Source organism: Callospermophilus lateralis, chromosome X (assembly GCF_048772815.1).
Source record: "Callospermophilus lateralis isolate mCalLat2 chromosome X, mCalLat2.hap1, whole genome shotgun sequence".
NCBI classification, from domain to species: Eukaryota; Metazoa; Chordata; class Mammalia; order Rodentia; family Sciuridae; genus Callospermophilus; species Callospermophilus lateralis.
In genome coordinates, this window is record NC_135325.1 from 94,093,144 (window position 1) to 94,165,232 (window position 72,089).

General features: G+C 33.9%; 1 pseudogene; it reads left to right on the forward strand.

Moving 5' to 3' along the window:
* Positions 1 to 29,030: 29,030 nt before the first annotated feature.
* Positions 29,031 to 29,627, forward strand: LOC143638644 (RNA polymerase II subunit A C-terminal domain phosphatase SSU72 pseudogene; annotated as a pseudogene).
* Positions 29,628 to 72,089: the final 42,462 nt, after the last annotated feature.

A 72,089-nucleotide genomic window follows, 5' to 3' on the forward strand; every position in this document is an offset into this window, starting at 1 on the left:
ATGTTCAGAGCAACTCTATTTGCAAGAGACAGCAGTGGAACCAACCCAAATGTCCATCAATAGATAACTTAAATAGACAAAATGTGCCATTATTTGTACAATGTAATATGACTCAGTCATAAAAACAATGAAGTACTGGTGAACGTTGAAACACAGATAAATCTTAAAACATGATAAGTTAAAGAAATCAAACACAAAATATCATATATTGTCTTATTCCTTTTATGAAATAGCTGGAATTGAAATAACTATTGAAGATAGAAAGCAGATTAGTAGTTGTCAGAGATTGGAGAAGAGTGGAGTTGCTGCTTAATGGGTATGGGATTTCCTTTTGGGGGTGATACATCTTTTTGTGGTACTACACATAGATGATATTTTCAGAAAATTACTGATGTACTAATTGTCACTGAATTTTATACTTTGAGATGGCTACAAAAGAGAAGCTTTATGATTCCAGAAATAGTATAATATGAAGTGGAAAACAACATATATTTTTAATCAATGATGTATAGTATCACAGAGATAATACAGAGCTATTTTTTACCACCATCTTTAATTAACTAGTCAGTCACACAATGAGTCAGTCATCAAAGTCTTTAGGATCTGATGAGAGAAAGAAAGCAAACACCAAACACTCAGGAAGTCATTAGGAAATGGTAATATTGAGCACAGCCTATGTGTTAGCTTTTCTATGTTGTGACAAAATACCTGAAAAACAACTTAGAGGAGAAAACATTTCATGTTGCTTATGGTTTCAGAGAAGATTGCTATCTCCATTTATTCTGGGTCTGTGGTGAAGCAGTATATCATGGCAGACTAGCATGGCAGAGCAAAATTTTTTATCACATAGTGGTCAGGAAGTAGAGAGAGAGATACAGGGGAATGCCCTCAGTGATCTACTTTCCTAAACTAGACTCCATTTCCTACAGATTCTACGACCTCCCAATATTTCCAAAAAATTATGAAATTATCAATGAATTAATTCACTGATGAGGTCAGAGCCCTCATGGTTCAATCATTTATTAAAAGTCCCACCTCTGATCATTGCCACATTACAGAACAAGCCTTCAATGCATGAGCCTTTGGGGAACTTTCCATATCTAAACTGTAACAGCCTGGTATATTTCAGAATAGGAAGACCAACTAGTAGTTTTTTCAGCTACAGAAGTGATCAATATATGTTGTAATAATCATAAAAATCTTTTATGCAACATAGGGCACTAATGCTGGGTCCTAGCAGATATGTAGGCAGAATGCAGAAGGAGTAACACTTCAAACTTGGGAAATTATGCCAGTTTTGAAAATTATAAAGCTTACAATTATAGCCCTCTCTTTAGTAAATAATAAAATTATGACTATGAAATTAGATACAGAGCCTTCTAAAGGGAAAGCAAAGAGTTCTGATACATAAACTTCATTAACTTCACAGTAAGTTCACTTTATATAGTGATGATGGTGAGAACCAAGTGTACTACTGATTAATAAGAATCAGGTCCATCTCTAGGCAAAAATAAAATAATCAGTAAGAGAAATTTTCGTATAAACCTAACACATATATTCCTTCATTATAGAAATGGAGAAATTCTTTAGCTAGAAGAATTAGAGAAGTAATATATTTGTACATGATTTAAAGGGATGGCTATATTTCCTAGGATAATTTGAAACAGAATTAAACACATTACATTCTTAAAATATGTCATTTATATGTTACAAAGCATGTTTAAGACATAGTTTAATAAATGTTTAATTTTGCTCCAATGAATCTAAGAAATACCCTGATGTTTATGGACACACACACACACACACACACACACCCATATAATTTTTTTCATCCCCCTTATCAATGGCTTTGTTTTCTCTGGTTTCAGTTACCTGTGAGCAGCAACAATCCAAAAATATTAAATGAAAATCTCCTGAAATGAACAATCTATAAGTTTTAAATTATATGACTTTTTGTATAACATGATGAAATCTTGCACCATCCTGTCTGGGATATGAATTCTCCCTCTGACCAGTATATCCATACCGTATCCATGTTGTACAGGGTACCCACCCATTAGTCATTTAATAGCTGCCTCAATTATCAGATCAACTTGTAATTATCACAATGCTTGTGTTCAAGGGACCCTTATTTTACTTAATAATGTCTCCAAAGCACAATAGCAGTGATGGTGGAAAATTTATTAGAGCATATTTTTATAATTTTTCTATTGTATTAGTCATTGTTAATCTATTACTGTGCCTAATTTATAAATTAAACTTTATCATAGGTATGCATGTGTAGGAAAAAAACATGGCATATATACAGAGTTTGGTACTATCTGCAGTTTCCAGTATCCACTAGGGGTCTTGAGAGGTATCCCCTGGATATAAGGTGAAACTATTGTATGTATATGTGTGTGTGTGCATTTAAACTCTTACATATATATATTGTGATTAATAAAATTATTATCCATTTTATAAATGAGAAAACAACAATAAGATTAAGATACTTAACTTCAAGTGCAGCAATAAATGGAAGAGCTATGACTCAAACACAGATTCCAAAGTCTGAGCCCTTAACCATTATTTCATGGTAAAAACATCTAAACCCTCTACTCCATCTAGTTGATCCTGTCTGTGTCAGCCTTGAACATTTAACAAAGCATCTTGCTTTATATATATATATATCACTTTATTTTATTCATTTGTTTTTATGTGGTGCTGAGGATCAAACCTGTGCTAGGCAAGTACTCTACCACTGAGCCACAACCACAGCCCACAAAGCTTCTTACTTAAGTACAGCTTTTACAAAGTTAATACTGCCTACTCATGAGTCTTAATGTTACACAGCTAATGGAAACAAAGTGATCTTAAAGTAGCTAAATATCTCATCAGACAGAGTTGTAAAATGGTTCCAATGCCTTTACAATTAGTATATCATATAAGATAGTAAAACATAAATGTTACCAAACACCTGAAAAAAGACTGTACTTTGGAAATATATTTGTTTGGCTCATATCAATCAGATAAATTATTTTTTAATCTTATTTTTTGAGGATTCTAGACACAACTGATATTTTCACAGAATTACTGATGCTTTTGCTTCTCCCACCAGGAAAAAAAATGAAACAATCACTACAAGGAGAGAAAAATAAGCAGATTTAAGTCACAAAATATGTTTGAGAAAAAAAATGTATGTGTACTTTAATAGGAATTTTTGCTAAATTCTAGCATGGAATTTTTAAAAATATTTATTGTTTAGTTATAGTTGGACACAATACCATTATTTACTTATTTTTATGTGGTGCTGAGGATCGAATCTAGGGCTTTGTACATGCTAGGTGAGTGCTCTAATGCTGAGCCACAACCCCAGCCCCCAGCATGACATTTTAATGAAAGATGCTTACAAGGAAGTTAAAGTTCATCCTATGCCACCTTTAGACCTCTTGACCTGTGACAAATCTCTTGACATACTAGTTTTTCCTTTAGGATCAAATGAGATAGAAAAAGTGAATTTACCAGGAATGTTTTCAGATTTGTCTGTTAGTATGTTATTATCCACACTTTATGATAAAGTCTATGTATACCGTTTAAAATTAAAAAAAATTATCATCCATTGCAATTTTAACCACAACAGAAAATAAAACTGACATTCTTTATTTAGAGTCCTCCTATAGTAGGTTTTACCGTAATCATTCTTTCAAGAAATTAAGGATATCAAGTAATTTCCATAATCTCTGATCTAACATTGCACCAAGTAATTGGTGAGATAGGATTTATTCACAAAGTCCTCCAACTAGAAATCTAAGATACCAGTAAGAAGAGTTACAGTCAAACATAATACGAGCAAAAATGAGTGGCATAAATTGACAGTTCTCAACCAAGGTGCACATATGAATCACCTTATACACACACACACACATTAAGGATTTAATCTAGGAGGGGCACTTTACCACTGAGCCAAATATCCTCAGCCCTATTTATTTATTTATTTATTTATTTATTGAAAGGTTTTTGCTAAGTTACTTCGGGCTTTGCTAAGTTGCTGAGGATGGCTTTGAACTTTCGATCCTCCTGCCTCAGTCTCCTGAGTTGATGGAATTGCAGGCTTATGCCTCCACACCTGGTTTATCTTTAGTATTTATTATAAGGTAGATGTAGTAATGACAAACTTCCCTCAGTTTTTGTTTGTCTTGGAAAGTTTTTTATTTCAATACTGGGGATTGAACCCTGGATGCTCTTTCACTGAGATAGTTTCCCAGTCCCCTCAGTATTTATTTTGAGACAGGGTCTTGCTAATTTGCCAAGGCTGGCCTTAAATTTGCAATTATCTTGTCTTGACCTCCCAAGTAGCTGAGATTGTAGACATGTGCCACGGAACTCACCTGTCTTGGAAAGTCTTTATCTCCTTTTTATTTTCAAAGGAAAGTTTTGCTAGCTATATTTTTGTTGGTTGATAATTTCTTCCTATAGCATTTTGAATATGTTTCATACTATTTTGTCCTTCAAGGTTTCTGCTGAAAAATCCACTAATAGACTTATCAGTGCTCAATGATGTATCACAAGTCACTTTTTTCTTACTGCTCTCAAAATTCCCTCTCTGTCCTTGACTTTTGAAAATTTGATTATAATGCATCTCACATGCTAGTATGGCATGTACAGTTATCCACAGACTATGTAATAGAGTTGACAAAGCCCTCAACAGAAAGTATGGCTTTCTGTCTTTTTGATTACTTGGAGATCTCTGAGGCCAGGGCCCTTTTCTCAGGGGGTGTGGGATGGTGCCTCCTACCATGCTAGCTAGTGCTAGCTCTCACCAGGTGATCCTTTTTTTTTTTTTTCTGAAAGCAGTGTGATAATTTTTTTCAGGAACTGCAGTGCCATGTTCTCAAGTTGTGATAGAATTTTTAATCAGCTTTCTCTACTTCCAACTACCTGCAGCAGTACCTTCACAAACAATTTTGCTTCTGATATATTCCAATGCCAGCCAGACACACAATAAAACTGCATTTCCACAACTTCATCCTGGAAGCTCAGGGTGAGTGCAAGTTTGACCATGTGGAGGTGTATGAGACCAGCATCTCAGAGACTCTCAGCCTCTTGGATAATTTCTATGGCACAAAAAAGTCTCCCGTTATCGCCTGGCACCACTAATTTGCTGTGCTCTTTAGTATCAAAACTTCTGAACCATTTACTGGGCCTTTGGTACCACAGAGAACCTCTGTGGACCATATAGTTTTTCAGCTAGGATGGAGACTTGTAGGTGTCTGCAGTGGATCTGTAACATGGACAGGCTGTCTAGCTGGTAGAAATGATAACTGGAGCAGCCCCTTATTCCTACCCCCAGAGTTGGCCTGTGAGTTTATCCAGATAGAATATATGTCATTCTGAGCTACTGACACACAGACTTTCCTAATATCTGGGTGGGCATAGCCACCTAGGAGAAGGTGGTAGATGTCCTTAAAGTTTAGAAAAACATGATCATTCTATTCTGCAACCAGAACTTTTAGAGGCTCCTTTGTGAGTTATGTGTGCTTCCCTTCATCCCAGTAGTCAGCATTCCTCTCCTTGGCTACTCTGTCTGCAGGAAGCAGAGTGATAACACCACTCTGCCCTGGAACTACTACTGGGTACTCTTTGGCCCTTCAACTGTAACAGGCACCCTCAGGCAGATGACCTGGAAGATTGTGCCCTGAACCTGACCTCTATCCTCTGCCTACACATTCTTCATTGCTTATCAAAGCAGGCAGGTAGGAAAAATATTGCATGGGACTCTTCCAGTCTTCATGGAGGCCTCCAAGTAAGGGGGAGGGGAAGGAAGGAAAAGTGCTTGACCCTAATTGGATCATCCCTGCTCATTCATTGTCCTTTTATTTGTTCTAGCTATTCCAGGCAGCTGATCTGACTCTACAATGTGCCACTGAACAATCTAAACTGCTTACCATTCAAGTCTCTGACCCAAATTTCTTATCTTCTCCCTTTTTCTATTTGCTTTTATAAGTTATCTATCACTTGCCCCCAAGCTTTTTTATTTAAGTAACAAAACTGTTTTAAGTGTCTACTGATAAGTCAGCCCTGTTCTAAGCTCTGAGAATCCAGTTGGCTCTCTGTCTCTAGAACTCCATACTCTCAGTATGGAGACCAGCAGAGGCTAGTCCAGTTCTTTCTTGTCTTTTGTCTCTGTCACTGCATAATCTCTCCCTTTTGTTCCTGGGAACAAGAGGACCCCTGGGTGTTTGCATTTCATGATTCAGCCTCTCTGTGTTTGGCTGAAGTCTCTCTCACTCTTCTTTTAACCCCCAAGCTTTAGCCAGTTGCCAGACAACACCATGAGCTATTTCCCTGAAATATCCTGGCATGAATCTCTTGGCCCTGGAACAATTGTTTCCTCTGGAGTCCGGAAGGATTGCAGGAGGACCCCAGGGGTTTGAAAGAAAACCTTGTGACTCAGTTTAGACTTCTTTGGATTCATCTTATTTGAGTCCTTTGGGCTTTATGATTTTAATCTATTTGCTGCCAATATTTAGGAAGTGTAAAGCCATCACTTTTTAAAATAATCTTTCTGTCACTTTTTCTTTCTCTCCTCCATTTAAACATCCATAATGTTTAAAATGGTTCACTTGATGGTGCCTTATGAGTCTAATAACTTTCTTCACTCTTTTTTTTCATTTGTTTTTCTTTTTAATTCTTTAATTATAAATTACCTGTTTTTGAATACACTGATTTCTTACTTCCTTCTGAATGAATTTGATAATGGAATTCTCTAATAAAATTTTCAGTTCTGTTATTGTATCTTTCCACTTCAGAATTTTTAATTTTTTTAAAATCTCTGAGTTGATATTCTAACTTTATTCATAAATTGTTTTTACAAATTCATTTAGCTGTCTAATGTGTTATCTTGCAGCTTACTGAGTTTCTTTAAGATGATTGCTTTGAATTATTTGTCACAAAATTTATATACCTCTATTTCCCTAGGATAAGTTACAGATATTTATTTTGTTCATTTGTAAATATCATATTTCCCTAAGAATATTGGCCTTGACAATGACTTCTTGGATATGACACCAAAGTACAGTCAACACAAAAAAAGTGGGAAAGCTGGACTAAACCAAACTAAAAAAACATCTGCACAGCAAAAGAAATTTTAGAGTAAAAAGAGAACCATGTAACAGGAGAAAACTTTATAAACTATTAATCTGATTAAGGTGTTAATATCCAAGATATATAATAAACATCTCCAATTCACACAAAACTAAAACAAATAACCTGGTTAAAATGGGTAAAGATAAAGGATGTGACTAGAAATTTCTCCAGCAATTACACTAATTGCCAATGGGCATAGGAAAATGCACTAAAAAATGTGCTTATCATCAGGGAAATGCAAATCAAAACCACAATTAGATATCACCTCACAATATTTATAATGCCTATTATGAAAAAAGATAACAAGTGTTGATGAGGGTGTATATATACTGTTACTAGGAATCTAAACTGGCACCGTTACTATAAAAATTATAGCAGTTCCTCAAAACATTAAAAATAGAACTGCCATATGATTCCAAAATCCTACATCTGGCTACATATCCAAAGTCTTGAAAATGGGGTCTTAAAGAGATATTTGTATTTGTATCTTCACTAAAACATTATTCATAATAGCCAAGAATGTAAATAACTCAGATATCCATAGAGAAATAAATAAAGAAAATTTTGTATATACATGCAACAAAATATGTCAGTTTAAAAAGTTAAGGAAATCTTACCATTTGAAACAATATGGATGAAGCTGGAGGATATCATGTTAAGTGAAATAAGTCAGTAACAGAGCATATAATAAATTATTCCATTTTTATTTGGAATATAAAAGAGTCAAACTCATGGAAACAGATTATAACAGTGGGTATAAGGGGATGGGACAAAGGTGAAAATGGGGAGCTGTTAATAAAGTTGCAATTATACAAATTAATAAATTATAGATATCTGCTATATAACATGATACATGTACTTTAAAATAAAATATTGTTCATTTAAAATCTTGTTATAAGGGAACAAAAACAAACCTACAAAAATACATGATGACACTTCTGGAGGTGATTTAAATGTGTATTACCCTGATTACAGTGATGATGTCATCACTGAGTACATATGTCCAAACTTACAAAGTTATATACCTTTTTAAAACTAACAAAGTGCTAAACTGTTTTCAAAAGCAGTGGTACAATTTTGTATTCCCATTAATAATGGATGGCAGGAGAAGATAGTAGATTAGAAGAACGATTGACTTCCCAGCAATTCCTTAGCACCAGACTTAAAAAATCAAGAAGCTGGCTCTGCAATGAGGTGGGTTAACTGAAGGAAGTCATTTAAATCCAATACTGGACAATAAAAGAAACCATAGAGACACAGAGTGTTGGAAACATTGAACATAATATAAAAAATAACATATTAGAGATGTGCCAGCTGGGAACCCCATAAAAGCAAAATAGAAGACACCAGTAATGGCCACAAAGGAGCATCTATACTCCAGGGCTGATACTAGGTAATTCATATACATACTAATGAATATGAAAACTGTGGATGTTTAGAGTCTATATAATAAAAGTGGAATTTATAGGAGGCTCTGGAGATTCATACATCCAACAGACACCATCATCTTCCCAGCAATAGGTGGTGTGGAAAAAATCTAAAATCCCACCAACAGACTTCCAAAAGTCAGAAAATACTAAATCCTAATCCTGGGAAGTCCAGTTGAGAACTCTGCACCATCCCTGCTGTAGGAATATACAATTTGTCAGCATTCATCAATCTATCCCACCATATATTGGAAGATGAGAAGCTAAAAACTACTACTGCTAACATTGTCTCCTAGCCACAACTGGAAACTAGGTGAGGAACACAAAAGACACTGGATTTAACAGCCTGAGCCATTGACCCAAGTGTTAGAAAACCAAAGATAAATATAAGGAATGGAAATCCTTTGCTGCCAACAGTTTTGACCACCTCAGTGGAAATAAGCCCTTTATTTCTCATTATATTTGTTTATCTTTAAATCTTATTTCTGTATTCCTCCTCCCACAATTTTTATCTTTCTTATTTTAATTTTGTCAAATATTATTTTATGACATATTTTTTCAGTCTCTGAAATTGCATGTATGTATGTTAACACTGCACAGACAGGTTCAAATATAAATATATATTTATAATATATATTATACATAATTATACAAATATATAATATAGAAATATAGTATGTATAAATGTATATATGTATACACACACACACACCACCCCAAAACAGCTAAATTTACTTTCTCCTCAGCAGCTCAAGGAATTTTTTTCCAAAATAGACTATATTCTAGGTCACTTTTTAAGCCTTAGTAAATACAAAAATATTGATATATCCTGTTCATCCTATCAGATAATTTCTAGTTTTATTCTAGAAATCACCAAGAAAAACAACATAAACTATACAAAAACATAGAGATTGAACAGTACTCTTTTAAATTACTGATGGATTGCAGAACAAATGAGAGAAGAAATCAAGAGCTTCCTAGAAACAAATTGAAAAGAGAGATAACATATCAAAAATCTCTGGGACTATATGAAAAAAGTTCTAAGAGGAAAATATGGCATAACATGCCTACATTAACAAAAATAGATTCCAATAAATAAGAGTATGCTCCACCTCAAGGCCTTAGAAAAGAAAGAACAAAATAATGCCTAAATAAGTAAAAAAAACATAAAATAAGATCAATATTGAAATTAATGAAAATGAGAATGAAAAAATACACAGGATCAATGCAAAAAAGAGTTGGTACTTTGAAACATAAATAAGATTGATAAACCTTTTGCCCAACTAACCCAAAGAAACCAGGAGAAGACTTAAAACAATAATATTAGAGATGAAAAAGAAGATATCATCACAGATATTTCTGAAATTCACAGGATCATTAGAAACTATTTTGAAAATTTATACTCCAATAAACTGGAAAATTTAGAAGACATTGAAAAATTCTAGATAAAAAATAGCCTGCCCAAATTGAATCAGGAAGATATAGAAAAACTAAACAGACCTATAATCAAACATTGAAATCAAAATAGAAATTAAAAGCCTTCCAACAATAACAACAAAAAAGCCCGGAGCAGGTGGATTCTCAGATAAGTTCTAATAAACCTTTAAAGAAGAACTAACACCAGTCTTTCTAAAATTATTTCATGAAGTTGAAAGTGAGGGAACACTCTCAAATACATTTTATAAATCTAGTTTACCCCGATACCAAAACCAGACAAAGACCCATCAAAGAAAGAAACTATAGACCAATATCCCTGCTGAACATAGATGCAAAAATATTAGCAGACCACATTCAAAAACACATCAAGATAATAATACACCACCATCAAGTGGATCTCATCCCAAGGATACAATGTTGGCTCAACATATACAAATCAATAAATATAATTTGCCACAGAAATAGAATTAAATTCAAGAACCTTATGATCATTACAATGGATTCAGAAAAGAACTTTGAAAAAAAAACAGCACCCATCCATGTTAAAACTTTGGAGAAACTATTAATAGAAGGAACTTAGCTTAATATTATAAAGGCTATATATGACAAATCCAAAGTCAACATCATACTGAATACAGAAAAACTATAAGCATTTCCCTCAAAATCAGAGACAAGACAAGGATATCCATTTTCACCATTTCTATTCAATATAGTTCTCAAAACTCTCACCAGAGCAATCAGACAAGAGAAGGAAATTTAAGGGATAAAAATAGGAAAAGAAGAAGTCAAATTATCTGTGTTTCCTGATGACGTGATTCTATATTTGGAAGACCCAAAAAAACGGCATAAGAAGATTTTTTAGAGCTGATAAATGAATTCAGGAAATTAGTAGGATATAAAATAAATACTCATATAGCTTTCTCATACTCCAACAGCAATTCTGCTCAGAAAAAAGCAGGAAAATCATCCCTTTCACAATAACATCAAAATATTTGGGAATTAATCTATCCAAGGAGATTAAATGTCTCTATAATGAAAATTATAGGGCACTGAAGAAAGAAATTAAAGAAGATCTTAGAAGATGGAAAGATTTATCATGCTCATGGATAAGCAGAATGAATATTGTCATCATAGCCATATTATTAAAATCAATATACAGATTAAATGCAATCCTTATCAAAATACCAATGACATTTCTTACACTACTAGAAAAAATGTCCTAAAATTCATTTGGAAAATAATAGACCCAGAATCTTCAAAGCAATCATGAGCAAGAAGAGAGATACAGGAGACATCACAATACCTGATCTCAAATTATACTACAGAGCTATGGTAACAAAAACAGCATGGTATTGGCACCAAAATAGACATGAAGATCAGTTCGACTGAATAGAAGGCACAGAGCCAATCCCACATATTCACATCTATCTGACACTTGACAAAGTTGTCAAAAACTCATTATGGAGAAATGATAGCATTTTAAATAAGTTGTTCTGAAATAACTGGATATTAATATGTAGAAGACATCAATAACTGGATCTCAGTATTAGATCCATATCTCTCACCTGTACAAAAGTCAAATCAAAATGAATCACAGACTTAGAAATTAGATATGAATTTTTTCAACTGCTACATGAAAACATGTGGTCATCACTCCATCATAGACACAGGTCATTAACTTCCCCTTTTGGGAAAACTAAATAAATAACACTAAGAATGAACAGACACAGGCAGAGGCATTAACTTCCCCTTTTGGGAAAACTCAATAAATAACACTAAGAATGAACAAGTGGGATGCCATTAAATTAAATACAAACAAACAAAGTTCGACACAGGAAATGAAATGATTAAGAGCATAAAGAAAGAGCCGAGGAAATGTATGCCAGATTGTCCTCTGACAGGCATTAAGATCCAGAATATGCAAAGAACTAAAAGCCCTAACAGCAAAAATATATGTATAACCCAATCAATAAACATGAGAAGAAACATGTGGCCAACAAATATATGAAAAATGTTAGATATCCATAGCAATCAGGAAATGCAAATCAAAATAAGACTATGATATCATCCCACTCCAGTCAGAAAGGCAATTATCAAGAACAAATAAAAATAAATGCTGGCATGGATGTGGGGAAAAAGGTACACTCATACATTGCTGGTGGGACTGCAGATTAGTACAACCACTCTGAAAAGCAGTGTGGAGATTCCTCAAAAACTAAGAATGGAATCATCACGATTCAGATTTCCCACTCCTTGGTATTTATCCAAAAGAACAAAAATCAGCATACTACAGCAACACAGCCACTTCAATGTTTATAGCAGCACCATTAACACCATATTATGGAATCGGCCTGGATGCCTGTCCATAGATGAATGAATCAATAAAATGTAGTCTATATACACGATGTGGTATGTACTCACCACAGGAAATTTCATCTGTATGCATATGTAGAAAGTACCAATCAAAAACACATAAATAATTAGACAAGCAAAAGGCAGACCAATAGAGAATAGGGGCAGGGTGGAGGAGAGGAAAAGTGGGGAACAGGGATTGCTATTAAATTCCATGCATATCTGATTTGTCAAATTGAAATCAACTACTATGTATAACTATAATGCTTTAAAAAGAAAATGTGGTGTGTGTGTGTGTGTGTGTGTGTGTATATATATATATATGTACATATATATTTAATAAAGTCATAAAGAAGACATAAAGAAGAATAAAATAAATTATGGCATTTTTTGGTAAGTGGATGGAAATGGAGAACATCATGCTAAGTGAAAGAAGCTAGACCCAGAAAATCAATTTTTGAATGTTTTCACTTTTATGTGGAAGCTAGAGCAAAAAAAAAGCCAGAGATGATCAGATATCATAAAGATATGGGGGTTCGTGCATATATAAATATACCATAGGGATTCAATTTATATATATATATGTAGACAGAACCAATCAAAAATAGATAAGTGAGTGAAAGGAAGAGCAGTAGAGAAAGATTAATAGGGTGAGGTAGGAGGAAAGAGAAAAGAGTGGGGAATGTGGATTGAAATGGAGTAAATCAAATTTCATGCATGTATGATTTTTTTTCAAAATGAATCTAACTACTATGAATAGCAATAATGCTCTAATTTTTTTTAAAAAAGGAATAAAGAACCCCCTCCCCAAATAATGAATGACAGTTCAAAATTTGCTCTACATCCCCACCAACATTTAGCAATATCAGTATTTTTTTATTTAATCCTTTCTGTATTATTCAAAGTTAATTTTTTCATGTGCTTTGGCCACTTATATATATTAACTTTTCATTTATTTATTCAAGTGATGTGCCCATTCTGAACAGAATAGTTGGCTTTTTATACTGCATAGCAGTTATCATTAAGTCCTTTGTATTTTATTTGCATATTTTAAATCAAATTCTTTGTAGATTTAGGTTTGCTAGTATTTCCTCCATACCATGGCTTGCTGCTTTAATTTCTTTTTTTTTTTTAGATTTATTGATTTTATTTTTTTAAAATATTGGCTGTACATTCTTAATGGCATCTTTCATACAGCAAGCTGTTTTAATTTTTGATGAAATATGATTGCTTCTTTTTTATGGGTCTTACTATCTGTTTTGTCCCATGAAATCACTAAGGATTATAATATATTGGATGCTATTCTTTTATGTATTTTTCCAGAAACTTCATAATTAGGTTTTATATTTAGTCATATTATCTGTTTATATCTAAGTTTTAATATTATATAAGGAATACTTTGAGTTCCTTTTCATCATAAGTATTTGATTCTTCAAGTACCTTTGCTGAAACAGATTTTCCTTTTCCCAATAAATTGTCATCTCTTTTTTCAAAAACCTATTGACCACAAACACATAGCTCTATTCTGTTTCTCTATTTTATTTAAAACTTTTACTTGTCTATCCTTATGCCAACACACCAGTGTCTACATTACAATAGCTTTACTATGATCTTTAAAACCAGGAGCTTTCTTTTCCAAAACTTTTTTAACTACATTGGGTAATTTGCATTTTAATATTTTATTGAAGCTTATTATTTATTGTGAAAAGTGAGCAAACCATAAATGTTACACTTTTGTAAATGAATTTTCAATAAAAGAACACACCCATATAACCAGTGTTTAGATCTAGACACAATATTGCCCACAATTGAGAAGTTTCTCAATTATTTAAAAAATGCATTTCTTTTTTTTTAAAGAGAGAGAGATGAGAGAGAGAGAGAATTTTAATATTTATTTTTTAGTTTTCAGCAGACACAACATCTTTGTTTGTATGTGGTGCTGAGGATCGAACCCGGGCCTCACGCATGCCAGGCGAGCACACTACCGCTTGAGCCACATCCCCAGCCCTTAAAAAATGCATTTCTAACTATTTAAACTTATGATAAAAATAAGTTTTCAAATTTCAAACATGCAAGTAATTATTAGTTTTTAAAAGACTATTAGGAGTTATAGAAGCCAAAATGACTCTGAAAAAATCACTTTAAAGGGCTGGGGGTCACTGTATTACTTTGTAACAAAACTCAAGGGTGGTTCACAAGTAAACAGAGCCCCCAATTGGCCTAAGACAAGTTCACAGGAGGACCATATGCTCTCTGAGTGAAACAACTGGTGGTTCATGCTTGCTACAAGGATGTGCTAGGCTGGGGTTAATGGAAGAAATATGGAGGACAACTATTATTTATAGTTTGGTTACTTTGTGCTGAATTCACCCATAGGAGCTTCATATACTATAATATATAATTAATATAAAAATAATGAAATATATAACTACATATGAACATATACCATAACATTATATATATTTTTGCATGTCTTTTAATTTTTATTGTAATATATATAACAGAAAATGTCATTTTAATTATTAACTGTATAATTTAGTAGCATTAATTACTTTCACAGTGTTTTGCGAGAATCAACACGTTTTGTTTCCAAAACTGTTTTAACCCCTAAACAGAAATTCTATTATCATTAGTTAATATCCACTCATGTTCCTTTCTCCCTGCCCTTGCTACCCTTTTAATTTGTATACTCTAGATATTTTGCACAAAAGGAACAACAAAATATTTGTCTCTATGTCTGGTTCTGTTACGTAGAATATAGTAAATGTTATCCATGTTCTAATATACATGAAAACCTCATTAATTTTTATGGATGAATAATATTCCATTGAATTTAAATATATACCACATTTTGATTATTCATCTGTTGATGGACACTTGGTTGGTCTCCATCTTTTAACTTTGAATTTCTAGGATGAGCCCACAATACCATATTTTGTATATACATTTATTTTGTTAATTTTAATTTGTGTACTTTGATTGTCATAGTTCATCAAAACTGGCCTCTGCTCTGTCAATCTGCTCATAGGGGTATTTATGGATTATTTTGATATTATATTTTTCAATTCTAAAAAATTACACTTGATTTATTTTTAATACACTCTAGTTTTCTAGTAATATAATTCATTTTTTGGTATTCTTTAATTTTAAAGTAAGGTTATTTCATTTTGTTTAAAATATAGTGAATTCCATGTTTGATGACCCCAATATCTATACCAACTAAGGATCCATTTTTTTAAAAAAAATATTTTTAGTTGTAGATGTTCACAATACCTTTATTTTGTTTGTTTATCTATCTATCTATCTATCTATCTATCTATCTATCTATCTATCTATTTTAATGTGGTCCCGCAGATTGTACCCAATGCTTCATGCATGCTAGGCAAGAGCTCTACCAATGAGCCACAACTCCAGCCTTATGGGTCAGTTCTTATTTTTTATTTATTTTTCCTCTTGTGCTTTGATAATTTTCTTCTGGGGATTGAACCCAGGGCCTTGTGCATGCGAGGCAAGCACTCTACCAACTGAGATATATCCCCAGCCCTGATGTATTTTAATACTGCATTTTGTGTACAAAAATCATATAACTTTTGGATGGTATTATCCTCTTCTCAGAAGGATTTAACTTTCTTCTGGAAGGTATACAGTAACAACAAACCACTTTAATTCATATCACACTGGTTTATTTTCTATTTTCCTTGTTCATAGAGCATGGCAATTCATAGGACTAAAACCTGTGATATTTAAAAGTATCATTCCTGCATGGTAGCACTGAACATAAATTTTTCTTTCTCCAACTTAGGCAATTGCCTGACTTTATGCTCTGTATTTTTATTTCTTGCAAACTATTTTCTGACTAGTTTCTTGGAGTCCTAATTCAATGATTTGTAGCTTAAGAGCCAGAAAATTCCTTGGGGCAGTATTATATGCAGAATATTGTGCTTACCTTTCTATGTTTCTTTGTTCTCCATGATCTTGGCCTCTTAGGTCTTGACTCCAAACCATAGTTTTCTTTTGGTCTCCAAGTTCTGAGTGGGAAATTAGTAAATTTCCTGAAGGAAAAGTGGCTGGGAAGGAAGGAATTGCCTCTAGTGTCTTTCTTTCCATAATCTTAGCTACTCAATTTCAGACTGCTTCCATTGTTTTTTATTCCCTCAGTTTTTGTAGTTGCTTCTTTAGTTAGATGAATCAGTCTACTTAGATTTTAGCCAATTTATATATTATATATATATATACAAATATATATTATACATACATATATATGTATATATGCACACATATATTATATATACATATATATGTATATGTGTATACACACACATATATACATGCACATACATACATACATGCTTGGAGTGGTGTGGTCATACACTTCTGCTTTAGACTATACTCTGATCTTTTGAAATTATTTATAATCAACATCAATGAAAGAAATTTGCCTTAACAACTGGATGATAATTTTTTAAATTATGTTCTTACAACTTTTAAAATCTTTGCAAGCCTTGATGTTTTAGAAACTCTAATATCTCTACCTCTTCATTCATTACAAAATGAGATGTTGCAATTTGTTGGGATAATATAAACAGACTTTAAATTCAATATTTTTATATCAGGTATTTCAATGTATTGATAAATGTCAAATTTTGTAGATTTCACATGCATTGTTAGAGCTGTCACCCTGAAGCATATTTAAATATTACAAAGATTAAATATTATTTAAAGCAGCCACAAGCAGATTCATTATACCTATATAAGGACTGTAAAATATTTTGAAAATTACCTCAGTCTTCAGTTAACACTAATAAAATAGAGAAAAGGTTCAAAACTACTAAAATCAGGATACAGAAAGGACTAATGGTAGTAATCTACTGATCTTATACCGATAAAGAAATTTAAAAAAAGGATTTTGAGGGAATCCTATGAACAACTGCATGTCAGAAAATTAGATTACTTGGAAGAAATGGACCTATTCTTAAAAAGACACAAGGTACTAACATTCACTTCGGAAAAAAAAGAATTATGCCTCAACCTGAACCTATCAGAATGGTTTACATGCTATAAATAAGAAGAGTTAAAACAGAGATGTGGCATTGTTTTTTTAAAAAGTAAATTTCAAGTAAGAGAATCAGGGTGGATTTAAAAAAGTAGAGGAGAGGTGATCTGCAATGGATTTTGTTAGATAAATATGTATTTCAGATGGTGAAAGTAGATGTGAATAAAAGCATGACCACTGGAGTATATATTTCTTGCTTGGTGAACTGAGGGCAGAATGGTTGAAGCATGGATGCATGGAGGGTTGTAGCTGGAAATAAGATTTTTTAAAATGTTTTTTTAGTGCATCATATTACATGATGTTGGAGTTCATTTTGACATAATTATATATGCATGAAATATAATTTACTCCATCTGAGTCCCCAGAAGTTCCTCTTTCCCTTCCTTCCTCCCTTCCCCTGCTCCCCCTTCCTCTACTTGTTTTCCTTCTATTGATTTATAATTTCCTTAAAAAAATTAGTCAGGGCTGGGTTGCAGCTCAGTGGCAGAGCACTTGCCTTCCACATGTGAGGCACTGGGTTCGATCCTCAGCACCACTGAGGATAAAAATGAATAAACAAAATAAAGATATTGCATGTATCTATAACTAAAAATATTTTTAAAAATTAGTCATATATATATGCATAAAGGTGAAATTCATATATGTACACAGGTGTTATATTCATATATGTACACAGCATAATTTGGTCAATTTTGTTTTACATTTCTTTCCTTTTCTAGTCCTTCCTTCCTGCCTTTCAATTCCCTTCTTCTACTCCACTGATCTCCCTTTTGGAGTTATTAGATTAAGTAATTTAAATGCTACCCTTTTAATGAATGGAAAAATGAATGACAATGGTTAGCATTTCTTTGTTTTTTTTTTTTTTTTTGGTCAAGGAAGAATAAAACTGTATGATTTGTATTTTAAACAAACCTTTCTGTAGGTAGAATAAAGGATGGATTTAAGGGAATCAGTCAATGGTTAGAATCAGTGAGGAGTTAGAATTAGAATCAGTGAGGAGTAATGAGTATGTGACAAAAGGCAATGACAGCAAGAATGAAAGGTATTTTTTTCTGTATTTTTTCTCATTTTGCCTCATAAAATAAGGCTTAATAAATTACTTTCTGAGTATAAAGTTCAATCTATGTCATCTAAAGAGTGATATATGTCCAAATGAGTTTCACCTTATATAAATAACTGTGTGGAAGAAATATTATTCCTGTTTATTCAGAGTTTAGCTTACAAGAAATAGCAAGAGGGAACAGAGATCCATTCATACATTGCTATTTTCAACTTTGGGGCTTTGATTGTGATACATCTGAAAATGACTAATGGATTAAAAGTAAGAATCCTTTGGATACCTTGTGTATAATCATATATGCATGAAATACAATTTACAATTTAGACCAAGAGTTTAGTAATATGCTTGTCAAGTAGTGAAAGTTTATTAATCATTTCTTTTTCTTTTGAATTACTAAATATATGAATTTATCTAGTGACAAATAATTTATAATTATAGTAACTGTATATTCCTGATTTTTAAAGCTATTCCAAGAGAGAGACCAAAGACCAAAACAACCTTTTCAATTTGCTTAGGACCATTGCATATCTGGGCCTTCCTTCTGAACAATTTTAATAAAGCACACTTCTGAGCACAGACCATAAAAACTCAACAAATAGGCTGATTTAAGGATTCAGTGTAGAGAAAGCAGGGGCAACATTCTATGCTTTAAACCTAAAGCCCATAATCCCAAAACTATTAGAGCAAGAATAGTTCTTCTCCTTTTTTGTGGACACAGGATCCACAGGTACACCTAAAAATGATCAAAATATGTAAATGAATACATGTGCTACAACTACTAGGTTTATACTAGGTGAACAAATATGTGTTCTAAATCACCAGAAGTACTCACTTAGCCCAGATAGACTCCAGTAATGATAGAGTTTAGAGTTTATAAATATCAAGAGAGAAAAAACATATAGCCACCTAGACAATTGTTGAGCATTTGTTGTTGTTTTGCTGATTATTTTAGTTTTCTATGATCTGCAAATGCTACAAATAATTGATGCTGGAGAGAATACAACATCATAAGTACCATGCAGCAATTTTTTTCAGCCTTACATTCGACAATACTTTTGACTGAAATCAACTGATGATAAATAAGAAAATTAATGCCTCTATTTTGATTCTGAAGAATATTATTATTATTGAAAGTATAAATATTATGGTCATTTGCAAAACCATCTCTAGTTAGCTCTAAATATTGAAAAATGTATTTTACTGCATATGCCAAGTATTCATGTTTGGGTCTGTGTGGGAAAACAAAAAAGTGAAATGAGGGAGAGAGGAGAATAAGAGTTCAAAGCATATTCACTGATGGCATCTACTAGCAAGTTAATTCTTGCTAGTATGATCCAGAAGATGTGTTTCAATCTGCAGAGCCGAATGAAAACATTTTTGAAAAGTCCAACTTCTGTATTTCCAGAATGAAATGCAAGTATTAATTTCCTCAATGAATGTTCACTCACTACTAAGACTTCTCATTTTCTGCTGCTCTGATAGTGTTCACATTCTTACTCAACTAGTATACTAATAAACAATATATTGTATGGTCTGAATTCCAAAGGGTTTTTACTGACAAGCCAATTTGAATTTTCATTATTGTTTTTATTATACAAATGGAACATACCCTTGGTCCTCTTTCCTTGGGTTTAAACTGACAGGAAAAACTTCAACTGTCTGAATGCAGATTCTCATAAAGCCTTTATCAACAGAGATTATGAAGGTAAATTTAACCTTAAAATTATCATTGGAGGGCTGGGGATGTGGCTCAAGTGGTAGTGCGCTCACCTGGCATGCGTGCGGCCCGGGTTCGGTCCTCAGCACCACATACAAACAAAGATGTTGTGCCCGCCGAAAACTAAAAGATAAATATTAAAAAAGATTTTCTCTCTCTCTCTCTCTCTCTCTCTCTCTCTCTGTCTCTGTCTCTCTCTCTGTCTCTCACTCTCTCTTTAAAAAAAATTATCATTGGAGGTGGGAAAGAATGAAGCTGCCTTCTGTATGAAAAATAAGGGGTATTCAGAAACATGGAGGAGATGGAGGTAAAGGTAGGGTGAAAGGAGGGAGAGAGAGAAGGAGGTAGGGAGGGAAGGATGGAAGGAAGGAGAGAAGAATGGAGAGAGAGAGAGAATCTAACTTTGAAACTGTCAAAACTAACAGGGTTGAAAAGAAGGTACTGAGCATAAAATTGCACTTTTGTCTGCCTTTGGCAGGAGTATATAGTAGTCAATGAGAAGGATTTCACTACAGGAGGCAAATTGCCTGTGGATTCTGAAAATTATGGAGTACTTATAAAATATTGAACATATCCCTGGTTACAAGTACTTAAGTATGCAATTTGGTACTTCTTGGGGAAAGTTTTGCATTACATAAATTTGTGTTTCAGAGACTTCTTCCATTCTGGGTATAAGCTGAATAGCTGAGTAGGAGGTGACATAGCTTTTATATCAATCATTATGCAAACCTGCCTTTGGCTTTGCCTCGGGTTTAAAATATTCTTAAGTCTATAAAAATTATTATAGTTAAAGAAGTAATATTTGCCTAAATCAATGCTCTTCCTCTCAAGTCAACCTTCATTCTCCATCAATGGCATGCTTTCTATGAAAGCCAAAGGAAGCAAAATGGGGGACTGATTATTAAAAGTGATAAATTTTCTGTATATTTCCTATAATTCCAGAGCTATAAGAATTGTAGACCTACTAAGGTACAGAGCTTGAGGCAACTTTTCTAAGAACACACACTGACAAAAATGGGATTAGACACCAGGTCATACTGCTCCTATACCATGGCATTATACAAAAGCTATGTATAAAACTGCAAAGTCAGGGACACCTTCAACTTCTTTCAATCAAATAGCATACATTCTCTCTCTCTCTCTCTCGTAGTTCCCTACCTTGCTATGTCATCCCTGCCACCCACTCCTAAATCCCATCATGTCCTGATTCAAAATTTGTCTCTTTTGTGAAACTTGACTTACTTTACTCTCCAGCCTACACTGATCACAGATTTACACCTCTGGCATTCAACACAACTTTAAAGCTTTAATTTTATATGTGTGTTTATGCCCTTAATCATATATTACTTTGGATTTATTCTTGATTACTTCATGGGGCTTATTTTGTCCCTTCAACTTAATTGCAAGCTTTTTGAAAAACAGGAGCCATGTTTCCTGCTTGCTTAATAATAACTCCAAATCCTTTCCCAACCACCCACATACAACCTCAGAACAGACAATTGATACATCTTGTTATTATAACTGGAGTTTTAAGTGAATCATAGGCAAGAACACTTTTTAAAATGTACAATTCTCTATTTTTTCAAAATCTATACAATAACCCTACATTACATTTTAAGTAAAATTAAAATTACCATTAAAAACAGAGGGGCCCACACTTTGTTTTCTTTAATGATTCCTTTTCCTCATCACTTCAGCTAGCACCAATATTCCAATGCTTTCTAAAAGTAGCACTCCCTTGGGAATTTTCACCCAATCCATGTACATGTATACAGACTGTCCTCAACCTTCATTAGTTCCAGTTATATATTTTTTTAACTTTACAACGGTGCAAAAGCTACACACATTTGATAGAAACTGTATTTCAAATTTTGAAATTTGTTCTTTCTTGAGCTAGCAGTTTATGGTACTAGAACTCTCTTGCAATGCTAGACAACAGCCTTGAGCCTCAGCTCCCAGTAGGCCACATATTATGAGGATGAACCAAAGACAATTTGCAGTGTAATGTATTGCCAGCATCTTTCAGATAGTGTGGTTTTATTTTTGATACACCATTATGTCTACAAAATGACAATCTATGTGTGATATTCCAGATTTTATTACAAAATAGTCTTTGTGATAGGTGATTTTGACCATTTGCAGGTTGATACTAAGCACATTTAGGTAGTATATTTAAGGTAGGTTAGGCTGAGCTGTGATATTAAATATGTTATATATGTATTAAGTGCCTTTTCAATTTACAATATTTCAACTTATGATGGCTTTATTAATATATAACCCAATAAGAAATAAAGAAGCATTTTCATTATACTGCCCATGATCTCTCAGGCTCTCTTCAACCTGTGTGTCTTAAATCTATCCATTTAAAATGTTCATTCAATTACCCAATAAATATTTATCAAGGACTGGTAAGTTAGGTCTTGGGTACACACTGGAAATGAAACAGATAAGGTAAACCAATGATTCTTAGTTGAGAGAGAGATTCATAGCAAACAGATAAACAAATTAATAAATCTGAAATTTCCAATGGAGAAACAAAAATTATAGATTTAGAATTAAAGTCCAAGAATCAGAAGAGATTTTAGTGAATTTCAAGTCTCTTTCATATTTCTTTTTTTTCAATATTTTTTTAGTTGTCAATGGACCTTTGTTTTATTTATTTATATGTGGTGCTGAGAATCAAACCTAGGGCCTCACATGCTAGGCAAGCTCTCTACCACTAATCCACAACCCCAGCCACCATATTTCTCTTTTAAATGGCCAAAGAAAATGTTACTTCCTCAAATTATACAGCCAAGCCTAGACTTGATAAAGGCATTGGACCTTAAACAAGTGTTGTTTTACTTACACATAATCCTGTTGCTCATACACTTGGTGGCTCATCATCTCCAATGAGACAAAGCTTATGTATTAATTTAAAAGCAATATTTTTGATATGTATTAGGTTCTAGGGAGAGAGTAGTAAAAATGTCATCCAAACAATTAAAAATGGCAAATTCAACTAGTGATAAAGAGGCAGATTCTTGATAGATGTTTATCTATTTTACTAAAACTTTCAAAGAACCATATTTTGAGTTTGTTGATTCTTTTTTGTTACTATTAATACTATTTTGTTATCTATTGTACATTTATTCTTTTCTTTTTTTCTTTTTAGATACACACAACAGTAGAGTATATTTTCACATATTTATACAAGCATGGAGTATAATTTATTCTAATTAGGATCCCAGTCTTGTGGTTGTACTTGATATGAAGATTCATTGTAGTGTATTCATATATGTACATAGGAAAATTGTGTCAGATTCATTCTTTTCCAATTCTTTGAGTTGACTCTGTTGTACTTTTTCAAACATCAAATTTGACTACTAATGCAATTTTTAACCTTTTTTGGGGGGGCTGGGGATTGAACTCAGGGGCACTCAGCCATTGAGCCATATCCCCAGCCCTATTTTGTATTTTATTTAGAGATAGGGTCTCACTGAGTTGCTTAGTGCCTTACTGTTGCTGAGGCTGGTTTCAAACTCACAATCCTTCTGCCTCAACCTCCCAAGCCACTGGAATTACAGGTGTGCACCACCATGCCTGGCCAAATTTCATTCTTAAGTCCTAAATTATAGTAAACAATTTTGTAAAATGTTTTTAGTTGTATATGGACTCAATGACTTTATTTGTTTTTATGTGGTACTAGGATCAAACTCAGTGCCTCACACTTGCAAGGCAAGTGCTCTACCGCTGAGCTACAACTCCAGCCCTACAATAAACAATTTTAAGATAATTTTATGTGCCAATTTAGCTTCCTCCACAATCTCAAATGTGGTGTTTTTATTGTTATTCATTTCCAGATATTTTAGTCTTTATTATGTCTTCTTTGAATCATAAATTATGTAGAATTTTTAGTGTTATGTTTCTATATGTATAGGGATCGGTTGCCATGTTTTTATTGATGTCTAACTTTATCATATAGTTATCAGTACATGTGTACTATGTATTTTATTTTTTAGACTTTCTTTGGGATCTATATATAGATGGTTGAAACTGTTACATGAATACATATCCTCTAAATGATACATGCATATGTTTTCCAAATAAACCTTGTTAGCTGTGTTTTCATATCCTTATTTGTGGCTTGTCCATAAAATCTATCAATTTCTGGAGAGGGGGCCTGAGTGAAAATCTCATAGTTATAATTATAGATTTGTCTATTTTCCTTTGTTTCTCTGTGTTCTGAGCTTACATTACTATAGCAGTCTATTACATTTTCCTATATTTTGATTTTTCTCATATGAATTATTGATTTCTTAAAGCACAAATTTGAGAGCGTTGTTCTTCTGCACAGAATTCATCAAGGGTGTGATATTTGCCAATATGCCACTCTTGAATACTTTTGTGTGATTTCATTGTTTAGGTTTGATTCTATATCACCAACCTTATTTTTCCAATGTTACTTCTCATGAAATTTCTGCATAATTTGCTCTTTGCTCACACCAATCTCAACCTTACTTCATACTGTTCTTACATACAGGGATGCTCTCCTCTTCTTCTTCATTTATGTAATTACTAACTATTCCTTAAGGACATTTTTTCAACCAAACCTTTCTATTTACCCTAACCTGTACTTATCACTCCTTTCTCAGATTCCCAGAGAACTAAAGTCTGAAGGATATTTGATCATTCTGTATTCTTAATTAGACTAGAATCATTAAGGGAAAAGTTCAATTTTATTTATTACAGGTAAACCACATAGTAGGAATGTAATCATTTATGCAGCAACATAAATGGAGAAGTTGATGTTGATCTGCAAACCAAGTAAAGTGAAAATCAAGACTGAATATACAGTTATTTGAAAGACAAGGCATTGCAGCTTAGTTGGGTTTAGGTATGAAAAAACAGTTAATCTTATTTTTAGTGGATAAAATTTCTCAGTGTATTAATCTTAGGCCAATGAAATTAAAGCTCTTTCCATTCTAATAAAAGAGACTGAAACAAATAGCAAGACAATCCCAGCTGCTGAGCCATACAAGAAACATATTTAAAGAGTGTAGATATTACATTTCCTATTTACAATTCCTAATTATATTTGACCTGGGTCCAAACCAAGAATAAAATTATAAGAAAGGGAAGTTATTTACCCTTCTTTTTATGAAAAATACCAAGTAAATTTAGGTGGAATTTCCAAAATTTAGTTGCTGGTTCAATTTGTTTCCTGACACTTCATTACATGCTTCTGTACACATGGAAATTTTTCTGTACCACAATCACCAATCAATGTCTTATTAAGATATGGTATTTTTTGTAAATCACAGGAAGAGTATCTCACTACTATTTTTCCATAGTTTTATTTGGAATATCTCAAATATATAGTACAGAAGCTTATCCACTGAAAAGACCTTAATGTGGACTATGCCATTATAATCAATGTCTCATTATCTGAGAGAGATATTTCACAGAAAATCTTACTTTCAACTACTTAAAAGATTCTAACTGATGTAAACATGGTTTTAAGATATTTTATACAATCACCTCTTTTTTACTGAATCCTAGAAAATTAGGTCTGTAATTCAACTTGGACACTAATCAGGGTTCTTTCTGTGTGTTTATTCCAAGAGCTGATTGATTTGGGGGAAAGGGTACTTATTCTCTGCTCCATATTTCCATTTGGAAGTCCTTCCTTAGTGTAATACTCCTGATCTTTGTCCTAATCAAAAGAAAGAGTGGATTAACTCATTGGTAAGCCTGAGAGAATAAACTAAATGCTTGCAGCACTGGGATCTACAGTTCCACTAAAAAAATGCATTTCAAGGTTATCTATGTATCATGAGGCAAATGGTATGCTCCTGCACAGTGAGATCTGAGATTCTCCAGCTGTGCTGTTGACATCAGAGCTCACGCTCTTAACCATTATTTGCACTGTTTATAAACTCAGTCTTACCCTTAAGTGAATTTTTCCAAGGTCATGAAGATATTTAACATTAAAATTGTAATTTTAACAAAGGTTTTTTGGACACTAAAGATAATTTTTAAAAATCACTATATTCATTCAAATTAATATTAAATTTCATAATGGAAAATTCAGCTTCTGAACAATATAGAATGATAGTAACCAGATTTGCCCTCCCTCCTCAAATAATAACAATAAAAATTTAAACAGAAGAATACATGAAACAAGTGGATTTTAACACAGCATCTACCAAGCAAGCAAGATAGTAATCCTAGAGAGAAGGGAAAAACAAATCAACTGAGTACTATGATTACCTCAGATTCTTTCCTTCCGTTTCTAGGCTGATGTTCAGGATAAAATAATCCAGGTGAAGTAACCTCAGCATACTTGAGGTAACGGAAATGGAGCTGAAAGTCAAGGGATAACAAGGTGACTAGAGTTCACAGGATAGAGTACCATAGAGAAAAGAGCAACCCACTCTCAAAACATGTATGATTTGCAAAGAATTCACTATAGTAGTTGGCTCAGGGAAACAGATAAGTGAAAGGGAACTATATATAAAGTAATTTTTAAAAATTTTAAAAATGAAAAGAGTAAAAATAAAAGAATATGCAACAAAACTGTAATATACTATTCAGACATCCCAGTCCTCAATAAAATGATGCGTGAAAGATATTTGCTTTCAAAAATGGTAGAAATGTGTGTGAAAAAAATGAAAGAAAAAAAAGAATTAAAAAAAAAGAGAACTTGAGGTGATGGGAGGGGAGGGGAGGAGAAGCGGGGATAGGAAGGGCAGCAGAATAAAATAGACACTAGTATTGCTGTATGTATAAACGTGGCTGTATAACTAATGTGATTCTGCAAACTGTACACGTGGAAAAATGATTAAAATGTATGATATATCAAGATCATTGTATTGTCATGAGCAACTAATAAAAAAAATTGAAAATTTCTGTTGCAGTTCAAAAGTTTCTCCCCTTCCCTTCTCAGCAGGTAGGTGGGGTTGTCTGGTGTATGATGCTTGCTCTACCCTCAGGATGGGTGGGGTTTCTAGGTATGCTCAGGTCTCTTCCGTGGGTGCCAATTGGTCTGGAAATTTTAAGTCAGTGCACCTTCAGGGCCCAACAATTGCCAGTACACTGTACAAGACTGCCACCCCCCACACACTGGAATCTCTTAGGGTTTGGGTTCCACTTGTGTGGTGTGGGAATCTATTCTTGGCCCCTCATATCACCTGCAAACCTGATGATTTCTGGTCTCTGATTTAGTCTCCAAAGTCAATTTCTCTCACCCCGGCCCTTTTGGATTCCCAGTCAAGTGCTTTTCTCCCAGCTCATCCTGAGGCCTGGGCACCAGGACTTGCACACCTGTCTCAGAGCTGTGTGCTGGATCTGGAGGGTCTGGCAGCCAAAAGGAATGTGGAGCCCAGCTACGTCTGGGGCTGAACTGTTCTGTGTCTGGTGGACCAGAGCCAGGCACTGAGACCCATGGACCAGTAAAGCTCCATGTGATGGGACAAGTTGGGGGCTAGGGAGGAGTTTGGAGACTGTGGACTGGGGAGCTAGAGGGCCCTGTTGGGTCCCAAACTGATGCCAGACATGGCAAGTCCAGGAGACTGGTGAATGCTGGACTCAGGAGGGAGTCAGGGACCAGGGTGATACTGGGACATGGCTGGTACCGGGACATGGCCAGTGCCAGCCCAAGTGAGTTGCGGGAGCCCGGTGGGCACAGACCCACTGGTTGGTCGAGCTGAGAATAAAATGCCCTCCCACCCTCTTCCAACTTTCTGACCCACTGTAGCCAGCCTCAGGACTCACAGAGCTGAGGAGAGCCAGACTCTCTTCAGCCTCTCTAATCTGTGCTTCCTGGGTGAAATGCTCCCAGTGTCTGACATGTCACAGGATTGTGAGATTCAGACCAAATGCAAACTCACAGATCTGGGTTTCAGTTTCTGAAGGCTCCTTCACACTGTAGTCCCAAGAATGCTCCTGGATCACGAAGGATTAATAAAATCTGGTGAAGAGTTTTGGTCATTGTTTTTTTAATATTCAATTAATGCTTCAAGCAGTCTGTGGTTCAGCCAGGGCAAACTGCTCCTCTTGTCTCAGGATTTTTAACTCTAAGCCTCAGGGAGATGTGGCATTCCCACTGTTTGAGTTCTGGGTGGCTTAGCTAAGGGAACTGCTGCCTCACACTAAGCCTCTATCTTTCCCCTCAGAAAAACCAAAGTCTTAACCAGGCTCTGACCCCGCGGGCCAGCAGCAGCTGTGTACAGCACGTGGGCCTCAGGAGAGAGCTCTTGGCCTTGGCCAACTGTGGCCAGACCTTTGGGAAGCCTGCCCTTTGGAGAGGTAGGGTGTTATGGTGTGGAGGTGAGGTGTCCCCCAAACCTCAGGAGAGAGAACACAAGAAGGTTGGAAGAGAAATGATTGGGTTATAGCCTTAACCTAGTCAGTGAATTAATCCCTGGTGGAATTAACTGAGTGGGAACTGGAGGCAGGTGGAGCGTGGCTGGAGGAGGCGGGAATTGGGGCGTGGCCTTGGGGTATATACTTGTATGTGGCAAGTGCAGACCTTGCTCTGGCTTCTGGTTATCGCGAGATCTGCTTCCCTCCACGACGTTCTTCCGCCATGATGTTCCTCCTCATCTGAAGCCCCCAGGAATACAGCCAGCCTTCTACTGACAAGACTTCCCAAACCGTGAGCCCTCAAACTTTTCCTCTTCTAAAAATTTTTCTTGTTGAACCTAATTAAAACAGGAAAAAACCTGAGTATAACTCTGGGGTCTCTCCTTGGTTCTAGGGACCAGCGGGCTACTTGGCATTCCCAGGCTCTGAGTTGCGTAAACCTGTTTTCATCCCTGACTGGGATTATCTGCTTTCCATTTTGCTTTGGCTGAAGCAGGTGTGTGGAAGTACAGGATGGCAGTGGCTCTGCGTTGGTGGCATCTGCGGGTGGCTGTCGTGTGCTCCAATAACCAGAACCGGAGCATGGAGGCACACCACCTCCTCAGCAAACGAGGATTCAATGTCAGGTCCTTTGGAACAGGAGCTCACGTGAGGCTTCCAGGACCAGCACCTGGCAAGCAAAATGTTTATGATTTCAGAACCACATATGATGAGATGTTCCACGATCTTCTTAGGAAGGATGAAAACTTCTATGCACAGAATGGCATTTTACGTATGTTAGACAGAAATAGGAGAATCAAGCTCCGGCCAGAAAGGTTCCAGGACTGTAAAGATGAGTTTGATTTGATCTTCACATGTAAAGAGCTAGTCTACGACCAGGTGGTAGAAGTTCTTAATTCCAGAGAACAGGTAACCTGCCAGCCAGTGCACGTGATCAACGTGGACATCGTGGACAACCATAGAGAGGCCACCCGGGGAGGGCTCATTATCTGTGAGATCTGCCAGTGTATCCAGCACTTGAGTGACATGGAGAATGACATTGATGGCCTGCTGCAAGATTTTGAGAAGAAGACTGGCAAGGCTTTCCTGCACACTGTCTGCTTTTACTGAAGATAGATGCTTCAAGCCATCCAAAACCACCTTCTTGAACTTTCTTTCTTTGAGAGGGGTACTGAGGATTGAATTTGGGGGCACTTGACTACTGAACCACATCCCCAGCCCTATTTTGTATTTTATTTGGAGACAGGCTCTCACTGAGTTGCTTAGCAGCCTGCTTTTGCTGAGGCTGGCTTTGACCTCGGGATCCTCCTGCCCCAGCTTCCTGAGCTGCTCTTTTGTTAATATTTTTTTTCCTTCCTGGTATCTTTTTTTTTTTAGATACTTGGCCAGTGAACTGTGACATTTTGCAAACGTTATATATTGAAAAAAAAGAAGCACATAGGTACCAGATTAAAACCATTCGTTTTTTTGTTTCATTTTTATTTATGAAGAAGATATAGATTATAAAGGGGTTTATCTTTAACCCAAAAAGAAAGAAGGGAATGATACATCCCCTTAACATATGTGTGTCTTTATGCCTGTCTTTTCCTTTTTGCCCCTCCTAACTTCCTACATTAAAGTATTAACTCATTGCTTTAGTTAAGTACTTATTTATGTTGAGAAGGAACCTGGCCAATAAATATATAGATGCCAAAAAATAGATGATGTCTATCTTTTTAAAAATTGGTTCTAATTATACATGACAATAGAATGCATTTTGACACATTGTACACAAATGGAACATCTTCTCCTTCCTCTGGCTGTACATGGTTCAGAATCACACAGGTACTGTAACCATACATTGCATAGGGTAATAATGTCCATCTAATTCCACTATCCTTCCCATCCCCACCCCCCTCTCCCCTTCCTTGACTCCCCTTTGCACAATCCAAAGTTCTTTTTTTCTTTCCTACCCCTGTTCCCATTATGGATCAGCATCCACTTACCAGAGAAAACATTCAGCCTTTGGTTTTTTGGGTTTGGCTTATTTTGCTTAGCATGATATTTTCCAGCTCCTTCTATTTACCTGCAAATGGTGTAATTCCATTCTTTTTTAAAGGCTGAGTAATATTCCATTGTGTATATGTACCACATTTTCTTTATCCATTCATCCATTGAAGGGCACCTAGGTTGGTTCCATAGTTTAGCTGTTGTGAGTTGAGCTGCTATAAACCCTGATGTGGCTGTGTCACTGTAGTATGCTGATTTTTAAGTCCTTCTATCTTTAAGAACCATCTTTTAACTGGGAATACAAATGTAATTACATATGACATCCTCCAGTCAATACCTAACTCTGAGCTACTCCACGATATACACATATTTCAAAACATCATTTTGTAACCACAACTATGTACACGTTTTGTCAATTGAAATGATAAGGGACTGGGAATATAGCTAAATGCTGTGCACTTGCCTAGCATATGAGGCCCTGGGTTCAGCACTGGGGGGAAAAAAGATAAGCTTGTGTTTCATGCTGGTTATCTTCTGTTTGATTCTCCAGGTGACTTCACCCTTCTAACATCCTGCTCTATGCCCCAAAAGATAGTTCATGTAACATGTCAATCTGGCTAGGTTGAACCACAGTCCCCAAAATTTCTGCTGTGAGCTGCTAAGGGGAATTCCCTGAGGCAATAGCTCTTTTCTAGAAAACACACCTTCTTTGAATTATTCAATCAAAGGCTAACCTAGGTACTGCTGTGACGGTATTTTGCAGTTGTAATTAAAGTCTCTCATCAGTTTCTGTTGAGTAAGTCAAAAGGCAGATTTTGTTAGGGCCTGGCCTATTCCGATGGAAGCCCTTTAAAAGGAAGGCTAAGCCCCCTGAGAACAGAAACACAAAGCAGCAGGAAGAAAGGAAGGAAGCCTTTCAACATGTCTCCATCTAGGGATCTTCACACTGTTGTGGCTGTTTGCTGACTGTTGGCCTGAGGTAGTGGTTGAGTGTGCAACTGCTCTGCCTTTCCCTGGACCTTCCTTCAATCTCTTCAGCTCCTGATTGAGAGAGTCCACCTTCTTGTGATCTTCCCTTCCTGATTGCATGCCCCATGGACTTTGGACTTTCCAGCCAGCCTGACAATTGATTGGGTAAGGAAACTCCTTGTAATAACCCCCCCCCCCCACACTCACTCACACACACTCACACTCAGAGAAGTGATTTGTGTATGTATTGGCTGTGTCTCCCATTGGTTCTGCTTCTCTAGTTGGATATCAACTACACACCTTGCTTGAGAGGCTCATTACTATAAATAAATTCCATGGGCTTCCTTGGTCTCTGATTTCTGATGGTAGATTAGAGGAAGGAAAATGATTTTATAGAGGATTTATCCCTATTTACTTATTGTTCTTGCCCTGACACCTTTCCTGGAGGTTGCCATAGTCTAATTTGTGTACCTTGACCATGTCACAGTGTCCCTGAGGTTGCCTTACATACACAACTTTCCCTCCTCATTGCTTTAGTTCTGGAAGTGGTCACCACCTCTTTGCAATGTTATTGGCCCCAAGGTAAGACATGATGTTCTGTTATTTCTCTATACCATGCTCTCAGGTTTGTTCATAACCCCTTTATTAAGTGTTTCTAAGATTATTGTGCTTTATCATGTTTCTTATTCTTGAAAAAGCCTTAAAAGCTTATTTTAATTAGTTACTTATAGATAAAATAATAGAAGGCATTGTATATTTTTAATAAACTTGGTGCAGGGGAATTTTTAAAGATGACATTTAAAACCTAGGAGACATTATGAGAAAAAAAATGGAAGGTTTGATCACATTAAAAATATCATGTGGCAAATACAGCATGGTATTGTCATGAAAACCAATGGAGTAGAAGACAGAGACAAATCCACATTGGTGCATTCATAAGACCCTTGACAAAGGTGCCTAAAATGTACATTGGAGAAAAGATAACCTTTTTTACCAAATGGTGCTGGATATTCATATGTATAAGAATAAGGCTACATCCTTATCTCTCACCCTGCACAAAAATCAACTCAAAGTGGATCAAAGACCTAGGAATTAGACCAGAAATAACTGCTAAAAGAAAATGTAGGCTCAACACTCCAATATGTTGGCATAAACACCAACCTCCTTAAGATTACTAAAGCTCAATGAATGCAACCAATAATCACTGCATAAGATGGCTTCAAATTAAAAAGCTTCTGCACAGCAGAGGAAACAAGAGCGTGAAGAGGAAGCCTACACAGAATGGGAGAATGGGAGAAAATCTTGACCAGCTACTCTTCTGACAGGGGATTAGCATCTAGAATATAATAACTCAAAAAACTTAATCCCCTCAAAAAAACCCAAATTACCCAATCAATAAATGTCCAAATAAACTAAACCCATTTCTCAAAAGAAAAAAAAAATGAAAATAGCCAACAAATGTAAAAAAAATAATGAACACCCTTAGCAATCAGGGAAATTCATATCAAAACTACATTGAGATTCCATCTCATTTCAGTCAGCATGGTATTCCTCTAGGATACAAACAATAATAAAGGCTGGTGAGGATGTGGGGGGAAAGGTAGACTCATACATTGCTGGCAGGGCTGCAAATTCATACAACCACTTGGAAAGCAGTATGGAGATTCTTCCGAAAACGGGAATGAGTAGAGCATGGTGGTGCACACCTGTAATCCCAGCAACTCAGGAGGCTGAAGCAGGAGGATTGCAAGTTCAATATCAGCCTCAGAAATTTAATGAGGCCTTAAGAAGTTAGCAAGACCCTGTCTCAAAATAATTTTTTTTTTCTGGTATCTGAGATTGAACCCAGGGGTGTTTACCCACTGAGCCACATCCCCTGATCTTTTTATATTTTATTTAGAGACAGGGTCTCACTAAATTGCTTAGGGCCTTGCTAAATTACTGAGGCTGGCTTTGAACTCATTATCCTCCTGCCTCAGCCTCCCAAGCCACTGGGATTGCAGGTATGCACCATTGCACCTGGCTCAAAATAAAAGTGTTTTTTTTTTAAATGGGAATATGGCTCAATCATTATGTGCCCCTGGGTTCAGTCCCTGGTACCAAAGACTAGGCATGGAACCACCATCTGACTCAGCTATCCCACTCCTTGGTATATGTCCAAAAGATCTAAAAATCAGCATACTATGTAGGGATGCAGCTACTTCAATGTTTAGAGCAGCGCAATTCACAATAGCCAAGTTAAAGAACCAGTCTAGGTGTCCCTGATAGGTTAATTGATAAAGAAAATGTGGTATATCTTGGATTTCTATTTTAAATTATCCATGGTGCAGAGATTCTGTTATTTCTGCACTATAAGTTCTTAGAGATGTGAAATAGCTCTCATCACAGCTCCACAAATAGAACACCAAAAACAGAACTAATGAAACCATGAACATTTGGAAATTGGTTGAGGGAATTGAAATAGCTTATTTTGTTCTTAAAATAAGCCAGGAATTCAGAATGTTTCCCAATAGATCAAGGTGTTAGTTAATACCTTTGCTTATTTTTTTCATATTCTATATAGTTTGTAAATAAAAATAAAGTGTTTTCTCTTATTTTTTCTGATGTTCATTATCTTGTATTCATGTTTCAGTTGAGTAAATCAGATTATTTTCAATAATAAATGTTTGTCATATGCTTCTTACAAAAGCAATCACCTCAGTTTTATGATTTATAATGTGATATATATCACATTATGACAATAAACATATTGGATTTTTCTTTAAAGAAAATGTGGTATATGTGCACAGTAGAGTTCTACTCAACCATGAAGAATAAAATTGCATCATTTGTTGGTAAATGGATGGAACTGGAGTATATATCATGCTAGGTGAAATAAACCAGACTCAGAAAGTCAAGAGTCAAATGTTTTCTCTCATATGCAGAATCTAGAGACACAATTTTTTAAATTGATTTTTTAAAAAAATAAATTACAGTGGAATGCATTACAATTCTTATTACATGTACACAACACAATTTTTTCATAACTCTGGTTGTATATAAAGTATGTTGACACCAATTTGTGTCTTCATATATGTACTTTGGATGATGATGTCTATCACATTTCACCATCCTTGCTAATCCCCTGTCCCTTCCCTTTCCCTCCCACCCCTCTTCCCTATCTAGAATTCATAAATTCCTCCTACACTCCCCCCTCCCTACCCTACTATGAATCGACCTCATTATATCAGAGAAAACATTCAGCATTTGTTTTTTTGGAATTGGCTAACTTCACTTAGCTTTATCTTCTCCAACACCATCCATTTACCTGAAAATGCCATGATTTTGTTCTCTTTTATTGCTGAGTAATATTCCATTGTGTATATATGCCACATTATTTTTTTATCCATTCATCTATTGAAGAGCATCTAGTTTGGCTCCACAGTTTAGCTATTGTGAATTGCGCTGCTATAAACATTGATGTGGCTGTGTCCCTGTAGTATGCTGTTATTAAGTCTTTTGGAGACACACAAATTTTTTAAAAGGGGATCTCATGAAAATAGAAAAGACAACTGTTGGGGAATCAATGGGGAGGTCATGGGATGGGAAAGGGGAGGGACTGCATCAACGTAATTGCCCAAATCATGCTATCTGTATGAATATATCACAGTTAACTCTATTTTTATGTATAACTATAGTATACCAATTAAAAAAATAAATATAAGGAAGACCTATAGAAGTAGGGTGTCCAGGGGAGGGAGAAAGGGAGGGAAGGTGGTAATATTTGGGTCTGAAATGGAGCAAATTATGCTATATGCATTCATGAATACATTAAAATGAACCCCACAACTATGTAAAACTATAATACACTAATTATTTTGCCATGTGATATTTTATATAGTAAGCAAAGGCAAAATGTCATATATCAAATTAAGAGAAACAATAGTATCATATAAATTAAAAGACTAATTTCTATACAAAATTCCTATAAACTTTTAAGAAAAAGAAGAAATTAGGAAAAAAAAAACCAAGGGTCTGGGGTTGTTACTCAGTAGTAGAGTACATGTCTCACACATGTGAGGCACTGGGTTTGATCTTCAGCACTACATAAAAATAGACACAATATCTTTATTTTGTTTATAAGAAAAATTTTTTAAAAAGATATTAAAGAAAAAAGAAAAAGCATAAAGTTTATAACCTAATAAATTAAAGCATGTTGTAATTAAATTAATAGCTCTCCCATATTACTCATGACCAAAGAAATAGCAAAATGAGAATGAACTATTTCTCCTCATTTCATTGGGAAAGCAACTGGTAGAACTAGTAAATTCAGTAAAGTTAAAGGATACAAATCAACATATAGAAATTGATAATGTTTCTACATACAACAAAGTACAAAAAACAAAGAGGCAAATAAGTTCATAATAACATTAAAAGATATAGGAATGAATTTAATAAAGGAGGTGAAAGATCTGTACATAAAAAATTATAAAAGTTAATGAAAGAAATTTGAAGATACAAATAAATGGGAAAGAAATCCGATGTTTATACATTGAAAGACTGATATTTTTGAAGTCAAATTCATAATTGAAGACAGTAGAATTATGAAGGTCAGGACATGGAGAAATTGGAAAATGTTGGTTAAATGATCCAAAATTTAGTTACATTATGAATTAAAATGAATAATTCTTAGGGTCTAATACACAACATGGTGGCTACAGTTAATAACACTATTATTTTCTCAAAATTTGATGTTAGCAGAATTAAATGGCCTCAACATGCACATACCATACACACAATAACAATGGATGTGTTAACTAATTTGACAGTTGGCTATAGTAGTATATATACATATATATGTAGTATATATATAGTATATATAGTATATATACATATGTGTAGTATATATATAGTATATATGTATCTATACATATATGTGTATTATATATATAGTATATAGTATCTATACATATATGTGTAGTATATATAGTATATATAGTATCTATACATATGTGTAGTATATATATAGTATATACTATCTATACATATATGTGTAGTATATAGATAGTATATATAGTATCTATACATATATGTGTAGTATATATAGATAGTATACATCGTATCTATACATATATGTGTAGTATATATAGATAGTATACATCGTATCTATATATATATGTAGTATACATAGTATACATAGTATCTATACATACATATGTAGTATACATAGTATACATAGTATCTATACATATATATGAAGTATACATAGTATACATAGTATATACGTATATATGTAGTATATATAGTATATTTAGTATATACAGTATATAATATACATATATATGTAGTGTATACAGTATATATACATATATGTAGTATATATAGTATATATACATATATATGTAGTATATATAGTATATATAGTATATATACATATATATGTAGTATATATCGTATATATACATATATATGTAGTATATATCGTATATATACATATATATGTAGTATATATCGTATATATACATATATATGTAGTATATATCGTATATATACATATACATGTAGTATATATCGTATATATACATATATATGTAGTATATATCGTATATATACACATATATGTAGTGTATATATCGTATATATCGTATATATACACATATATGTAGTGTATATATCGTATATATCGTATATATACATATATATGTAGTATATATCGTATATATCGTATATATACATATATATGTAGTGTATATATCGTATATATCGTATATATCGTATATATATACATATATGTAGTATATATAGTATATATGTATATATACATATATATGTAGTATATATATAGTATATATACATATATGTAGTATATATAGTATATATACATATATATGTAGTATATATATAGTATATATACATATATACATAGTATATATAATATAGTATATACACATATATATGTAGTATATATAATATATATGTAGTATATATAATATATATGTAGTATATATAATATATATGTAGTATATATAATATATATGTAGTATATATAATATATATGTAGTATATATAATATATATGTAGTATATATAATATATATGTAGTATATATACATATATATGTAGTATATATACATATATATGTAGTATATATACATATATATGTAGTGTATATATAGTATATATGTAGGGTATATGCAGCATATATAGTATACATATATATGTAGTATATATAGTATATATGTAGGGTATATATAGCATATATAGTACATATACATATTTATGTAGCGTATATATATTGCAGATATAGTATATATACATATTTATGTAGTGTATATATATATAGCATATATAGTATATATACATATTATGTAGTGTATATATATAGCATATATAGTATATATACATATTATGTAGTGTATATATATAGCATATGTAGTATATATACATATTTATGTAGTCTATATAGTGTATATACACTGTATATAATATACAGTGTATGTGTATTTTGAATTGTCATATTATGTATCTTTAAGGTATTTAATTTTGTCAAATATTTTTTTTTAAATGGAGATATCTACTTTTACTTATATTCAACATTGTACAATAGGTTATTGTCAGTGAAACTAGGTGAGAAAAGAAATAAAAAACATCCACTTTGTAAAATAATTAAAACTTTTTTTTCATTCATAAATGTCATTATTATGTGGAAAATCCAGTAGAATATATAAAAAAGCTACCAGAATGAATTAGCCTTAAAAAGTTCTAAGCTTACTATCTTGAAAGAAAATTTTCTGGAGAGAAGACAATCTATTCTAAAAATAGTGCTGGGAAATTGTATATTTATATCCATAAATGTGAACTTTTATCCATATCTCATATTAGGTTGGAAATTAACTCAACGTGGATCCTAGATCTGTTTAAAACTTAAAACTGTAAAACTTTCAGAAAACAACATTTATCCAAAGAAAAGATTTTGACTTCATCAAAATATCTGTTCTTCAACACTGCTAAGAAACTGAAAATACAAAGTGTATCCTGAGGAAAAAAAAATATTTGCAAATCACATTACTTTTTAGAGAGTCATTAAGATTTCTTTTAATTCTAATATTCTGAAATTAAGTCCATTTTGAAAGTTTCAACAATTAAGTTTTAGAGATAAGTATCTGATATGAAGAGAATTCAACTCCCACAGAATACTTTTAGAAGTTCATCAAAACAAAAGTATCACTACTATTGTGGAAGAAAAAACTGGAACAAGTTCCATCACATATTTTGTCTCCACAAATTTTATGGCCATGATAGTCAACTCACAGTGCCCTGTTTGGGGGCATAATTAATAAAAGCCTGGGATCCAAATTAGAATAAGATATATTCAGACTGGCAATATAACTCAGTTGGCAGAGTGCTTGCCTCACATGGTAAGGCCCTGGGTTCAATCCCCAGCAACGCACGCACGCACACACACACACACACACACACACACACACACACAGAATAAGGTATATTCCATGCTTATATAAATAACTGAAAATAGATTCTATTGTCATGTATAACTAAAAATAACAATTAAAAATTGAAAAAGAAGAATCATGTATTTTTCCTAAATAACAAAAATTACATAGAACTCTGATAAAATAATTTCAGATATGTCAATTATATGTCAAAGATATGTAGATCATGTTTATTTAAGTATAAAAAGAAGGAAAACCACAAATAACCACTATAAACACCCATAAAAATATTTTTCTTAGTTTATGAAAAATATTCTCTTACTGTTGTATCAGTAGTTTGACTTAGCTTCCTTTTTAATGTATTTTTTGTTATTCTGTGACATACAAAGATTTCAAAGTCCTCATTCCCATCATTAGTACAACAGCAATGAAAACAAACAGAAAATTGATGAGATTTATCATTTTGATTAATTTTGGAGGCTGAACATGAATGAATCTGAAAATAAGAAACATTTGGTAGCCATAGACATAATAAGCCCTCCACATTTTCATGAATTTTATATCCAGAATTTCAGCAGTTTGTCTTATTGAAGAATCAAGAAAAACCTCTCATGTCTTGGGCAGAAGGGAGGGCAAAATAACAATTTAATGGCAGTATGTATAAACGTGGCTGTATAACCAATGTGATCCTGCAATCTGTACACGTGGGAAAAATAAGAATTCATACCCCATTTGAATCAAATGTCTGATATATGTCAAGATCACTGTAATGTTTTGAGCAACCAATAAAAAATATATTTCATTCTTAAACACACCAAATTATGCTGTGTCCATGTACAAATATACCATAATGTTTTAAGTATTTCACTGCTGTGACTAAAAGACCCGACCAGAACAATTGTAGAGAAGGAAGAGTTTACTTGAGGGTTTACAGTATCAGAGGTCTCAATCCATAGACAGCAGGCTTCATTCCTTGGGGCTTGAGATGAGGCAGAAGGAAGCAGCTCACCTGATGATCAGTAAGCAGAGAGAGACTCCACTTGCCAGATACAATTATATACACCAATGTCACTCCCCAATTTCCACCTCCTCCAGCTATACCCTACCACTTCAATTACCACTCAGTTAACCGCTATGGGGGATTAATTCACTGATTGGGTTAAGACTCTTATAACCCAATCATTTCTCCTCTTGCACTGTCTCACACATGAGCTTTTGGGGGACACCTCACATTCAAACCATAACACACAATGAAATTAGTGAATATAATGCAGTAAAGTAATAATAACAGAAGAGAGCAGTAGAGAAAGAAGTTAGAGGAGGGAGCAGGGAAGGTACTGGAAATGAAATTGATTAAATTATATGCATGTACACATTTGGAATTATGAATACCACCACTATATAAGATGCACCAAGAAAAAATGACAATAATGGCCCTTTGGAGTTCAAAATAATAATAATAATATCTAACTAAAGGAAATTTGTATACTTTTTAATTCTAAAAATAAAGATGTAAATTCCTAGTTAACAATAAAAACAAATCATAAATTTATATCATTCTTAACAAAAACCTACTCTTTAGGATAAAAGACTTTACCAAAGTGTTAGCCCTCCTAGAAAATGACATTCCTCTCACTCCAGCTCCCACTAACCTTTTAGTCTCACTTAAAGGAGTATGGGAACTTTATAGGAAGAAAACACTCATAGAGATCACAGGCCAAAGACATAAGCCCAGTAATGGATTGATATTTAATCAGAATGTTGTAGAAGACTCAGCCTCCTTACAACTTAAAGTAGATACCAATAAATCTACAGTATGCTCCAGTATATGTAATAGTAGATTATAGCTGAAGGAGTTATACAGAGAATTTCTGAGAAGTACTTAGGGAACTCAAACTGAAAGAGGCAAAAACAGGGTAGAAGAGAAACCTAAAAGCTTGTAAAAAATTAGACAATCCCACATAAAAGTAACATAAATCCTCACACTAAAGTCCTATTGTTACCAAATGCATCAGGTCTGTTTTCAATAAAAACAACAAAGATAAAAGGCTTGCTGAGAAAGAAAAGAAAATACATATTCTGAGGAAACAAAACATCAGAATCATACTCAGGTATGATACAGATTTTGAAATTATTAAATAACTAATTTAAAATAACTGATTAATGTGCTAAATGTTCTTAATGAATAAAAAGCTATGGTCAAGAATAGATGGATGATATAAGTAGAGAGAAAAGTTTCCAAGAAATAAAAGGAAAGCAAAAAAAACCAAAACACTACTGCAACATATTAAGGATGTCTGTTGAATTCATCAATAGATCTGTCATAACCAAAGAAGTAATCAATGGGCTTGAAGATAAATCCACAGAAACACTAATCTGAAATGCAAAGAAAAATAGGCCAGAATATACAAGAAGTTTGAAACAATTTTGAAAGGTTTAATTGAAATCTCAGAAGGAGGAGAAAAAATAGAGAAAAAAATATTTAAAGTAGTAATGGCTGCAAAATTTCCAAAATTAATGATAGGCACTAAACTATAAATTCAGAATAAATTCCCCCCCAAAAATTAAATCTAGGTATATCCTATTAAAAATCCTATCCAAACTACAGGTAACCAAAGACAAAACAAAATTAAAATCTGGGGTAGGGACACCTTACTTACAGAAGGAAAAGAATAGCCACAGTGCGCTTCATATCAAAAACTACACAAACAATAGGAAAATGACCTAATATATTTGAAGTGTTAAGAAATCCCCAATGTAGAATCTTATATTCAATGAAATATCCTTCAAATATGAAAATAACAATATTTTATAATAAACCAATCCAAAGCAAAATACCTGTCCTCTAAGAAATATTAAAGAAATGTTTTAGGGAAAAACATGTTTTAGTTGAGAAACTCAGTACTACCTAGATCAAGGAAGAATACCAAAGAAGGAACAAATTGAAGAAAAAATGCTTCTTTTTCATATATTTATTTAAAAGTTACTGGTTGAAAACAATTATAGTTTCAGTGTCTTGAATGATTATCGCAACAAACAATAAAATGAAGGATAAAAATATCATAGGGGCCAAGTGCAACCTCTGCGATATCTGCACTACATGAGAAATTACATCACATTATTTTAAGGTAGATTTAGATTAGTTAAAATGTATATTGCAAACATTAAAGTATTTCAAAAAGCAATATAATTGATATGCTAAGGGAGAATATAAAGTGAAATTATGTGTATACACTATGTTATAACTAGAGAAGGATGTAAAAGAAGCTTCTGGGTCTGGGGTTGTAGCTCACTGGTAGAGCACTTACCTCACATGTGTGAGGCACTGGGTTCATATCTCAGCACCACATACAAATAAATGAATAAAATAAAGGTCCATCAACAACTAAAAAATATTTTATTAAAAAAAAGAAGACTCTGGCAAGGATTATTTTAAAAGCTACTAATATATATAACATTAATTATAAAAATATCAATAACCATTTTAAGTATTAATGATATTAATTTGCCAAATAAAAGACAAATTTGTCAAAGTAATAAAAAACCTAAGTATACATTTCCTACAAGAAATCCATTATAAGTATGAAAGCACATACAGATAAAAAATATAGGAAAGGAGAAGAGATAGACCATGTTGACACCAAAAAAAAAAAAAAAAAAAAAAAAAACCTTGAGTAGTTACATTAATACCAGACAAAGGTGATTTCAGAATAGGAAAAAGTATCACCAATAAAGTATAACACTAGTAATGATAAAGGGGTCTGTCTCCAAAACGATCTATTTTTGCATATAAACACAGGACATCAAAGTACATGAGGTAAAACCAACAGAACTAAAAGGAAAAATAGAAAAAAATCACTATTATAGTGGGAGACTTTAATACTCTGTCACTAAGTGATAGATTAAGCAGGTTGAAAAATAAATGACTATATAGTTTACCTGAATAACACTATCAATTAGCTTGATGTAATTTTCACATTTAAAATATTCCAAATATAGCAAAATACACATTTTCTCAGGTTTACATGGGACATTCACCAAGCTAGGACATACAACACAATATATTTATCAAAATAGAACTAATACAAAGTATGATCTCATATCACAATGGAATTAAACTAGAATTCAGTAACAATTAGTTGAAACACTAAATGAAAAACTTAGGTATAAATCTAACAAAATATGCACTAAAACAACACATGTCTAAATTGTATTATTCAAGAAGTCTCCAGATGAATTTTCAAATATTTGAACTAAATAAAACTGAAAACTAGAATTTATTTAAATTTATTGAATGCAGGGAAAGTAGAGCTCAGAGGGAGACATTCAGCATTAAATTGTACATATTGCAAAAGGAAAAAACCTTCTAAAATCAATAATAGAAGTTTATACCTTAAGAAACTGGAAAAAATTAAGACTAAATCAAGCAGAAAAAGAAATACTAAATAGAGCAGTTATCAATAAAATTAAATGCAGAAAATTGATAAGGGCATCTTTGCCTGGCTTGAGCTAAGGTCCACTCTTGTGGATGCATTACAGCTGAAAGGGTTTGTGGGGGGATCCCATCCATCACCATGCACCTGAGTGTGTGTGGCCAAAAGGTGCTCCTGAAAGGAACTTTGCCAATCTCTGGTTGGGTTTTTGCTCCTGGGTGGCCACTACCACTGAAGGAACAGATAGGAATACAATGGTTCCTATTGCCATCCTACCTACTTGGTTCCCTTATCTTTTCTAAGGAGGCAATGTTGGTAGGTCTAGATGCGAACACTGCAGAGGGAATTCTGAGGTTCCTGGCACTGATTCTCTCCATGCAGCACCTGGGCCTGCACCATTGACTAGTCAGAACAAAAGCTGCCACAGGACACAAATCACTACTAGTGCCACCAGTGCCCAAGATCATGGCTAGAAGTGGAGCTGGCTTCAACAGTGCCTTAGAACACCTCCATCACTTGATAGGAGCTGTTTCTTCTAAGACTCTCATCTCTCTTATTCAACAAAGTATTAGAAATTTTAGCCAGAGCAATGAGACATGAGGGAGAAATAAAAGGCATACCAACAGGAAAGGAGGAAGTCACATTATCCCCGTTTGTAGATGATATTATCCTATATATAGAAAATTATAAGCAATATTGTTCTATATGTAGAAAATCCTAAAGACTCCACCAAGATTCTAAGAACTGATACATTCAGTAAAGTAGCAGAGCACAAAAATCAATATACAAATCCTAGTAGCTTTTATATATACCAATAATGAACTTGCTGAAATCGTGAAAGAAATCCTGTTCAAAATAGTCACAAAAAAACTTAAAAATAAACTTAACTAAGAAATCAAAAGACTTCTCTAGCAAAATACTAATGAAAAAAATTGAAGAAGACTCTAAAAGGTGAAAAAACTTCCCACATTCATAGATTAAACCGAAGCAACCTATAGATTTAACCCAAATACCATTAAAAATTGACATTTTTATAAACCCAGAAAAAGCAATTCTAAAATTGATGTGGAAACACAAAAAAACACTCCAAAATACCAAAGCAATCTTGAGCAAAAACAGCAAAATTTGAAGGCATGCAACACCTGATTCCAAGACATACTGATTCACTGTAACCCAAAGAGCATTATATTGGTATAAAAACAGACACATAAACCATATAGATCCCAGAAATAACCCAAGTATCTACAGCCAACTGATTCTTGACAAAAGTGCCAAAAAACATAAACTGGAGAAAGGACAGCTTCTTCAACAAATAGTGTTTGGAAAACTGGCTATCCACAAGTAAAAGATTGAATTGTCTCTCAACATTGTATAAAAATCAACTCAAAATGAATCAATGACCTAAAAGTAAAACGACTAGAAGAAAACAAATACAATATACTTTGAGACATTGGTACAGGCAATGATTTTTGGATAGAATCTCAAAGGCACAGGAAACAAACGTAAAAATTTACAAATTAAATTGCAGCAAAGAAAAAGTTTCTGTCCAGCAAAAGAAACAATCAACAGAGTGAAAAGACTGTGGAAGAAGTCTTTGCCAAGTATTTATCTAATGGAGGGTTAATCTGCAGGATAAGTAAAGAACTCAAAAACTTAACAACAAAAGAACAAGTAATCCAATTAAAAATTAGCAAATGATCTGAATAGATGCTTTCCAAAAGAAGAAAATATAAATGGCTGAAAAATATTTTTAAAAAGTGCTCAGTATCATTAGCCTTCAGAGAAATGGAAATCAAAACTATAATGAGATCTCACCTCAATTACAATGGCTATTAACAACAACAACAAAAAAAAACAAGAAAAAATATGCTGGCAAGGATGTGGATACACAGGACCTCTTATACAATTTCAGTGGGAATATAAATTACTATGGCAATTAAGGAGATCAGTATACAGATTCCTTAAGGAAACAAGGAATGTGACCACAAAATCCTGCTACCTCACTTCTTAAAATATACCCAAAGGAAATAAAGTTAGCACCCTGAAGATATACTTGCATACTCATGTTTATTGCAGTATTATTCACTAGCTAAGATATGGAATCAGCCTAGTTGCCCACTAACAGATGAATGGATAAAGATGTATTGGATATGCTCAGTATTTAGAGTATTATTTGCTATAAAGTACTAAATCCTGTCATTTGCAGCAAAATTTATGGAACTGGAGAACATGTTTGTTAAGTGAAATAAGCCACACAAAGAAAGAAGAATATTGCATATTTTATCTTATAGGTAGAAATCCAAAAAATAAAAAATAAAAAACAACCAAAAAAACTCGGCATGAGTAGTGATTATTAGGGATTAAGTAGTGTGTTTGTTGGGAGAATGGTGAGAAAAGGGTGGTTGAATTTGATCAGTGCAATGCATGTGTGGAAATATTTCACTAAACCCAATTAATATGTATAATTAATACATGTTAATAAAATTTAAAATAAATATAGGTTTCAAACATTACATTAAAAAGTAACAAAATTGATAAGCCTATGTGAAAAGGCAATACCTATGAAATTACTAGAAAATTTCAGAGAAAATTTATGTGTTCTTAAGTTTGATAATATTTTAGATAGAATTCTCAAAGCATGAACCACAAAGTAATTGATAAATTGACTTTATCACAATTTAAAATGTTTGCTCTGCAAAGGACACTGTCAAGAGAATGAAAAACAAACTACAGCCTGGGGAAAATATTGTAAAACACAACTGAGAAATGATTTGTATCTAAAATATACAAAGAATTTCCAATATTCAATGATCATAAAATGACACTTCTGCTAAAAAAATTGGCCAAATTTATTAGCATAAGAACAGAAAAATTCCAATGCAGAAAATTGTAAGTAACTTATATAAGTCCTCTGCCTTCATCCAGTTTCTAAAAGAGAGTTCAATCAACTTCCTTTAACCAACTGAATTAGTTTGGGATAGTGAGTGAGAAAATAAATATTAAACTAGAGAGTTCACAGAATATACAGTGGAGTTGGAGAGGAGAGTGAATTTCAAGGGCATCTGCTATTTATATGGTATATTTCCAATAAAATTTCCCATTGATAGTGTAATAAACAGCTGTAGTAAATTTTTAAATTGCTTTTCGTTTATGTTTAGGTCCCCAAATATTCCTTTGAATACTAATATAAGACAGTTTTATTTCTTATAGTCTTTCTTTTCAAATATACAATAAATAATCAGAAAAGTGGAGTCTTAAGACTAAAGGCATTCTCTTTAATGAAAATTGATAAGAAAGGCAGGTTCAAACTGAATAAGAAAGCTGGCAACACAGTGGGCAAATTATTGTTACCTCTTGTGAATGCATTGCTTTCCTGTCCTCAGTATCTGTACAACTTTCATTTTAAGTTTTTGGGGGTAAATCACTTATCTCTATTTCATGAGTTCGATCTCTGGAAATTTTTCTTATTCATTTGTTTAGAACATATTTCCATATTTTAAAAATTTAATTGAGTATCTGTGTTGGTTTCGAGACATTAGGTATAAGAACCACCTCTCTCAGTCTAATCAGATTGGTTTATTGTAGGAGCTACCCCTCACTTATTAGCTTGGCCTGAGATTCTGAATGCCTTTCAAGCCTTTGTGCTTGTTCAAAAGCTTATTTATTTTATTTTTCCTTAGCACAGGAGTCTGTTCATTGCCCCAAGACAGGTGAGAGAGAAGTCAGTCCCTTGAGAAATAGCTAGAGAAGTTGAGGTGCATGATATATAGTTCAATTCCTCCTCTTCTGAGGGATAAGCTGGGGGCTGGCTGGCATTTATCCCCAATTTTGTTTACACTAAGCCAGGTAGGTCTGTGGCACATTCCTGATCTCCTCTTCAGACTTCAAACTCTTTCAATCTATTGTTTTTCATTCTGTTTATTTGATTGTTTTTAGTGTTTGGAATCAAGTGCAAGCACTTTACCACTGAGATATATCCCCAGGCTGTTTTGCTTTTTTTGGCCCCCAGAGATCTAATGAATTCTGGGGCCTGCCAGCTCCTAGAGACAAGAAAGTAGCTGGAGTGAGTCAGGAAGAGCTGTGAGAAGTGCCAACATTAACATTCAGGATCTTTCTGGAATACTAATTTCCTGCCCTGTCAGCTCCCAGATGCACTATAATTAAAAGCACAAACCCTAGCAGCAGATGGGAAAGTCAGGATGTTGTATATATAGTCAAACTCCTTCCAATGATAATTTCTAGGAGCTAGGTGCATTCACTTACTCATTATGAGCTGAGCTAGGGGAAATCATCACTGGTAGCATTTTTGTGCCAGATTAAAACTGCCACTTTTTCTCTCTGGCCTGGAGGAACACCAAACCCTCTTCTCTCCCAGAGTTAGGTCATTTAGGAGCTATAAAAGTTGAGTCACTTGATGTGTGAACCACTTACTTTCAGGGACAGACTAAAGGCTAGGTTTTATTGCTAGAGTGAGATGGTGGAAAAGTTCAGGAAGTGCCCACATGCCCATTTGGGCTCCTGAAGGTCTTACTAACTCCCTTTCTCATTAACTATCAGAAAAAGGCAAGTTGGGTGACTAATGTTTTTATAGTGGTTGAAAAAAAAGTATGCAGGGAGAAAGTGGGAGCTGGATACTATGGACATTTTGCTCTGTGCTAAGTGTGGAAAGGGACATTTTGAATCTGCCACTTTATATTTTTGGCCCCTGTGAACTCACAAATACCAAAATTCATCTATTCCCAGAGCTAGATGACTTAAGAACCAATCCTTTCGAAGGGAGTTATTAATAGTGCAGGAAATATATTTGTGGTCCAAACCCACCACTCTTCAGGGAGAAACTGAAAATTGTACATTCCCTCTCAATAATAATGCACATTGCTCAGTATGGGGCTTGTTTGTATGTCTCTGGTTTTTCTATTGATTTTTATAGCCATTAAGAGATAGAGGTTTAGGACTGAGGTTGTGGCTCAGAAGTAGAGTGCTTGCCTAGGACGTGCAAGGCCCTGGGTTCAATCCTCAGAACCACATAAAAATAAATAAGTAAAATAAAGGTATTGTGTCCAACTACAACTAAAAATAAAATATATTTTTTAAAAAAGACATAGATGTTTATTTTATCACATTTATTAATTTGCATATGTTAAAGCATCCTTATATTCTGGGGATGAATCCCGCTTGACTATGGTAAATAATCCTTTGAATGGGCTGTCAGATTCAGTTTTCCAATATTTTTTGAGAATATTTGCATCTATGTTCATCAAGGATATTGGCCTGTATCTTTATTTTGTTGTTGTTGTTGTTTGCAATCTTATCTGGTTTTGCTGTCTGTCTAATGATATTCTTGTATAATGAGTTGGGAAGAATTCCCTCCTTTTCTTTATTTTTTAAAAATCCCCTCCTTTAGGTATAGACTGAGGAGAGAGAGAGCTAGGTCAAATGGTGGTTCCATTCCCAATTTTCCAAGAACTCTCCATTCTGCTTTCCATATTGGATGCACCAATTTGCAGCCCTACTAGCAGTGTATGAGTATACCTTTTTCCCCACATTATTGCCAATACTTATTGTTGTTTGTCTTCATAATAGCTGCCAATCTGGAGTAAGATGAGATCTTAGAGTGGTTTTGATTTGCATTTCTTTAATGGCTAGTGATGATGAACATTTTTTCATATATTTATTGATTGATTGTATATTATTTTCTGAGAAGTGTCTGTTCAGGTCCTTGACCCATTTATTGATTGGGTTATTTGGTGTTTTTTTTTTTGGTGCTTAGATTTTTGAGTTCTTTATATACTCTAGAGATTAGTGCTCTAACTGATGTGTGAGTGGTAAAGATTTGCACCCAAGATGTAGGCCTTCTATTCACCTCACAGATTTATTTTGCTGAGAAGAAACTTTTTAGTTTGAGTTCATCACATTTATTGATTCTTGATTTTAATTCTTGTGCCAAAGGAGCTATCCCTCTCCTCTGTCTATACCCAAAGGACTTTAAAACACCATACTACAGGGGACACAGCCAAATAAATGTTTATAGCAGCACAATTCACAATAGGTAAAATGTGGGACCAACCTAGATGCCCTGCAATAGATGAATGGATAAATAAACTGTGATATATATATATATATATATATATATATATATATATATATATATACACACACACACACACACACACACACACAGTATTAAAAGAGAATAAAATTATGGAATTTGCTGATAAATGAATGCAGTTGGAGAATATCATGCTAAGTTAAGCAAGCCAATCCCAAAAAATCAAAGGCCAAATGCTTTCTCTGATAAGTGGATGCTAAACCATAATGTGGGAGGCAGGAATGAGTGGAGGAACTTTGGATGGGCTAAAGAGGAGGGGAGGAAGCATAGGGATAGGAAAGATGGTGGAATGAGATGAACATCATTACCCTAGGTACGTGAATGATTACACAAATGGTGTGACCCTATTTTGTGTACAACCAGAGAAGTTAAAAATTGTCCTCTATTTGTGTACAATGAATTGAAGAAGATTCTACTGTCATGTATAGCTGATTTGAACAAATAAATAAAAAAAGAAATAAAAAAGACATATCAAGGTAATTAATTGTAGATAAATTCTTACCACAGTCTTCATACTAAAGACATCATGCTTACAATATTAAAGCCCAGGTTCCTATGCCACTCCTGTGGCCACAAATACTGAAACGTTATGCCATACCATGACCTCACGTGGACAGGACTAAGGCCCACACTGCTATGGGATGCCTATTACTGAAGTGAACTTGTGACCCAAAATTGTTTCAACCAACTACAGATGATGACAGCTGGAAGAGAAGATTGATCCACTGGGGCCATGTTTATCTCTGTGACGTAAGAGCCATTCCATTAGGCTCTGTCCATGTGCAGGCCTGAAAATGCGAGCTTTAATAATCTTACCAGAGTGAGCTCTCACCAGCCTCAAACTGAGTTCCAAGGCAAAGTTCTTTATTTACTACCCTGTCCTAACCTCAGCCAATGGAGTCTTGCTCTTGTTCCAAGCTATGCTACCCAAGGTTGAGGTAATTTTGGTAAAGGCAATGACTTGCCTACCAAGGCTGACACTAAATTGGGTCACACCTGAATCTCACAGCTGCAGGGACCTACACAGCTCAAGGGGTTCACCCATGCTCATGGTATAGCTAGCTGATGGTGATGCAGGCCAAAACCTGAGTCTGTGCCAATGACACATGGATTTCCACCACATGCCAGTAGGTCAAGTGGCTCCATTTGCATACTCTGGCTTGGGAGTAGGGATTTTTGTTTACCACCTTGTGCTATCTCCACCATAATCCACCCAGCACTGAAATCCAATGCAAAGTCCTCTGCCAAATTTTGAGCTCTACTCCACAGAAGTGAAGTCTTCCTCTTGCCTTTTTTGCCTGATGTTCAGAGAGTGGGTGGAGGCCATCTTTTGGCTATCTAGTTAATACAGTTCTAGGAGTTAATCCTATGATTATTAGTCTAAGGAAACAAAGGCTAGTACTCTGTTTAGCACCGAGTTTCACTGTGGTTGGCCTGGAAATGTGTTTCAAGCCTAAGGCCTAGACTTAATTTCTTCTCCCTCCCTAAAGCAGGAGGCATCTCTTTTTAGGTCTCTTACAATTAGGGGATGGGTGACACTGGGAACTCTGTCATTTCTGCCTTCTTTGATAGCTATTATTATACCAAAGGCAAATACTATATTCTCTCTCTCTCGGCTACTTTAGCTCTTATGAGGGTAGAAGGTAGTTTGGTATGGAAATAGCTGTTCAGTTTTGGTAAGTCTGGAGAGAAATGGTTGCTGGAGGATCTTACTCAAATTTCACATTGTTCTATCCTCCTGAAAGTGTATTCTTGATTATAATGTTTGAATTGAGACATTAAATAGACAAATTCCAAGAGAGTACAAACACCTTCCTGTTTCATGGAGGTTATTTGCATTAACAAAATTAGTACAATATATATTTTTAAGAATATTCATTGACAGAATATATTTTATATGCTTATAAAGTATACCACAATCAAATAGAATAAGTTCCCCAATTAGTATACTCTTTTAAACACAATTAATTTAGAATGACTTAAGCATATGAGCCTAAAATCAATTATTTCTAATAATTTTAACACATTGCCTTTATTAACCTATTCTGGCAAATGTTAAGTTTCTTCAAAAGTCTTGAAAATTGCCCAGAGGTGTAATATTATTTGTAGCATTTTGTTTACTACAGAAGGCCATTAGCACATTGTTGGTTACTTGAAATAAAACGTGAAAGAGTGGGAAAGAAGAACACTCAGAGAGATACATTAATTAGTGGCTTCATTAAAAATACTCTAGACGTTGAACTTGAAAAAAAATTAGGAAGAACAGTTAACTTTGCACAGGTAGTTGTGAATTCTAAAATAGGAAGAGCTGGTTCAGTAAAAGGATAATATATAACATATTGTACAAAGAATGTTCTTGTCCTGCATAGTGCTAGATTATGCAAAAAATAAGGGAAACAGAATATTATAACATATTTGAAATAGTAATGATAATTGTTTCGTTTTACTTTAAAATTATTAAATTCTTATCGTGTTGTTTTACTTAAATAAATGTTTTGCCAATAGAGTTATAACCAGCTTTAAATCAATCATAGTAAAATAAGTTTAATTTAATATAATTTTATAAATATCCTGGAAATATCTGCATGCATATTTTTCTCAAGCACAAGATAAAACCCAAACTTTCTAGGAACAGCTAATGATGTTGTGATGACAGTAGCAAAGAAGTAATTACATATACTGTTCATTGCTTAACCACTCAATCACTGAGAATAAAAAATTTAAACATCTTAGAAAAGCAAAATCTAGGGAGTTAACTATAATAAATTCATATAATTTTAGTTTGCCTTGGCATTCATTTTTTCTGTGTATGTTCAATGAATGAATTAAAAGTGTAAATTGATAAATCCATAATTTCATTTAATTTACTTCCATAAAATGGCAACTGAAACAAGATTTAAGTGAATACCTAACTGTTTTGAACAATAGCATAAATAAATTTGAATATGATAAATATAATAAACAATATATCATCTTGCCCATTACACTTCAGTTTAGAAAAAATAAACTGGATTTAGATGAAGTTTTAGGAAATTTCATAGAATCAGTTCATATGAACTGTATTTTGACCACAATGCATTAAATGAGAAATCAATAATCTAAATAAAGGAAAACATGGTTAATGAGTTTAAGACAGACTTCTAAATAATCTTGGGTTAAAGAAACACAATATTTGTAATAAATGATGAAAATTTTACATATCAAAACTAAAATGGTATTTACAGTTAAATCTATAATATTAAATATACACATTTAACAATAAGAAATGTGAAAAAATAATTGGGTATATCAATAAAATTTAAAAACTAGAAAGAGAACCAAAGGTTGAGTGGGGTTATGAGGGAAGTAATAAAGACAGAAATTTTAACAGCTATAAACAAGACCAAAGACTTAGAATACCAATAGAATCAAAGGTGACATTTCTAAAGGAGTTATAAACAAATATATCATACATGATCTGGGGAAAATATTTGTGAGTAAAAAACATAAGCTAAGTATCCATTATACAATAGGGGTGGGGCAGAAACCTTAGGTAACCCTTTAAGCCTTGAGCAAAAATGTTTTATACCCAGAACCTACAAAAATAGAGGATGTAGTTTTAAAAAATGTTCAGTATTCTGATGAACTCATCATATTGCTCCTTCATATCTACTGAGGTCTTTTAACATTGTGCAGAGTGATTTCACATAAATAATCTTATTTGAAGAAATTAAGAATAACAAGATGTCCACCTGTCAGTTGTATGAAAATGTTCAGGGTCCACTAAAAAGATAGGTGCAACCAGACACCATATTCTTTCATTCTACATAAATAAAAAACCAGATATGTAGTATTCATGAATATGCTTATCCTTAAATACATTAACATGATTAGATAAATAAGCCACTGCTTTTAAGATGTTAAAAAAGAACTTCATAATATAAGCTTAGCATTTAGATACACTATATTCAGAAGTTCATTTTTACAATCTTAAAATCTACCATTAGAATAATAACAGAAAGATTTCTATTTATCTCCTGCATAAAAATGTAAGAGCTTTTACAAGCTCATTTGGAGAAATTTAACAAAGATAAAGTACAAGGCAATAATGTGCTAAAAGAACTACTCAGGCATAGCAAATTATTTGGGATTAATTGATTACAAAGCTTGGCTTTTTCATTCTCATAAAATATTTCACTATGTTATGCTCATTCTCTTAAGTATTTTTTTGATCATGCAGAATCCTTAATACCAAATATAGATAAAACCATTGTACTATACTCAATATTCTATGTGAAATATTTCCATAAAAATAAGAGACATTCTTTTAATACAAACTTAACAAAATGAGTTGGAATGGCAAAGAAATAATAGATTATTTCTAGTCAATTGCTGTTTATGTAATTATGACCATAAAATGAGAACTCTTGTTTTCATATACCTTTAGCACCAAAAAGGCAGAAAGAAGTTTTAAAAAAGGGCTATCTGCCAATTTCCCCCTCCTCCAAGCTCCCCAAATCACTATATATATATATATATATATATATATATATATATATATATATAGCAGATATTGCATTTTAAATAATACAACTTACCAAAAAGATGGTGACAAGAACACTGATATCTAACACACTCCTTTTAAGATAATATCCACAAAGGAAATAACCAAGTATATCTTTAAAAAAGAATAGATCTGACTGGGAAAATGAATCTATCAAAGCTAACATTCACATGCCATGCAATTTGAAGGATTCCCACTAGCTCTTTTAAATATGTGACAAGATTTATTTAAAGGGCTAGGCATGGTGGTGTATGCCTGTAATCCCAACAACTCAGAGGTTGAGACAGGAGGGTCATAAGTTCAAGGCCAGACTCAGCAACATAATGAGGCCCTAAGCATCTTAGTGAGACCTTGTCTTAAAATAAAAAATAAAATGGGTTGGGTATGTGGCTGGGTATGTTAAGTACCCCTGGGTTAAATCTCCAATAATCCCCCCCAAAAAAAGATTAATTGCAGAGACTGAAAAACCCCAGAATATCATTTCATCAGTATACAATATGGTATACAGTTAGAGAAGCCTCTAACTTTCCTTCCTGATTCAGAAGGTATGGTTTGGAGATAAGGGCAAGACTAGGGACAAATATGAAATAGGCACTTTGACCACATTCATTACAGTGGCTTCAAACCATCTGCAATCAGCTGTAAGTAGACCACATGCCCAGTCTGGCTACATCAAAGAGAAAATCTGTGAAACTGCAAGTTTTTTTCCTGTGGCTTCTTCCTGAGAATCAGCTAATAGTAACAGTAGGAAGAAGCCTTGATATAGCTACATTCTATAATTGCATTAGGGTTTAGACAGAACAGAGAAAAATAGATTTGTGTATATAGTAATGCTATAGTATCCCTTGAAGATGCTGGTAGGATTTCCCCTTCCTCTTCTGTTTTCTCTTTGCTTTCCACTATACAAAGTCTAATCTGGGACAGAAAAGATCCATTCTTTATAGGACATATCTGGGCACAATTCAGGAGCCACTTGTCAAAAGAAACTAACTTTATTTTTAGAACCACACACGCCAAACAAAACAGCTCCTCAGGAAAAACCCTCAGAGCCCAACTGCCACCACCGGCTTCCCACAAGCCACTCCCCCAACCACCAGCCTCTCCACCTCCCACAATCCTCCTGCTCTTAAGGCCGATTGGCTGGGTCGTGTGGGCGGAGCCAAAAAAGTCCCCCAATGAGCAGCTCCATGGCCTGAAAGGGCAGGGAAACAGCCCAATGAGCATCACTGCAGAGGAGCCAATCAGCTAGATGTTGCTGGGGCCGCTGTGAGCCAATCATCAGCTGGCAGTCTGAAAGTTTGCTGGGGCCCCTTCGGCTGTGGCTCTCAACATTAGGGTTTAGACAGAACAGAGAAAAATAGATTTGTGTATATGTGTGTGTATGTGTTTTATTGGAGATTGAACCCAGAGACACTGTACCACTAGACTGAAACTGAAGCCCTTTCTATTTATTTATTTCTAAACAGGGTCTCACTATATTGGTGATGCTGGGCCTCAAATTTGTAATCCTCCTGCCTCACCCTCCCAAGTCACTGGGATTATAGGCCTGTGCCATTGCACCCAGCAGATATAGACTTTTGAACCAGGGAATATCATTTCACCAAACACTGAGGAGGAAGTATGCAAAGACAGGTGTTCCATAAATGGACAGCCCCTAAATTCCTAATTCTCCTCTGCCCAGGTTCAGTATCATTAAATTAGTGATATAATATACATCATTTGATGTCTGCTAAAAACCTCTGCTAAAAACATCTAATCTTATTCTGGCATGGTGAAGGACTTCAAGGAGACTCCTTATACATTAATGTCAGTCATTTACCAGTTCAGTGTAGAGCTGTTCTAATTAAGAAATTAATACCCATTTTATAAAGCCATTATATGGCTTATAAAATATTCTTCCAGATGAAAGAAAAAGATGAATATGAGATATAAGTAGCAGAAATAGATAACAAAGGAGATAATCAACAGAGTAAAAACCCAACCATATGAAATGGGAGAAAATATTTGAAGAATATCCAATATATATAAGGAATTCTTATAGTTTAATAGTCAAAAAAATTAAGAGGGCTTGAATCAATATTTCTCTGAGGAAGAAAGGATAACAGGTATACAAAATGTTATTTATGTCAGTAACCATAAAGAATATGGAAATTAAAACCCCAGTAAGATATCATCTAATACCTTTTAGGATGATCATTATTAAACAAAAACAAAAACACAGAAAAATATCAAGTGCTAATCAATATATAGAGAAATCAGAATACTTTTGAAAATTGGTATAGCCATTGTGGAAAAGAGTATGGAATTTCCTCAAAGAATTTTTAAAAAGAATTACCTCATGATACAGCAATACTATCTCTGGATGTTAATTCAAAATAACTGAAATCAGGATCTTGGGGACATACTAGCACCCCTATATCACCGTAGCACTATTTAAAATAGCCAATATGTGGAAACAACCTGTTTTCATCAAAAGTTTACACATAACAGAATAACTTTCAACCCTTAAGAAAAAAATTTTTAGAACTAGATGGACATAGTACCTTTATTTTATTTATTTATTTTTATGTAGTGCTGAGGATCGAACCTGGTGCCTCACAGGCACTACGCAAGCACTCTACCACTAAGACACAACCCCAGGCCAACTTCAACCTTTAACAAGAAAGAAATTATGCCATATGTGACATTCAGGACATTATGCTATGTCAAAGATGCCAGTCACAGAAGGGCACATATGGCATGATTTTATTTATAAGAGTTATTTAAAATAGTCTAATTCATACAATCAGAGTGAATGGTGATTTCCAGAGGCTAGGGGGAAGAGAGAAATAATTGACATTCAATGACTACAAACTTTTACATGTGCAAAATGAATACATTCAAGAGATCTATTGTTCAATATTGTGTCTATAGTTAACAATAGAGTACTGAATACTGAAAATTTAAGAAGGTAAATCTCATGTTGTAATTAAGATGCTTTTTTAAAAATTGGGGTTTTTTTTACTTGTATAGGAACACAATACCTTTGTTTTATTTATTTATTTTTATGTGGTGCTGAGGATCAAACCCAGGGCCTCACATGTGCCAGGCAAGTGCTCTACCACTGAGCCACAAACCCAGCCCCATGATGCTTCTAACTTTACCGTATATTTGCAACTGCTTTTAAAAAAAATCTACTGAAACCTATATTCTGTAAGGGTATATTCACAACATTGTTAAATTCTTGAAATGCATATTTGTATCTGCCACTAGTGATATCTGAAAACATGTAAAAGGGTTCATTTTTAGGGATAAATTAATGTTTTGAAAATGACCTGATGTCATTAATGCATTCTTATTTTTTAAAACTGATAAAAGAGAGAGGAAAATCATACTTTTAAAACTATTTACTAGAATAAGCAGAAGTAAGTTTTTAGAAAGCATCTGCTTTTTTGCTTTTAGTAAAATTTAAATAAACAGGAAATCCATAAAGAAACAGAAGTTAGAGAAGAAATGCAACAGATTGACAAGAGAGGTAGGAATGTCCAGGAATTAACATGAATATAAAAGTAATAACATGGCCCCAAGGAAATTATTACTCGAAATACTGAACTACAGAATGAACCTTAAAATTTTTCAATTTATAAGAAAATATAAAAATATTACTAAACAGAAAGATACGTTACCATCTAGGGGTCCAGAATTCATTGTCTCCACTCAGCAAAGAAATGAACAGGACACAAAGAAAGCAAATGGCAGGTTTCTTATAAGAACAAAAGTAACAAAGTAACAGACTTCTTGGAAAAGGAGGGTCCGTGGAAGTCTGATAGGAAAGTACTGAAAGCACTGACTTGTTCTTTTTACAGGTTTTAGACCTTTCACCTTTTTCTATCTCCTCCCTCTTCCAAGCTCCCCTTATTATCATCTCTTGGGTACTCCTTGTCCATGCATCTGTTTGAGTCTTTCTGTTGGATCTACTGTTTATGTCTACCAGTATGGAAGTATACCTGATTAGGTGCTCCAGTCATGTCCAGGAGCACTTTCATCAGCTAGAAAGTTGACCTTATTCCCAGACCCTCCCTGTGCTCATACCGTTTGAACCTGCCCCTGCATCCCTCATTCACCATCTTGTCCTGACTGCCTATGTAGTTCTAAATCTCCCTCATATATACTTTTAAAAAGTATAAAAGAAAGAATGCTTGCTAAAATAGGGAAGACTGTGGGAAACAAAGTAAAACACATTAATTATTCATGAGGTTGAACCTTACCACATTATTTAAAACATTGCAAACCACGTGGGGCAGTGGTTCATGCCCAGCAGCTCTGGAGGCAGAGGCAGGAGGATTGCAGGTTCAAAGCCAGTCTCAGCAATTTAGCAAGACCAAAGCAATTTAGGGAGATCCTGCCTCTAAATAATATATTTTACAAAGGGCTGGGGATATTGCTCAGTGGTTAAGCACCTGTACCCTGCATTCAATCCCTGGTATGAAGGAAAGTGGGGCTGGGAGGGAGAGAGGACAGACCTGCATACCAGTAGTCCTAGCTGCTTGGGAAGCTGAGGCAGAAGGATCATTGGAGCTCAGGAATTCAAGGCTTCTATTTTATTTCTTCCTTCCAAACCATTATATCTTTTATGTCCTTTTCTTATTGTATTAGTTGAGACTTGCCATACAATGTTGGGAAGTAATAAGACTGGACATCATTGCTCTGTTCTTCCTCTCATTGAAAAAGCTTTCAGTCACTCACCATTACTCACTAAGTATGATGATACATACAGTATTTTTGTAGATATATATATATGTGTATATATATATATATATATATATATTTTCAAATTGAGGGAATTTCTCTCCACTTCTAGTTTACTGAGAGTTTTCATGATGAATCGATTTCAGATTTTGTCAAATACTTTTTCTCCATGTATTCAGCCTGTTGATGTGATGGATTACATTAATTGATATTTGAATATAGAACCATCTTTAGATACATGGGATAAATTTCAATTGATTGTTATGTACAATTACTTTTAAATATTGTTGACTTTTGTTAATATTTTATTGGTCATTTTTGCATTTATGTTCATGAGAAATATAGGTCTTTAGTTTTCTTGTAATGCCTTTGTCTGGATTTGGTATTCAGGCAATTCTAGAATCATTGAATGAGGAATTCCCTTTGCTTCTGGAAGAGATTTATAGTATTATTATAATTTCTTCCTTAAATGTTTGATAAAATTCACCACTGAACCCATCTGGGCCTGGTGTTCTCTGCTTTGAAATAAAAATCATTGATTCAATCTCTTTGGTAGACTTATTCACATTTATTATTCCTTCTTTTTAAATTGGTGCATTATAGTTATACATAAAAGTAAAATTCATTTTGATATGTTCATACATGAACATGATATAGTTTGGTTAATTTAATTCTGCTGTCCTATCCCTTTCCCACCTCTTCTTTCCTCCCCCTCATTCTCCTTCTTCTACTACACTGTTCTCCCTTCCATTTTCCTGAGATGCATGCACACATACACACACACACACTCGTGCATACACATAAACACCCAGTGCATTATTGTTGTACATGATATTTGGATCTATTTTGACAAGATATTAAAAACATGGAATATAATTTGCCCCAATTCTGCCGCAGTACTTCCCATTTTCCTCCCCCTTCCTTCTCCCTATTCCTCTATCTCTATAATACTGCTTGTCTATTTATTTATGTTTTTTTAATTAGTGCTTTAAAGATATACATAATGCTGAAATTCACTGTGGTGTGTGTGTATATATATATATATATATATATATATATATATATATATATATACACACACACATACATAGGATAGCTTGGTCAATTTTATTCCATTGTTCTACCCTTTTCTTGTCTCTCCTCCATCCCTTTCAATCTCCTTCCTCTACTCCACTGATCTCTCTTATATTTTAATGGCATTTGCCCCCGCAGCTTTTTCCTCCTTTTCTCTAACTTCAGCATATGACAGAAAACATTTGACCCTTGACTTCTTATTTCATTTAAACTGATATTCTCCAGTTCTCTCCATTTACTAGCAAATGCCATAATTTCATTCTTTATGGCTGAGTAAAACTCTGTTGTGTATATATACCATATTTTCTTTATCCATTCATCATTTGACAGGCATCTGGGCTGCCTTGATTTTTCTTTGTCTGGCTTATTTCATTCTGCATGGATGGAATTGGAGAACATTATGTTTATCTCTTTTTGTATTAAATTTAGCATTTGGTGTCTTTCATAGAATTGACTCATTTCATTGGCTTTCAAATTTGTGGGTATAGAATTGTTTATGATATTCCTTTATTGTCATTGTAATGTTGATGGGATCTGTACAGATGTCTCTTATTTCTGACATTAATAAATTGGCAGTTTCCCTTTTTTTAGATTTCTTGATGGGAGACTTATCTATTTTGTTGATCTTTTCAAAGAAACAGGCACTTGTTTAATTAATTTTTCTATTAAAGTTCTATTGTCAATTTCATGGATTTTTGCTACATAATATGTTATTTGTCTTCTTCTCACAGCCACAAAATCATTTACAATTACTCCAAAGAAAATGAAATCTTAAGTATAAATTTAATAAAACATTTACAAGATCTGCATGATTAAAATTACAAAAGGTTAATGGAAAGAAATCAAAATCTAATAACAGAGAAAACCAAACTGTGGATTTGTGTATTGGAATAACATAAACAATATGTCAATTCTATCCAAATTTAGTTTAATATAATTCTTATCAAAATCTCAGAAAGATTTTTAGTAGAAGTAATCATTCTAATTTTTATATGGAAAACGTGAAAACTTAGAATGGCAAAAATATTCTGGAAAAAAAAGAAAGTGATAGGAAACACTCTTCTTGATATTAAGGCTTACACAATAACCACAATAGTTAAGATTGTGTGATACTATTCATGGGCAAAAAGCAACAAAACAAGCAAAAAACACCTTATACAAATGTTAACTCAAAACCAATCATATATTTAAATGCAAAATGAAATCCACAAAACTTTTAATAATAAAAGTAGAAGAAAACAGTTGAGATCTAAGTGAAGAATTTTTAGATTTGACACCAAAAGCATGACCCATAATACAACATTTTAATAATTTGAAATTTATTAAAATTAAAAACTTTTGACATGTGAAAGTGTCTATTAAAAGAATGAAAAGAAAAATTGTAAAGTAGGATATATTTTAAGATTACAAATCTGAGAAATGACTTGTATCAAGAATAGAACTCTTCAAAAGTCAGCATTAAACTGCAAACAATCACTTTAAAAAATGGACAAAAGGCATGAACAGAAATTTCACCATAGTCTACAAATGGCAAATTAGCGCATGAATAGATATTCAAACTTGTTAGCCATTATGGAAATGCAAATTTAAACCACACAGAGATGTCACTACACATTCCTTAGAGTGATTAAAAAATACTAATAAACACCAAATGTTGACTATATGCAAAGTTACCAATTTCTTGTACATTGAACTTGGTAAAGTAAAATTGTACAGCCACCCTTGAAAACAGTTTGGCAGATTCTTATAACACTAAATATGCCATTATGCTATGACTCCAAAATTGCACTCATGAGCATTTATTCCAGAGAAATGAAAACTCATGTACACACCAAAATCTGTACATAAATATGCAGAGCATCTTTATTGATTATAGCCTAAAACTGGAGGTAGTGTAGATGTCCTTTCATGAGTAAATGGTCACACAAACTAAAGTATACCCATATCATGGAATACTACACAGCAATTTAAAAATTTTCTTGATATGCCCCCAAATTTGAAGGAACTTCAAGGAAATTATCTTGAATAAAAATTTATAATCTCAAAAAATTACATTAAATGATTATATTTTTAGAATATTCATAATTACAAAGATGGAGAAATGATTGATAGCTGCTAGTACTAGGGATGGTGATATTTAAAGTGAGTGTGTCTATAAAGAGCATACAAGGGGATCTTGTTATGCTGGTGTAGTTAGTTCTTTTCATTGATTCCAGTAATTACACAAAGTTACAGTTGTATTAAAATTTTATAGAGCTATACACATGCATACTCATACATGAGTGCATATATATTTGATGAAAGCTAAATAAGCTCTGTGGTTTATACCATCATAAATTACCTGGTTTTGATAACATGCTATAATTATGCAAGATGTAAATATTGGAGTAAGCTTGGGGAATGATGCATGGAACTTCCCCATGTATTTCCTTATGACTTCTTGTAAATACATAATTACTTCAAAATAAAAAGCTAAAAATTTTATCATATACCTAGAAATACACCTAAAAAAGCATTCAAAACCTCAAAACTGAAAAATATCAAATATTTCTTTTTGGTGTGTCCATTGGTTCTTGGGATAAAACCCAGAGACTCATATATGCTAAGCAAATGATCTACCACTGAGCACTGAGATTATCCCCAGCCAAAAAATACCAAATATTTCTAAAAGACACGAAAGAAGACATAAGTTAATGGAATGCAATATCATGTTCTTGGGTCAGAAGATTCACAATTGTTAATATATTCATTGTTCACAAATTGAACTATACATTTAACCCAATATCAATAAAAATTTGAGCAGGATTTTCATAGAAATTTATAACTTGTTTTAAAAATATGTATGCCAATATAACTCAGTTTGAATAGTAAAAGCACTTTTGAAAAAAATGTTGGAAAATTTACCTACCTGATTTCACGACTTTCTATGAAGTTACAGTAATAAAAATACTGTGGTGTTGGTATAAGGAAAGTCAGATAGATAAATGGAACATAATAGAGAGTCCAGATGAAGAATCACAGATATACAGTTATGTTTATTTTTATCAAGATACCATGTCAATTAAACCTAGAATGGATGATTTTGTTGTTGTTTGCTAAATAGTACTGAAACAAATGGTAAACTAAATGGAAAATAAAGAAACTTAATACTTATTTCACTTTAATCACAAAAATTAATTAATAATAGATCAGGGATAACCCATGTAATACCCATAAATACCAATTTTATATAATAAAATAGATTACCTTAATGGCCTTGATGTAAATAAATATTTTATTAGATGAAAAACAAATAACCCTAACAAAAAGTAGATAATTTGGTCATCATAAAAGTTATGTATCTTATGACAAGGCATCATTAAGAAAATAAAAAGTAAACCTAACACACAGAAAAAAAAATATAGAATACATATCTGACAAGAATCATTTAGTATTTTTACAAATTCCTGCAAAACAAAAGTAAAAAAGAAAACAACCTAATAAAATGGACAAAAAGACTTAAACAGAAACATTATAGATATATGAATGACTAATAAGTACAAAGCAAATGAAAAGACAATTTATTTTCAGGAAATGCAAATTAAAACCACAATAATTAACAATATTTCTAGACAGATGAAATGAAAAATCATGCCAACATTATATATTTGTAAAAATACATAGCAAGTGGACATTTCACATATTGCTAGTTGAAATGTAAAATTGTAAAATCACTTTCGAAAATTTATGGTTTCCTTCAAGTTAGGCATATATATAATCCATGACTAAATAATTCCAATCCTAGGTTTTTTTTTGGGAGAAATAATAACATGTCTATAAAAATATATACATTTATTCATAACAACCCTAATGTTCTCTAACAGGAGACAGGATAAAAATACTACAGTATATTTTTACAATGAATTACAAGTCAGCAAAAAAAAAAAAAGGAACAAATCAAACAACAAATGAAACATGCCACCATTATTTTGTGTTTTATTACAGAAAAGCATGGCTACATGCTATAATATTCTATTTATGGAGAATTCTAGAATAGGCTAAATGAATTCGTAGTATCAAAAGGCAAAAAGTAGTTGGAAATTGAGTGGGGAAGTTTGACTGAAAAGGTCTCAATAGAAATATCTGCTATGATGGATTATATTCTATAACTTATTTTATGTGGCGGGTATGTAGATGTATAAAATTGTCAAATATCACCAAACACAAAAGAACTAACCATTTAATGTATAGAAATTATTCTTCAATAAAAACAGAAAAAAAATTATGTAAGAATTTCCCTTTCATCTTAAGAAAATATCCCATAGTAGTATAAGTATGTGTAAATACATTCCTGCACGTTTTCATAGTTATTTGATTCTGGCACCCTTTAGAATATATTTCATGTTTGAACCTAAAATATCTGAAAGTGAAGACCAAACTCAAGCTCCTTCAATTTCTCAAAACCGCAAAACAGTGACATCTTAGGAGGTTGGAGACTAAAATTATTATAGATAAACTCAATCTAATTAAAGCTGTATACCATACTTATTTTATCTTCACTTTAGATGACATTCGAACAATCTGTCCTAACCCCAACTATAAGACAGAGGAAACTTTCTGGGAAATAAATACAATAATATTATCCTGTAGTTCCCAATGATCTTAATATAAATTATAGAACATATTTATTTTTGAAGAAATTTCTGTTGAGATCTTTTCTAGTCATATCTTCCCCACTCAATTTGCAACCATTTTCTGCCTTCTGATACTATAAGCTATTTTAAACTATACATTAATATAAGATGTTCTGATATTATAAATTAGTTTTGCACATTCTAGAACTTCACAACAAAAATGGGAGAAATAGGAAGATATAGAAAAATGCCATCCATAGTCAACAATAAGCAACTTCATATAACTAGATTACAGAAGACAGTGTGGGATCTGGAGATAGCAATAACTAATACCTTCAATGGGCAAAATATCAGTGGCACACAGTTTCTTGTTTCTCCATGAAAAACGAAGGAAAGCATCATTATTTATATTTTATTGATGACCAGCTCCAGGCTCACCTAGGATAAGCCAAGTGACAAGATATTCACCCACACACATACACTGTACATTTAGCTTCTTCCCTTGTAGATTAAGGGATTTCAAGGATAACTGATTAGCCTATTGTGATTAGGATATGTCTACTCTGTGTCATGTCTCATGGGTACTCATTCAATAATATTTCTCAGTGAGAAAGGTGATGATGAAAATGAAACTCTAGCTCATCAGCCAAGAAACCCATATGGTTTGACAGGCCCTGAGGTAGTAGGTAATGCAGGGAGAAAGCAGGTTCAGAGACTATGAAGATTATCATGGGGAAATAAAATCATGTTTATCAAAGCCTGGATTATATCTCAGAAATATTGTAGCCCATCTCCTGATTCCTGATAATTTATGTTCAAGTAGGTACTATTTTCTAATAAAAATGAGAAACATGATAACTCTATAGACAATGCAAATTGTTCTGGGTTGTGTTATCAAGCTTCTAAAACACAATCCAAAGACTTAAATCCCAAACTTTTCCACTTGTTTTATCTTGTGGCATCTTCATCTTTGATCTCTAAGTCCACTCAAAACCCAGCAATCCCAACACACCTAAGGATATTTCAGAAATGTTTATGATGATGTTCATTCACAACCTAATCATAAATAAAACTTAAAAGATATACAAAAAATTAGTTGTAAAATTATTCACATATACCTCAGAGCCACTTGATATATAAGGAATTCTAACCATAAGCTGAAGAAGTGAAAAATAAAACTCTTGTACAAAACTATACTTGTATCGAAAAATTTATGAAAGATATCCAAGCAATATTCAGAAAATAAAATAAGGGTATCTTAAGCAAAAGGGAACACCTGAATGACAAAAGAAAGGACCATCATTCCATTCTTATGTAAAATACACTATAAATAAATATATTTTAAATAATTATATAATTCATAATATTTTACAATATATTATATGAAACATAAAAAACCTTATTAAAAATTTTATATAGTCACATGTATACATAATATGTATACACTTACATATATTGTTCAACTACATGTATTTTGCATGTGTTTTTTGTGCATCCATATAAATACATAGTGTAGGTTAGTACATACTATAGAGAGAAAATCATCTGTAGAAAATATCACATTTGAGGGGCTGAATTGTGGCTAAGTGGTAAAGCCCTTGCATAAATAACACATGGGAGGCACTGGGTTCCACCCTCAGCACCACATAAAAATAAATAAATAAAATAAAGGTATTGTGTCCATCTACAAAAAGAAAAATATTTTTTTTTGAAAAAGAAAATATATCATTTGATTAACAGGATGGGTAAAGAGATACACACAGTATCCTTCATTTTCCACATATTTGTATCATTATTCTTTGATTTGTGTTAATTTCAAACATATTGTGGTTGGCAATTGAAGAAAGAAATTGATATAGTATAGTGAAAGTTTGGGAAAATCTTATGATCAAGTTTATTTCACCAAAATAATTTTGTATAAATATACTGGCCTGCAAAAGAATTCATGATTAATCAATATGCAAAAGAATTCATGAATAATCAATAAGCTAAAAAAGATTACAAATATCATGACAAATTATATAACACAGATTAAACAAAAAAAATCAAGAAAGACCAAGCCTACCATGTACAAATCATGAATAGAAAAAATAAATAGGTGAAAAACTGTAGTGTCTGTTGTGATATTTCCTTTTTCATCATAAATGTTAGTAATTTGAGTTTTCTTTCTTCTTCTCTTTGTTAGCATGGCTAAGGGTTTGTCAAGGATTTTTTTGGTTGGGGATCAGTATCTTTTCTGCTTCCCTTCTCACCCAATAGGTGGGGTTGTTTGTTCTTAGTTGGTATCTCTGCCCTAATGATGGTGGGGGTTACCAGGGTGGGAAGGTTTGTCTTGGGTGAAGGGCACCTGGAAGTGGAGTATGGCACCTGCCGGTCCCATTGGGAGACTGCACCTCAAGGACCTCCTTTGGGATCTGTTCCAGTGATGTGGGCGCCAGGTCTTATCTCCTCATCTTGCCTGTAGACCTCACAGTTCCTGCTCTCTAAATTAGTCTCTAAAGTGTATCTCCCTCACTCTCTCCCTTTCTACTTCCTAATCAGGAACTTTTTTCTCCAGAGGTCTTGTGTGTTGCACTCTGGTGGCTGCACACCTGTTGCGGAGGGCTGTTTAGAATTGCCGAGTTAGCGGCTGTTGGGGATTGTAGGGAATTAGAAAACTATGGGTACCTGGCTGTCCAGTGTTCTAAACTGGTAGTTGCCCCAAATAAGATGGTGATGGAGGTGACCCAAGATGGAGGCAGTTGCTTTCAGTGATGGGGTGTTGGTTCGGGTGGGGGAAGCTGGGCAATGGCGTTGTGTGATGCATTCAGAGATGAATTCTGTGGCATGTAGTGTTACTGGCTTTCTTCAGAGCCTGTGACTTCCCCAGTTGCAGGCAGGCTACCGTGAGTAGGGGACTATGGCAGTAGCTGCCAAGTCCCAAGATGGAGGCAACTGGGGGAGCCCCACATTGGTAGATTGGGGTCCACATAGGAGTGGTAGGCGGAGTTCCTGTGTGTAATTAGCAGCTGAGTGTCCTTTGTGGGAGCAGCACCTGAGAATTCTGCATCAGTGCTGACGCCAGTGGTCCTGCTAAGGCACTCAGGAGACCTGCATGGGCGAGTAGTGAGTCTGGAGTCCTTTACTAATGCTGAGGCTGGTGAGGAGGGGTCCTCTATCACTTTCAGCAAAGCAGTATTCCTACTAGTTGAGACCTGGGTCATGGAGCAACACAGAATGCTGCCTCCCTCTGGCCTGCCACCTTGGATCTTCTACAGTATGCTTATTTAACTGATCATAGTTTATCTTCAAGTGGTGTTATAGCACTTTATATAAAGCCTAAGAATCTTATAATAGCACATTTTTTTGTGTACACACACACATTTCTCCTCTCTTGATTTTTGTGCTATCATTTCATACATTTTACTCAACTCTTTCATAACCCCACACTATATTTTATAATTTTTTTAAGAAACCAATGATTTTTAAATATATTTAAGTGATAATAAAATCTCATTTTAACCCATGTTGTTATTCTTTATGGTGTTCTTCCTTCTTTTGTGTAGGTGCAGAATTGCACCTGGCGTCATTTTCCTTCTGACTTAAGACATCCTTTAATACTTATAGTGTAGGTCTGCTAATGATTAATTATTTCAGCTTTTGTGAGAAAGAGTTTTTATTTCGTATTTGTTTTTGAAGTACATTTTCCATAGGTATATAATCCTCAATTGCAGTTTCTTTGAGTTGTTTAAAGATCTTACTCCATTTTTGTTCTCACTTGTATTGTTTGCTATAAGAAATACACTGTCATACAAGTTTCCTTTTTCTCTAGCTGCTTTAAAATTTTCTCTATCCCTGGTTTAAGGCAATTTGCCTTCAATATGACTTTTTTTTGGTGGGAGAGGGTGGTGTACCAGGGATTGAACTCAGGGGCACTCGACCATTGAGCCACATCCTCAGCCCTATTTTGTATTTTATTTAGAGACAGGGTCACACTGAGTTGCTTAGTGCCTCACTTTTGCTAAGCCTAGCTTGAACTCATGATCCTCCTGCCTCAGACTCCTGGGACACTGGGATTTTAGGTGTGTGCCACTGCATCTAGCCCTCTTTAATTTTTATTAAGAGACAGTATCTCACTAAGTTGCTTAGGACCTCACTTTTTGCTGAGGCTGGCTTTGAATTTGTGATTCTCCTGCCTCAGCCTCTTTGAGCTGCTGGGATTGCAAGCATGCAATATTGTGCCCATCTCAATATGACATTTTTATTCTCTTCATGCTTGTTGATGATATTGCTGTTTTGGATACTTGTAGAGCTTGTTGGATCTGTGGATTTATATTTTGAATCAGATTTGTACAATTTGGGTTATAACTTCATCTAAATTTTTGTATGTCTTTACCTGTCTTGCCTCTCCTTCAAGGACTGCAATTACACGTTCCTCATGCCACTTGAAAATTTCCCACAGCTCACTGATGTTAATTTTTAAATTTCCTATCTGTTTCATTGTAATCTTTTCTTTTGTAATATCTAATACTCTGTTAATCCCATCCACTATGCTTTCTATCACAATATTTTTTATTCTTTTTTAATATTTCTTTTTAAATTGTAGTTGGACATAATACCTTTATTTTACTTATTTATTTTTATGTGGTGCTAAGGTTTGAACCCAAGGCCATGCACATGCTAAGCAAGCACTCTACCACTGAGCCACAACCCCAGCCTCTATCACAATATTTTTTAAATATAGAAGCTCAATGTGGATCTTTTCAATATTTTCCACATTTTCACTAACTTTTGAGTATGTGAATACAATTAAAATAATTTTTGTGTCTTTGCTCTGATTCTGAGTTGGTTTTGATATATTGGTTTTTCTTATTGTAGATATTATTTCCTTGTTTACATTACTGGTATTTTTTAATTGGAGGTCAGAAATTACTAGTTTATGTGGTTGGATGCTTGATATTTTTGTATTTCTGGACCTTTGCTTTGAGATGCAGTTAAGTTACTTTGAAACAATTTGATCTTTTTGTTAGGTGGGTCTAGAGTAGTTCATAGTCCAGGGATAATTTTTCCCATAACTGATATAAGACCCTTCTGTTTCCTCTATCCAAATGCCTCATAAATATTGAGGCATTCCTGTCTAGTTGATGGTAAGAGCTACTATTTCTGGGTCTACATAAATGCAGGGAACTCTTTTTTTATATATGTACTTGGGATTAAACCCAGGGTTGCTTAACCACTGAACCACATTCCCAGACCTTTTTATTTTTTATTTTGAGACAGGGTCCCACTAAATTGCTTAGGGTGTCACTAAGTTGTTGAGGCTGGCTTTTTTAAGTTGTTCTTCTTGTCCCAGCCTCCCAAGCTACTGGAATTACAGGCCTGCACCACCATGCCCAGCTATGGCTTTGGGTAGTTTTCTTATAGGGATACACTCATACTCATCTAAACACCCAAATGCAACTCATTTCTCTCCAGTACTCTCTTGTATAAAGTCTGGCTTTGTTGATTTACCTGGGTTTTAAGCTCTTTCTCCTCAAGTCAGAGAATCCACTGGATTCTACCTAGGCTCTCTTTCTTTGTGGTCTGGAAAGTCTCTGAATGCAGGGACCTAAAATTGGACTCACCTCATTTGCTTTCCATCTCATAGGGATTATTTGTATTTATTTTCGAATATTCAGTGTTTTGAAAATCAGTGTTTCATATATTTGTATATTTTTTTTCATATGGGAGGAGAAATCTTATCCCATTTTTCCAGGGTCTCTGTAAGCAAATGTTCTGCGGACAGTTAAAAATAATCAGCGATAACAAGGAGTTTGGCATCTTAGAGTGCCAGAGTTCATTGAATAGTGTGCCTCTAAAAAGTGTGTGTATTCACTGAACACTCACTTTCCCATCATGTAAAGAGACCTCATGCTGGACTCGGAGAAGGCACATGCCTGTAATCCCAGTGGACTAGGAGGCTGAGACAGGAGGATCACAAGTTGAAAGCCAGCCTCAGCAAAAGCGAGGTGCTAAGCAACTCAGTGAAATCCTGTCTCTAAATAAAATACAAAATAGGGCCGGGGATGTGGCTCAGTGATCCAGTGCCCCTGAGTTCAATCCCTGGTACCTCCCTTCAACAACAACAAAAAGATCTCATGTTGTTACAGTAACCAACTTCCTACATATTTGAAATTTAATGACATGTCTTGATGCAAGTTCAATAAAGGCTGGGTTTTAAACTTCAGGGATTCCTTTTTTTATATTTATTTTTTAATTTTAGTAGGACACATGCCTTTATTTAATTTATTTATTTTTAAAATATTTATTTTTTAGTTCTAGTTGGTTGGACACAATACCTTTATTTTCTTTATTTTTATGTGGTGCTAAGGATCAAACCCAGAGCCTTGCCTGTGGTAGGTGAGCACTATATTGCTCAGCCACAACCCCAGCCCCAAACTTCAGGGATTCTTAAAGCAAAAACCAAAAAAAAAAAAAGTCTAAAAAATGTTTGCTGTTCTTTACCATCTGTCTTTTTGCAAAATATCATCCTTTCATAGATTGACAGAATGTTCAGTTCTTTTCTTGTCATCTGACCATATTTATATCTACAAATGTAAATCAAAATTCAGAAATTTGCCCATTATCTATGTTATGCTTCCTTTAGTGTGATTACCTAGCTTGCATGAGGCCCTGAACAGAATCCCAGGCATCATAATAATAATAATAATAATAATAATACACACGTCCTTTGGTCCCTTTGTACTCCCAAATCCTAAATAAAATCCAGAAATTATTTGTAAAACATTCACAAATACAAAGCAATGTGTTTGAGGGGTTTTCACCAAAATAGTTAAAATTATTATCTTGTAATTCTTACCAGAAGCTTTTACCCTCAAGGTATAATAATACTGTTCAGGTATGAGCATATAGAAAATCACTTATGATGAAGGGTAAAATATATTAGGAAAAACACTACTTGGTTAGTGCTGAAGGAATGCTGAGTAAAGGGTTTCCTGGGGATGCTGAGAATTGGGAAAAGAATGAAGCCAATGAAGTAGAGTTTTATAGTGGTTGATAATTACAATTTCATTCTTAACAAAATTTAAATAAACAGAAAAATAGAAAACATTGCAGACGGTGGTAATGATATTAATAAAGGCATGGCAGAAAGAAGCAAAATATATTGATAATAAGTGGTTGAAGATAAGGGTGATGTTATGAAGGATAAGAAATATATGGATAACATATGAATGGTAAGACAAGTCTATGGAGAATTTTGCATGGTAGACTGAAATTTTAAGGGTATATAACTTCCATTTTCAGAAATAAAGTAGTGAGCCTTACCAATCAATCCATTCTCTCTGAAAACAATCAACCCAGAAATGTAGATTAAAAATAACATAAAGCAACCTTCTGATTTGGGATAACATATATTCAACTTTTTCAGCATCTCTCTACTTAGTACAAGAAAAAAGAGAATGGAAATAATATAATAGGCATAGAAGAAACATGAAGGGTAAAAATGTGAAGTCAATCTTCCTAGGGGACCCAGGACTTGAGGAAAAAAAAACATCAACTCAAACAATTTCAGGCCCCAGGTCTCCCAACCCTCCAAGAGACAGAAAGTGTACCCAAGCTGAGCATCTGATAAAATGGTAGCCTTGTTAACTGGCCAGCTATAAAAAGAACAGGACTTAAGAAGCTCTCTCTGTTCCATAGGCCCA